The sequence below is a fragment of the Phyllostomus hastatus genome, unplaced genomic scaffold (assembly GCF_019186645.2).
Source record: "Phyllostomus hastatus isolate PE091 unplaced genomic scaffold, TTU_PhHast_1.1 phas_scaffold_345, whole genome shotgun sequence".
Lineage (NCBI taxonomy): Eukaryota > Metazoa > Chordata > Mammalia > Chiroptera > Phyllostomidae > Phyllostomus > Phyllostomus hastatus.
Window position 1 is genome coordinate 30681995 of NW_025334024.1, and position 60948 is coordinate 30742942.

At 63.7% G+C, this 60948-nt stretch overlaps 3 protein-coding genes across 4 annotated transcripts in view; 1 reads left to right on the forward strand and 2 right to left on the reverse strand.

Annotated features, from left to right (window-relative positions):
• Positions 1 to 732, reverse strand: part of LOC123805879 (protein C19orf12-like) — a 2013-nt gene extending 1281 nt beyond the window's left edge. Inside the window, exon 1 of the mRNA XM_045818709.1 lies at positions 600 to 732. The gene's annotated coding sequence lies outside the window, so the exon portion shown is untranslated. The remainder of the gene's footprint in view (positions 1 to 599) is intronic.
• An 18438-nt stretch (positions 733 to 19170) lies between these two features.
• On the reverse strand, positions 19171 to 22986 carry LOC123805877 (protein C19orf12 homolog). Its single transcript, XM_045818706.1, has 3 exons — positions 22863 to 22986; positions 21961 to 22129; positions 19171 to 19597 (listed from the first exon to the last, which is right to left on the reverse strand). The coding sequence occupies exons 2-3, from the start codon at positions 22118 to 22120 to the stop codon at positions 19332 to 19334; spliced, it is 426 nt and encodes a 141-aa protein (XP_045674662.1). The 5' UTR covers positions 22121 to 22129; positions 22863 to 22986; the 3' UTR covers positions 19171 to 19331.
• A 26751-nt stretch (positions 22987 to 49737) lies between these two features.
• CCNE1 (cyclin E1) lies at positions 49738 to 60712 on the forward strand. 2 transcript variants are annotated; one of them, XM_045818703.1, is made up of 13 exons: positions 49738 to 49847; positions 50893 to 51058; positions 51511 to 51562; positions 51671 to 51758; positions 51973 to 52041; positions 55678 to 55823; positions 55921 to 56056; positions 58047 to 58193; positions 58638 to 58733; positions 58842 to 58976; positions 59069 to 59180; positions 59277 to 59434; positions 59665 to 60712. In XM_045818703.1, the coding sequence occupies exons 3-13, from the start codon at positions 51540 to 51542 to the stop codon at positions 59785 to 59787; spliced, it is 1233 nt and encodes a 410-aa protein (XP_045674659.1). In that variant the 5' UTR covers positions 49738 to 49847; positions 50893 to 51058; positions 51511 to 51539; the 3' UTR covers positions 59788 to 60712. The 2 variants fall into 2 exon arrangements, with proteins under 2 accessions (XP_045674659.1, XP_045674658.1); XM_045818702.1 differs by lacking the exon at positions 49738 to 49847 and having other exon boundaries at positions 50841 to 51058.
• Positions 60713 to 60948: the final 236 nt, after the last annotated feature.

Consider the following 60948-nt stretch of genomic DNA (forward strand, 5'->3'; position numbering starts at 1 on the left):
AGTTTGGGGGACAGGACCTCATTTTCGGGAGAGCACCGAAGCTCCCCTGTGGGTGTGAAGGACAGCACCCAGTCATGTGACACGTTCTCTGTCACCGAGAAAGCAGGGCTGCAGCCAGTTCACGGGCAAACAGAAGCAGTGGGCAGATGGAAACTCTTCTGTGCTTTCCAGTGACCTCTGCCAGGGGACAGGGAGGGACCTGCCCGCATTCAGTGCAAGTGAGGCAAGGCCTGGATGAGTGTGGGGTGTCCCAGCAGGTGTCCTCTTGGGAGATGTCCTCCTGGCCTCTCCCAGACAGGACATCTGGGCTCAGGACAAGCCCGAGAGGGGGGAACACGGGACTCGGCCACCGAGACACAGGCCTCACACCCGCCCAGCTGGCACTGGGACTCCAAGCAGAGTGTTGGGTCCCGGCCAGTGGGGTGGACCGCCCTCCTCCCCGCTGGATTCTGGAGGGGTGAGGGGAGCGCTGCCAGGTGCCCGGGGAGCGGGGACCCCGCAGACCCTCGGACATGGTGGCTCTGGGTCAGCATCCTGCCGCTGACCCCCACCCCCGGCCTCCAAATCCACCCCTGGGGAGGCAACCCACTTCTACTCACGGGTTGGATGAGGCAGAACGATGGGGCAGCCACAGAATAAGAGAAATTAGACAGTCCCAGGGTCTAATGTAACTGTGGGTGGGACTGACCTTTGGAACAATGATGACGGAGCAATTCTACAGGCTCAGCAACCTGGGTCCCGCTATCCCTGACTTCGGGGAAATGGGAGCTTGGCAGGAAAGGGCAGGTGGGGCCAGAGCAGGGCAGGGACAGGTGGACTCACGGTCATGGTCATGTGGTTGGAGTGCCCCACCTGGACACCTTCAGAGGAGCCTCTTCCTGCTTCAGCTGGAGCTGAGGCTGGGGTCCCTCCCCTCCCCTCCCAGCTCCCCCCTCCCCCGGCCCCTGCATTCAGGGCTGACCCCTGCAAACAGTCACCGAGGGGGCCCGTGGGTCGATGGGGGTCGACTCCATTGGTCTGTGCCTTCTGGTTGGATGAGGGTGTTTGGCCAAGGACAGTCCACGTGGGTGTCCAGTGTATTTGTGTTGGCCAAAAAGTATGTTACTTATTTTCCCATAAAATAAAAGACACATATTTCATTTTCAACAATATCATTATTGTTTTGGATATTTTCAATATGCTGGCTGTCTCCTGCTATTGGCTTGTGGTGAGCAGAGGGCATGTTCTTGCGAAACATCTTCCAATGCGTGAGACAGCCTCACAGCAAAAAATTATTTGGCTCAGTTGTCAGTGGTACCAAGAAACATGGCAAGCCACTTTTAACCCTTTCAAGCAGTCACACCTTCTTGTCCATATGCTGCACAAATTCTTTTTGCATTTTATTTGTGTTTTCGCCATTCCTGAAATAATAAAGCATAGCATGCAGAAAATATTGCTTGTATTCTTCTGAGTTCAATAATAAAATAGCTACACCAAAATTCACCAATTTGGATAAGCTTTTTTTAAAAAGATTTTATTTCATTTTTTTCTTCTTTTTTAAAGATATTTTATTGATTATGCTATTACGGTTGTCCCATTACCCGTCTTCACTCCCCTGCACCCTGCATACCCCCTCCCACTCACGTCCCCCTCCTTTAGTTTATGTCCCTGTGTCATACTTTCAAGTTCTTTGGCTTCTACATTTCCCACACTATTCTTATCCTCCCCCTATTTTCTCCCTGCCATCTATGCTACTTGTTCTCTGCACCTTTCCCCCCTCTCCTCCTCCCACTCCCCTGTTGCTAACCCTCCATGTGATCTCCATTTCTGTGGTTCTGCTCCTGTTCCAGTTGTTTGCTTAGTTTGTTTTTGTTTTTGTTTTAGGTGTGGTTGTTAATGATTGTGAGTTTGCTGTCATTTTCCTATATGTGTTTTTTATCTTCTTTTTCCTAGATAAGTCCCTTTAACATTTCATATAATAAGGGCTTGGTGATGATGAACTCCTTCAACTTGACCTTATCTGAGAAGCACTTTATCTGCCCTTCCATTCTAAATGATACCTAAATGATACCTTGCTCTATCGCTTGATAGAGCAATCTTGGATGCAGGCCCCTGCCTTGCATGACTTGGAATACTTCTTTCCAGCCCCTTCTTGCCTGCAAGGTCTCTTTTGGGAAATCAGCTGACAGTCTGATGGGAACTCCTTTGTAGGTAACTGTCCCCTTATCTCTTGCTGCTTTTAAGGTTCTCTCCTTCTCTTTAATCTTGGGTAATGTAATTATGATGTGTCTTGCTATGTTCCTCCTTGGTTCCAACTTCTTTGGGACTCTCTGAGCTTCCTGGACTTCCTGGAAGTCTATTTCCTTTGCCAGAATGGGGAAGTTCTCCTGTATTATTTGTTCAAATAAGTTTTCAATTTCTTGCTCTTCCTCTTCTCCTTCTGGTACCCCTATAATTCAGATGTTGGAACGTTTAAAGATGTTCTGGAGGTTCCTGAGCTTCTCCTCATTTTTTTTTGAATTCTTATTTCTCTATTCTTTTGTGTTTGGTTGTTTTTTTCTTCCTTCTGATCCACTCCATTGATTTGAGTCCCAGTTTCCTTCCCATCACTATTCGTTCCCTGTGCATTTTCTTTCATTTCTCTTATTGTAGCCTGCATTTGTTCATCTAATTTGTGACCAAATTCAACCAGTTCTGTGAGCATCCTGATCACCAGTGCTTTGAACTGTGCATCTGATAGGTTGGCTATCTCTTAGTCACTTAAAAGTACCGATTGTGGGGCTTTCAGTTCTGTTTGAGCCATCTTCCCCCCCCCCCGCCCCCGCCTATGGTCTAATCGCACCTGTTATATGTGCGGGGTGGAGCCTTAGGTGTTCACCAGGGCAGGGCACCCCAGTCACTGGGTTGTGACTCTGTATGTGGGGCCAGGGTCTGAGAGGGAACAGTCGCACCTGCTCTGCTCTTTGTTGGACCTCAGTCCCTTCCGCCGCTTCTGCCAAGCAAACTGTGTCCCTCTGGTCCCATGTGGGTGTGCTTGTGCACACTGTGGGACCCTCCAAGGACCTCTCCTGTGAGGCTGGGAGTCCCTCCTTTGCCTCAAGCCCCACAGGTGTCCTCAGTCAGTGTCCCAAGGCTCTATTTCCCAGTGCTGGGATCCTGGGTTGTGCGCAGTGCCTTGCTTCACAGTCGCCCCCTCACTGGGTCTGCCGGTTGCCACCCCTCAGTCGGGGTCTGCCAGCTGTCACTTGTGCGGTCAGGGTCCCTCTGCTGTGGTCTTGCACGTCCTGGATGCCTTATGTGGCTGGTCCCATCACTCTCTGCTCTCCTTGCCCCAACCTGCGCCTGGCTGTCCGACTCCGCCCCTCCTACCGGTCTGGATGAACAGGTCTATTTTAACTCCTTGGTTGTCCAACTTCCATACAGTTCAGTTTTCTGTCAGTTCTGGTTGTTATTCTGATTCTAAATTGTTGTTGTCCCTATCTTGGTTGTGCGAGGAGGCACAGTGTGTCTACCTATCCCTCCATCTTGGCCGGAAGTCCTGATAAGCTTTTTTTTTTAATGTAGGTTGATATGACAGCTGTCACAATACAGTCTAGCAAAACTGCTTTGAATGAGTTAAAGACAACTAAGCGCTTACTAGAGCCATCGTATGGGGAAAAACATAACAGACTTTTTGGCCGACGCAGTACAAGCATCCTCCCAGTTTTGGGAGAGAACCGTGTGTGTTTAAAACCTGTTCTGTGTATCTTCATGTCTCCGCAATCAAGTTTCCAGAACTCCCCGCGCTGCCTTGAGAGCTGGGGGGCATCCCGGCTCAGTGCCCCGCCCTGCTGCGACTCCCAGGTGTCCTAGACCCCCCAAACACCTCCTGGGCTCCAGGCCCTTCTGCCCCCAGCAGTGACCCAATGCAGACAGAACTCATGCCCCGCCTCCTCCTCAGCGAAGAGGGCCCCTTCGGCCGTCCCACAGGTCCAGACTGCCCACACGCCAGTATCAAATTAATAGTGACACTGCACTCAGGTCCTGGAGGACCCCGGGCAGGGCGCGCGCCCCGCCGGCCGGCCCCGCCGAGGCGTTCGGATCAGTCTGGTGGCCCAAGGCCGCCCGTGCCCTCCCCCCAGCCCACTGGGAGCCCCCGTGCCCCTTTGGCCCCGGGGACCCTGGGCCCAGGGCCCACTCCATCCCACAGCTCCACGGAGAGAGCACAGGGCCTTGGGAAGTGAGGGCTGAACTAGCGTTTGGTGACAGGACCGGCCCTGTCCAATAGCAGCTGTCCCCCACTCCACCCCGGACTCTGGCCTTGGGGGTTGCTGTGTGAAGGCCAAGGGCAGGCTTCCTCCTAGTGCTCAGGACAAAGCTGAGGTGGGGGGGGCCTGGAGCATGCAAGGGGCTCAGGGACTGTGAGCAGGGGGACCCAGCGGACACCCAAATCCCTGCTGTGTGTGCCTCTGCTAATGTGAAATCCAGGTAAGGGCCGCAGGAGCCCGCCCCCTCGTCCTGTTTGGGGACCCACAGCAGCAGGAGCCAGAGCCACCTTGCACCAGCTGGGCTCAGGGCTCCTTAGGCCCCCCTGCCCCACAGTGCAGGCAGCACCTCGGAGCCCTCGGAGGGCCCTTTCCTTCTCCGTGGGGGGTGGACCCGCAAGTGAGGGGGCGTCCGCTGTGCTCTAGAGGGGCACATGGAGCCCCCAACACACACATGGGCTGGCCTGGAGCCATCTGGAGTCTGCAGAAGCCTTCTGGGCCTTTCCACAGATGTCCCATGAGTCTTGGCAGGGACCCTGTGGGGCAGGCCCAGTTGTCACCTCCATTTCAGAGAGGAGCCCGAGGCCCCAGGGGGAGAGTGTCAGTGTCCAGATGCCCCTCACCCTGGGCCCAGCTGGCTCTGAGCCCTTGCCCGTGACCCGGCCCCCGAGTCTTTTCTATCGCAGTGTCCCTGCGCCTTTCTGTGGTCTGATGTGCATAGACGCACAGATATACTCCATGGTGGTGCGGTTGCTGCGGTGGCCGGCACACTGCCCCGCTGGATAGGTGTGTGGCCCGGGGGCCACAGTGCTCTGTGACATTTGCACATCGAGCAACCTGTGGGACATCACACTTCCAGGGACGGGTCCCCATCATCAAGAGGCGCGTGACCCTGCATATACATATAGAGAATTTTTAAATTTTATTTATTTTTAGAGAGGAATAAGGGAGGGAGAAAGAGAGGGAGAGAAACATCCACGGGTGGTTGCCTCTCACGCGCCCCCTACTGGGGACCTGGCCTGCAACCCAGGCCTGTGTCCTGACTGGGAATCGAACCGGCAGCCCTGTGGTTCACAGCCCGGGCTCAGTCCACTGAGCCACACCAGCCAGGGCTTGCTTTTTTTTTTTTTTTTGAACCACACTTGGATTTGTTGGCACCGTCCATGAACCCAAACACAGGTGCCCCCCCCCCACACACACACTGTGGAAGGAGGCCGCCTCCCATCAGCCACAGCAGGTGCCCACACAACTCCACCCCGGAAACGGGGCAGTGCCCAGGCTTCGGCCAGGGTCTGGGGGGGAAACGGACATGCAGACGTCGCTAGTCTTCTGTTTTCCTAAACCCTCAACGCGAATGGGGAAGGTGACGCCTACAGAGAATCTGTGACCCCGCCCTGAGGTGGGGCCGACGCACTGCACGCTGCGTGCCTTTAACGACGTACGCAGCCCGATTCATCCTGGGGTAAGTTTACACCCGTGAAGTCGGCAAGGCCACAGAGACAGCTGTTCCCTCTGGACGGGTCCTCCCGCCCCCTGTACTGCGTCGTCAGGTGTGTGGGGGAGCACACGGGCCGTGAGACTCGCCCCCCCCCAGCAGAGTTCAGTGCAGGAGGTGGTGGCACCGGCTGCGGGTGGGGTGCTGCTGTGTCAATCCCCAAAACTGGTACCTAAAACTTTGTACCCTTGGTGGTCACTTGTTCCTTCCGTTTCCCTGGCTCCCTCGTGACAAGGGCCTTCGGCCTCCATCGGCAGCCCTGCTGCGGTGGGACAGCCCCCCCACCCCCGTTTTCCTGCAGTCTGGGAGACTGTCAAGGCTGCAGGCTGACCCACCTCGGGGGTGTCCCGGGCTCGGGGCTGGGAGAGGCTCTGATTCTGGGCGGACAGCGCCCCCTGGTGGCACATTACAGAGCGGCCCGCTCCCTCCCTCCCTCCCGGGGGCGGGGGCGGGGAGCTGGGCGGACAGGAAGAGGCCGGAGGGGCAGAAAGGTCAAGGCCAGGTACTCTAGAGAAGGTTAGCTGTCGGCAGTCACGCAAACCTTCCCCCCCCGCCCCGTGTGGGCTGTAGCCACCAGGCGCATGCGCACACTGAAGCCCCGCAGCGTGGCACCCTGCACCGCGTCCCCTGGTGGCGGAGGGTCCCCAGCACAGGGCCCTGCCGCCTTGTGCTCGCCGTCCTGAGGGAGGCCTGGCTGCGGGGGCCTGCGGAAGGCCATTCGGTCTCTCCGTGCCTCAGTCCCCGCCGCTGGGGAATGACGATCGTCGCCCGGGGGTGTCGGGGGCTGCTCGGAGAGGTGCAGAAATCTCGAGGACTCCCGTGCACTGGGCAGGGCGTGACAGTGACCGGCGGCCCTGAAGCCCCAGACGCGGTCCTCGCCCGCGCACAGGGCCAGGACCCCGGTGTCCCTCCGTCCCTCGCAGTGAGCCCCATTCCTCCCGGACAAACACCCCCCACCGCACCCCACTGCTGGGTTCTGTTCACTGCGCCCGCGGAGCAGGCACTCAGCCGGAACTCAGACGCCGCCCCCGACCCCCACCGCCGTCCCAGAGGCGCAGCCAGCGGGCTCCTGCCCGACCCGGCTGCTCGGGAGAGGCGCGTCCAGACCCAGGGCTGCGCCATCCCAGGCGCGGCCAGCACGCCTGCAACCCCACAGCTCCCGGACAAACTCCGGGACATTCCGAAAAGTGAGAGGTGGTGGCCGGCGCACTTTCTATTTTAAGTTACCTCTAAGGAGGCACGGTAGTCTGGCGCCTAGGGGTTCCAGGAGTCCTGACCCCGGCCCGCACCCAGGCAGCCGCAGAGCCAAGGCTGGCTGGGGTCAGCAGAGGCTGCCCGCCCAGGTCCTGGGCCCAGGACGCCCTTCTGAAGGGCCTCTGAGTCCCTGTCCCCCTTGTCCCCATTCATAGCGCCCCCACCCCCGGGACATAGGCCACCTGTCTCACCTACCGCGTGTTCAGCACACCTTGGGGCACGTACCAGGTAGGTGACTCTGCTGGGCCCGTGACAGAGCACCACAGGCTGGGCGCTTAAAGCAGAGCGAGACCGTCTCACGGTTCTGGAGACCCAAAGTCCAAGGCGCCGGCAGGGCCCGCAGGGAGAACCCCGGCCTGCGTGCATGCGGCCTCCAGCGCCAGCGGGTGTCCGTCTGTCCGTCCTCCCAGTTTGCGGCTGCGTGTCAGCTCTGTCATTACGTGTCACCCTCCCTGACTGTGTCTGTGCCCCAAGGCCTGCTCCTTCCAAGGACACGGTCACGTGGCCTCCACGTGGTCACATCCGCAAAGACCCTATTTCCAAGCGAGGTCACAGTCACAAGCAGCTGGGGTGAAGACTTCATTGTAGCTTTTGGGCAACCCAGTTCCACCTGAGACGCAGGGACCCTGGTGGTGGTGGCGGCGGCGGGGAGCACCCTCCGAGCCCACACAGGTGACAGAGGGGCAGGCTCACGGGGCGCTGTGTGCAAGGGGCCGGCCGCCCCCCACCTTTCGTCTGTGGGGCGCTGATCCTGGCGCAGGGTGCTGAGGGGCGAGGTGGCTTTGGGACCGCCCCGGGCTCCGTCACAGTCCTTCTGAGCAAGGGATCCATCTTCTTCTGTGGTGCTCCCCCCATCGCACACCTGCAGATGGTCCTCGCCCCTTTGGTCGTCACTGAGCCCCGAGCTCAGGTCAGCTGTGCTGTGGGGGTGGGGGGCAGCCTCCTTGTCATCCTCAGTGTCCTCGCTTCCTCCCAGCCACCGTCAGGGCTGCCGAGTCTCCTCCCGGTCCCCAAAGTCCGCAGGGGCACAAGAGATGGCTTGCAGGCCCTCAGGCCCCCGACCGCTCTGTAATTTCCATCAGTTCCCCCGAAGCTGCCTCGGATAGACGGACCCAGTGAGGGCCGTGTGTCCTCACTGTGGCTTCCAGAAGGATCTCCCAGCCCCTGCCGCCCTGCAGGCCAGCCTCAGTGTCCTCCACAGCACCATGGGGGTCAGCCCCAGGTCCCCACAACCTGGCCCGGGGCAAGGACACAGCGAGGAAGGGGCAGGGAGTGCCTGTGTGACCCTTGGGTCGGGGGGTGGTGGTGTCCACACCAGCTGAGCTGGTGACTAGGACCGGACTTCTGCCAGAGATGCCAGGTCAGTGGTTCAAAAAGCTAGACATTCTTTTTAAGTTAATTTAATTAATTTATTTTTAGAGAGAGAGGAAAGGGGGGAGAAAGAGAGGGAGAGAAACATCGATGTGTGGTTGCCTCTCATGCGCCCCCTACTGGGGACCTGGCCTGCAATCCAGGCCTGTGCCCAGACTGGGAGTTGAACCGGCGACCCTTTGGTTCGCAGGCCGGCGCTCAGCCCACTGAGCCACACCAGCCAGGGCCGAAAAGCTAGACATGCCAAGTTGGAGTGTACGAAAGGAACTGGATAGAACTGAGATTCACGCTAACTCCCTTTCTCGGGAGAATCTAGTGACACGCCACCTGGAAGTCTGCTGTTAGCGTCCCGTATTCCGGACAAAGCGTGGCGCTGAGAGCCGGTGGCCCTGGGGCCAGGTGACAGGCGGCCCCGAGGGGCTCCTCGAGGACAGGCCGCCATAAAACACTTAACAAAAAACCCACCTCGTCTTCTGTGTCAGGTCTTGCTGTACCCACAAGACTTATTCCCAGTCGGAGAAGAGTCGTTTTCGGCGGCTCTGTTGAACGTGTAATTCTCATGCAAGTATTTCTATAATTATCCTGTTTCCGTCATAACACTGTTTCTGGAACAATGGCACTTTTATTATATTGCCATGTCGGTATAATGGATGTTTTATTACAGAAAATTATGGGAGAGTCGCTTTTATGATTCTGAAGTTTTCATTTCAAATTGCTTGTGGGCTGGAAATTCTTTCTCCCAAGTAGTTTTTAGTTTCATGCTGTTTTGGGGTTGTGGGGGGTGGGACTGTTGAACTTTGGTCTGTGAGATTCTGCCCGACGAGAGTGTGTCCTTTGCTCCGTGCGTCCCGTGGCTGCTCCCGCCCCCCCCCCGAGGTGTGAGTCCCCGTGTTGTTGGCACGTGGCAAACACAGCTTTTTAAAACGTCCGTCTAGATTGTCCTCTGCATATCTGCACGCATCAGCATGCTCAGTAGCTATAACAAAAACCACAGACCTCGGGCTCCCACGACAGACGTCAATTCCTTGCAGTTGGGAAGGGTGGGCGTCCGAGATCAGGGTGCCGGCCGTGCTGGGTGCCACCCCGAGGCCTCTCTCCTGGTCTGCGGGCACTGCTGCGTCGTCCCTTCTGTGTGTGCGGGGAGCAGCGGAGTGAGGGCCTCAGCACGTGAATTTGGGGGGCGCAGGATGCGGTCCCTAGCGCTGCGTAACTTTTATGACCTTCGCTGGAGAGAGTTCCAGCGCCCCTGCAGTCCCCAAAGTTGGTGACCTTCCTTTTAAGAAGGAGTCAGTATTGGTAGAGACAGTGACGGCAGAGAACTTGAACCTTCAAGCAAGGTCCCACGAAGTCGCGTCCTGTTTCCAATGGCAGTCCCCGGAGCTGGGGGGTGGGTGACGTGGGGGCTGGCCTTGTTCTTGGTTGATGCCCCGGCCTCAGAGCCCCCGCCGAGGTGGGCGGAGCCGGGGCTTCATGGCAGCTTTCCATCCCCGCCACCTGCAGAAACTCGGACTCGCTGCAAGACAGAGAACACGCCGATCTCGAGGGAGTCTCTGTCCGGGGCTGTCGGTGCGGGACCACCACCATGTCACAGGACAGCCCCCCACCCCGCCCCCCAGGGGGAGGTCGGGGCGGCTTTCGGAGGCTGCCGGCGCCGACAGAGGGCGTCTGGGGGAGGCGGGCGGGGACAGCGCCGCCCGCGCTGGGGACAGGCGGGCGGAGCGGGCCGTTGGCAGGACGCTCGGGACTGATTCGCAACGCCTCGGACGGAAATGTAGCAGCTTCTTTCACCCGCTGCGGAGTCTGGTGCTCGGTTCACACCTTTTTTTTTTTTTTTTTTAAATTCTTCCCGTCACTTCCAATCCAAATTCTGCCCTTACTGCTCTCCTTTCCGGCCTCCACTCAGGACCGCGTCTTCACACACACACACACACACGAATAAATCACCACGGGGCGTGCACCGGCGCCACCCCCGCACGCGGCCGAAAGCCCGGTCCGCGGCAACGGCGCCTTTTACCGCGGGAGCCGCGTGGACAGTGCGCGTCTCGCTCCGCCGTCACTCGGTGGAGGACCCACGGCACGTGAACCGTGGTGCTTTATTCCAGGCTCGCAGGTGGCACAGATTTCTCCTGCCAACGCCTGCCGAAGACGTCCCCCTGGAGCACGAGCGGGAGAGGAACGGCTCCCGGGACCAGTTCGCTCCGGCCCTGCTGTCCCCGCAACCTCCCCGCGCCCCGCGCCCCCCCCCCCCCACGGAGTTGCAGGCTTGACGGCCGCGCTCCGGGCACGCGCGGGAGCTGCCGCTAGGGGGTGCTAGAGGTCAGGGAATCCCGGACCATTGCCCCGGGCAGGGTTCGGCGTTTTCAGGACCCACTGAAGCGCCCCACCTGGGGAGCGCTGCCCCCTGGGAACCACCCCCGCCCTCGCTGGGGCGGCCCCGACGCCGTTATCCTGCGGCTGTCCCCTGTGATGGCATGGGATCCCAGGACCGGCCGCAGGCTCCGGAACCCAGGTCTGCAGGAGCGACGCCGCGAACCTTACATGCTTTGTGCCCTTTGGGGGCTGACTCGTCTGTGTCTTTCAGGGGAGTCGGGGTCTGGAGACACCAGCGTAACCTGGGTGTTCCCCCCAAGCTGAGGCTCCTTTGCGAGGTGGTCTCGGGCGCCGGAGACGGTTGTGGAGGAAGAGGAGAAGCCAGCACCAGCACGTGCGTGTGGTCGAGGCTGCTGGGTCACTGACCAGGTGGCCGCAGGCAGCTCAAGCCCGTGGGGACTTCCGGGCAGGAGATGGAAGCCCCTCGAACGTCCTGCCTGCCCCCCACTGCCGAGAGTCCCGGGCACAGGGTGTCCCCGGCCCCCCAGGCTGCGAGGGCAGGGCGCATGGCCCTGTCCGGGGGGGCGCACGGGGCGGCCAGACTGCTCCGGGGCCTCCCGCGGCAGGACCAGGCCAGAGGAGGGGGGGCGGCTCGCGGAAGACTCACGCACGTGCCGGAGCTGCGCACCTCACCTGATCCGGGAAGGTTTGCCGGCCTCTGACGGGTGACAGGTTTGCGGCGTGGGGGGCTTGCGTGGAGATGCATGTGTGCCGCACAAGGTCGCCCCCGCTGCTCTTGGGGCAGACGGACGCAGCGGTGGCTGGCCCGATGGTCAGCCCCTCGTCCCCCGGCCTCTCCTGGCCCCTCTGGTGGTCTGGCTGGCGCGTCAGCCTGGCCCCAGAGCAGTGGGGGGTTCGGCAGGTTTCTGGCCTGCCGGCACCTCCCCACGCCAGCCCGGCACCCCCTTTCCACTGCCGGGCTCTCTGGACTGTGAGCCTCAGCACCTCTGTGGATCGCCGGACGCCTCACAGCCACGTCCCGGGTCTGGGAAGGCCCCGTGGGTGCGTGACCAAGGCCACCGGCGTCCCTAGGCGCCGAAAGGCACCGCACGTCCGTGGAGGAGGGGGTGTCTCCTCCCTGAGGAACAGCCAGCTGGCACCCTGCGCTCTGTGTCCCCAGGTGGGGACTTCCCCCCGGACACGGGGTTGGCAGGCCGGTGGTGTGGACACTCCCAGAGTGCCGGCTGAGGACAGAGTCCACTGGCTGTCAGGACCGGCCAGCCTGTCCCAGGCCTGCTTCCGGCTGGCTCCGCCCAGGGCCTCCGGCCGTGGTGCCATCTTGGTGGCGCTGTGGCCCCCGCTCAAGCCCCCAGCACCCAGGACGGCTCCAGCTCCAGTCCCGGGGCCTCCCCTCCCCCGGGTCGAATGACCAGTGGACCCACCCAAAGGGCGAGGTCGAGGGGAGAAAGGGGGCCTCCCCCGGGAAGGCGGCGAGCTCTTCCAGGAGCAGGAGTGGACGCTGGGCAGGAGCCCTGTTCCGCAGGGGGACGGGGAGGGCAGAGGCGGGCACGGGGCCATCAAGGCTGCGGGGACCCCAACAGCTCTGGCCTGTCCTCTGAGGCCCAGGAAATGAAAGAGTTAGGCAACTGTGATGAAGACAAGTTTTATTTAATTTTAATTTAATTTTTTAATATACTTTATTGATGATGCTATTACAGTTGTCCCATTTCCCCCCTTTATTCCCCTCCGCCCTGCACACCCCCACCCACCAACATTCCCCCCCTTTAGTGCATGTCCATGTGTCAGAAGTTCTTTGGCTTCTACATTTCCCATACTATTCTTGCCCTCCCCCTGTCTAGTTTCTACCCACCATCTATGCTACTTGTTCTCCGTACCTTTTCCTCCTCTCTCCTCTTCCCACTCCCCTGTTGCTAACTCTCCCTGTGATCTCCCTCTCTGTGGTTCTGCTCCTGTTCTAGTTGTTTGCTTAGTTTGTCTTTGTTTTTGTTTTAGGCATGGTTGTTAATGGCTGTGGGTTTGTTGTCATTTTACTGATCATACTTTTGATCTTCTTTTTCTTAGAGAAGTCCCTTCAACATTTCATAAAATAAGGGCTTGGTGATGATGAACTCCTTTAACTTGACCGTATCTGAGAAGCACTTTATCTGCCCCTCCATTCTAAATGAAAGCTTTGCTGGATGGAGCAATCCGGGATGTAGGTCCTTGCCTTTCATGACTTGGAATACTTCTTTCCAGCCCCTCCTTGCCTGCAAGGTCTCTTTTGAGAAATCAGCTGATAGTATAATGGGAACTCCTTTATAGGTAACTGTTTCCTTTTCTCTTGCTGCTTTTAACATTCTCTCCTTATCTTTCATCTTGGGTAATGTAGTTATGATGTGCCTTGGTGTGTTCCTTCTTGGGTCCAACTTCTTTGGGCCTCTCTGAGCTTCCTAGACTTCCTGGAAGTCTATTTCCTTTGCCAGATTGGGGAGGTTCTCCTTCATTATTTGTTCAAATAAGTTGTCAGTTTCTTGCTCTTCCTCTTCTCCTTCTGGTACCCCTATGGATTCAGATGTTGGAACATTTAAAGTTGTCCTGGAGGTTCCTAAGCCTCTCATTTTTAAAAATTCCTGTTTCTTCATTCTTTTCTGATTGGATATTTCTTTCTTCCTTCCGATCCACACTGTTGATTTGAATCCCAGTTTCTTTCCCATCACTACTGGTTCCCTGTACATTTTTCTTTATTTCATTTAGCGTAGCCTTCATTTTTTTCATCTAGTTTGCAACCAAATTCAACCAATCACGTGAGCGTCCTAATTACCAGTGCTTTGAACTGTGCATCTGATAGGTTGGCTATGTCTTCATCGCTTAGTTGTATTTGCTCTGGAGCTTTGATCTGTTCTTCCATTTGGACCATTTTTTTTCCCCCATTTTGACGCACCTGTTACGTATGAGGGGCGGAGCGTTAGGTGTTCACCCAGGTGGGGCAACTCACGTCACTGCGTTGTGACGCTATATTTGTGGGCGGGGTCCAAGAGGGAACAACGGCCCTTGCTCCGCTCTCTGCCAGATTTTGGTCACTTCCTCCACTTCTCACAAGCAAACTGGGCCCTTCTGGTGCTGGTTCCCGGGTGGGTGGGCTTGTGCACGTTCTAGGACCCCGTGGGTCTCTCCAAGGAACTCTCCAGGGAGGCTGGGAGTCTCTCCCTGAGCCTCAACCCCCACAGGTGTTTTTAATCTGTGGTTTGAGGCTTTAGTTCCCCGGGCTGGCGCCCCGGGTTGCCAGGCCTGTGTTGCTCCCCAGGTGTTCCTGCAGGTTTATCTGCGCACGAATGTGGGACCACCTGCTCCACCCGCCGCCACCTTGCCGCGAGTCCTCTCTGCCCGGCTGCCCACCTCCGCCCCTCCTACTGGTTTGGATGAGTGTTTCTACTTGAACTCCTTGGTTGATGGAATTCCATACAGTTCGATTTTTTCTGGCAGTTCTGGTTGCTTTTTGTGTTTACATTTGTTGTTGTTCTTCTGGTTGTGCGAGGAGGCACAGTGTGTCCACCTACGCCTCCGTCTCGGCCGCAAGTCTGAAAACAAGTTCTAAAAACCACCCCCTCCTCCACCAACGCTTAGACCTCGGTTAACTAGATTTTTTTTTGAACTAGAATAATTTAGGAAAAGCGTCTCTGCAGGTGAGGACAAGGTATAGGTGGTCACCTATGTCCTGTCGGGGTCCCAGGGGCAGGAGCCTCGGCTTCCCGACCCAGCCGCGCGCTCAGCGAGGCCGGTCTCTGCCGCGAGTCCTCCCCCTCGCCCCCTCCCTCCACGGACGCTGACGGGGCTCCTGCCACAGCCACCGGCCGGCTCCGCTCTCACCGCCGACCTCAGCTGGAGCCTCGGAGCAAGCGTCCTGCTTGAGAGAGGCGGCTGCCGAGGTACGGACGGTAACTCAGGTAACAGTACGGGGATGGGGGAGAATAAAATATGGTGGTGTGATGGATACTAGAGAGATGGGATAGACAGATAGGTAGAAAAATGCATAATGGATGGATGGATAATATGGGTGGGTGGATGGATGGACGGACAGACAGGTAGAGATCTAGAGATACAGACAGTGCGACTTGTCTTTGGGAACCGGAGAGGCCTCACCACTGAGGCTCCAGCAAGGTGAGGCCTGGGGGCGGATGTTTAAGACTCCGCAGGCAGGGAAGGCCCGGGAGCTGCCTCGTCCGGGCCGCTGGCGCCCCTCCGGCCTCTGCTCGCGGTGCTTTTCGACCCAACGTTGGCGCCCCTTGCCAGCCTCACAGTCCTGCTGCTGAGAGGGCTCGGGCCGCGTCCCTGGCTTCCTGTCCGCGGGGACAGGGAGCCAGCCGCCTTGTTGCCCAGGAAGTCGCCAGGCTCAGGAGCCAGGGCTCTGGGCCACTCGGCAGTGACCACGGCAGGGAAGTTGGCACAGGGCTGGGACGCGGTGGACCGCCCCGCCTTGTCCCAGGCCACCGGGAAGGGACACAGAACCTGGCCTGGCCAGGAGCGTTGGCGGTCCGCCGGCCGGGCAGCAGCACGGGCCACCGTGTCGGGCCCCACACAGCCCTTAGCAGCCCTCATCTGCACCTCCTCTGTGGCACGGACACCGCTCTGCACCCCGCCTGCCTTCCTGGGGCTGTCACTCAGCACTCAGCAGAGACACGTGCAACCCCTACCCTGCACCCGGCCCCAGGGTCTCGGAAGAAAGGGTGGAGGACGCTTCCTAGGGCTCCGGCCTCCCCGGCACCTGACAGCACTAGCTGGTGACACACGTGTCCCCGCGCTGTCACCAGCGGCCTAGTCACCTCCCCCAAGGTGTGGAGCCCCCACAGTGAGGGCAGGCACTGAGCGAAGTTTGAACAGGGGGTGTCATCCCCCCCAGAGCCAGCCCGGGGCCAGTGCCCGGGTACACGGTTCAGTCTTTCTAAAGGGTCTGTTGGCCTCACGGGGACACACCCCGGTGCCGGCCGGTCAGCTTTGCTGGGCTCGGGACGAACGGACGCTCCGGACGAACAGGTGAGCTGGGCGGACAGCAAGCGAGTCCCCTCCGATCCCCAGCCTCCAGGCCTTGCCAGGCAGGGCCCCGAAGGTCAGAGCCTCCCTCGGGACCTCAGCGTCCACAGATCCCCCCAGACTCCCCTGCCCCGTGAAGCCAGGCCTGGCATCGACCATGCCATCTGGATGACCTCCGAGGTTCCCGGCACCAGGAAGTCACTGCCCTCCCGACCCCGGTCCTCGGTCACCTCCCCTCAAGCACCCACAGAGCAAGGGCGGGTGCTAGAGCGCCCTGGGGGGCGGCAGGAGCCCCACTGCCCAGCTGGGGCAGGGGGCCTCGGGTTTCTGTTCCGAAGTTTTACGTTCTGGATGTTTCACACACGGCCTTCTGATGGACTCATCTACCGGGAAGCTAAAGATACCCTCAAATAACTAAAAATAAACCAGAACTGCTAAAAATTCAGCATTTCTCCCCCTCGCCCGCGCCAGCTGGGCCTGTCTGCTTTCCCTCCAGCACCATCGGGCCCACAGACCAGACGCACAGAGTGAGAGCTGCCGCCCAACCGCAGCGTGCGCGGACGCCCTCGGGTGGCGCTGAGATTCCCTCCCTCCCTCCCTCCCTCCCTCCCTCCCTCCCTTCCTTCCATTTCTTTTCTCTTTTCTTTTTTTCTTTTCTTCTTTTCTTTTCTTTCCTTTTCCTTCCTTCCCTCCTTCCATTTCTTTTCTCTTTTCTTTTTCTTTTCTCCTCTTTTCTTTTCCTCCCTCCCTTCCTCCCTCCCATCCTTCCTTCCTTCCTTCTGTTTCTTTTCTGTTTTCTGTTTTCTTTTCTTTTCCTTCCTTCCTTCCATTTCTTTCCTTTTTCTTTTTCTTTTCTTTTCTTTTCTTTTCCTTCATCCCTCCCTCCCTTCCTTCCTTCCCTCCTTCCATTTCTTTTCTTTTGTCTTTTCTTTTTCTTTCCTTTTCTCCTCTTCTTTTCTTTTCCTCCCTCCCTCCCTCCCTTCCTTCCTATCTCCCTCCCTCCTTCCCTCCCTTTCTCCCTCCCTCCCTTCCTCTCCCTCCCTTTCTTCCTCTTTCTTCTCTCTCTTCCTCCCTCCCACCCTCCCTCCTCTCCTTCCTTCCCCACTCCCTTCGGTTCTGCGGCTCAGGCCACTTTACGTTGCCATTTAGGCGAGTTTCGTCCCCGTGTGGTGTCCGGGGCGTCCTCCCTCTGGCTGCTGCCCCTGAGGGACCTGCTGGCCTCTGGGAGCACCACACGGAGACCCTGAGGGACAGTCCGGGGGGCCCCACAGAGCCCAGACCTCACATCCAACCCCATTTCCAGGGGGACTTTCACACAAATGTCTGCCGTGGAAATAATCAGGTAAATTGATAAGACGCCCTCCTCCCCACAAACTACAGAATGCACAGTCAGCAGACCAGTGGGAAGAACGAACCTACTAAACACACAAGTTCGCCCTCCACCTGCTTACGTCACCGGGGTCCTGGGGGGAGGCCTTGCAAAGGCGGGGGTCTGCAGGCCCCGTGGGTCTCCCCGGGGTGTTGTTAACGCACAAGGAAGGCATCAGTTTCGAAGGGATGAATGGGAGACACTTTTCTGACTTATGGTTAGAAACAGAAAAAATGGCAATGCCATGAAATACAGCGTCTGCAAACCCATTTCGGAAGACAAACACTGGGTTGGCCTGGGGCGCCCCGGGTGGCCCGGATTCAGGGGGAAGGGTGTGAACGGCCAGCAGACGGGCCTTTGGAGGGAAATCTAGCGCCTTTCTGTCGACCCCGCAAGTTCCACGTGTGGTGTGGGGCCTGGGAGAGGGTCTGCGTGTGAGGAAGAGCGGGATTCACCAGCGGGCTGGCCAGGGCAGGTGGGCGGAGCTTACCTGGGCAGGTGAGGGGCCCCGGCCCTGCCCCCATTCCTGAGGCTTGGCTGTGGAAGCAGGTGCCCGCCTGGTCCTGTGCCACCCCAGCCGCCTGCCCCTGCCCCCGTGCTGTGCTCGCTCCGCCCCTTCGCTGCTCTTACACACTTGCCCCCTGCCAAGCGGGTGCCAAGGTGGGCGCCCTGGGAAGTGCTGGGTGTCACTGTCACAGAGGCCACATGTAGCCATTGGCTATAGTGTCACCCCCACCAACACCCAGGGGGAGCCTGTATCAAGTGCCGCTGGGACTGCGCCCACGTCAGCGGCAGCCCACAGACGCCCCTCCCCCGGTTTCCACGTCCCACGCACCCCTGGGTCTCCAGACAGACCCCCTGTCCAGAGAGTGGCCGGGAACCAGGAGCCATGTCCACGCTCCGACAGAGGGGTGGACCTGAAGCCCCACGCTCCTCCCCACACTGTGGCCTGAGTCACGGCAGCACCACGGCCGGCTTCTGGGTGCCGCGCACCGAGAGGCCACGCCCTGTCCTGGGAGACGCGGGGGCAGCCCTGCCGCCGGGGAGGGACCTGGACCAGATGAAACTACAGCCTTAGATTGGCTGCCACTCCGTACCCAGCAACTGCACTGTGAGGGGTGGGCCCCGAAGACCCTGTGTGGGGGGCCGGGCATCAGGGGGGCTCCCCGAACCCGGAGGTCACCGGTCTGGTTCCTGGACAGGGTCGGTGCCCGGGGTGTGAGCTCAGCCTCCATCCGGGACACCGGCGAGGGGCGACAGGTGGAGGTTTCTCTCTCAGCTCGACGGTTCTCTCCCTCTTTCTCCGCCCCTCCCCCCTCTCTAAAAATGAATGCCTCTCTTTAAAGAGGTCACCAACGAGGTGCCGTCCCCGTCGTCCCCACCGCTCAGAGGGGACGACTCCCAGTGTTAGGGACGCTGACCAGGAGTGAGGGGGAGACAGACGGTGCAGGAAGTGTGTCCCATCTGGGGACAGTGCCGTCATGGTTCTAGGTGCGGGGGGGGGGCCCAGTGTGTGGTGCCCACTTCTCAGAGGTGGCCTGTGACTCGACACCTTTAGGGAGAGCAGTGGCACCTTCTGCTGCAAGCAGCGACCTGGAAAAGCAGAACCAAACGGGACAGTAGGGCCTAAGAAGGTGGGAGAAGGGCGGGGTGCCCTGGGCATTTCCCTCCCAGAGGCCCCTTGGACGAGACTGGGGGAGGGGCTCGCTCAGGGGGTCCCCATGGTTCCAGTGGGGCCGGCTGCCAGGTCCTGGGACCTGGGGCCTGGGGTGTGCCCAGCCCTGCCGCATGTGCCTGGGTCAGAGGTCACCTTCACAGATGAGCAGCTGCCCACCGCCACCTCCCTGCAGACCCCACGGCAGGAGGGTGGGCTCAGACAACCGCTCCCAGGCGGCCACGCCACAGGCCGCCCGCATCGGTCGTGTCCGGACCAGGCTCCCGCACAGCCCAGCCTCCCCCGCAGCAGGCTCCTGGCCGCGGAAGGCGGCGAGGTCACCCACGGTGCCATGAGAATTTCTAAAACAGGGACACTGACCTCTTTTCCTTTAGACGGTCAAAGAAAACGGACAACGGACAACACAAAGTAGACGTCTGGCGTGAGTGAATCAAAACTACATGTATTTTGTTCATCAGGTCAGCCAAAAGCACAGTTTATTTTCTGGTGTGAATCGGTTGCGTGTGCTGTGAGGGGGACAAGGGTGGGCGTGGCGGGTTTAAGGCGACACGGGGCTCTGTGGGCACCCAGCCCCTGCCCCTCCTGGGGATCCCCGGCCCCCAGGGACTAGACCCCAAACTGCACTTTGGTCTTCAGCTCCGTCTCGATGAAACCCACCAGGACGTCCGCCAGCTGCCGCTGGAGCCTCTCACTGCGCATGACCAGGTCCATCAGCTCCACATTGTCCATCCAGTCCAGGTTCCAGAGGACGGTCTTGACCTTGTCCAAGAGCTTCTGCTTCTGGTTATGTGACAGCTGCTGGAGAATCTTATAGACGGGCTTAAAGGGCTTGTCCGACATCCCAGACCCCAAGAGCCCCCCGAGGACGCCGCCTGGAGGACAAGGAAGGCTCAGTGAGTCGGGCCTGTTCACAAACGGTGTCCTCGGCAGCGGCGGCCCAGCTGGACGCAGTGACTCTCTCTGGGAGAGCAGCGCACAGGGGACGCGGCACCGATGTCACCTGGCAACACCCCCTGACCGGGTGACCCAGGTGATCGTCACCTCGAGGTGCCGGGGACGTTGGTGCCCCTGATGCGGAGCTGTGGGCGGGGAGCTCCCCTCAGCGGGGTGCTGCCCACGGCCCATAGCCCCAGGACGGTCAGCAGAGAGGCAGCAGCCACTCCCGGGCGCAGCGGGTCCACAGAGCACCCGGCGGCCACCCCGCCACCCTCTCACGGCCGGGAACGCCAGCCAGGTCTGAGGGACGGTCCCAGGCCCGGGGACCAAGGACACGTGGTATCAAATGCCACGTAGTATCTGTCGTGAGCGGGACCCCGGGACAGGAGAGGGTCAGTGATGGGAAAGCTGGTCACCCCATAAAGCCAAGTCCGGGGACTAGGGACTCGTAAGGGGACCGCGCTGGCTTCCTTCCAGCTGTGACAGCTGTGCCTGTCCCCTCGTCAGGAGCGTCAGGGGGGGTGAAACGGGGGGGACACGGGATTTCTGTCCTCTGTCTTTGTAACTTCCCTGTTCCTGTGACACCCTTCACGAGAAGTTTCTCTGAAGGACGCAGCCGGGCCAGAGAGCACCCTCTCAGGGGGCATGGGGCACAGCCCCCCACCCCCACCCCCACACGGCCCAGGGGAGAGAGGCCGGCCCCCCACCCAGGAAGAGGCACGGTGCCCTGGGCCGGGCTGCCCTCGGCCTGGAAGGACAGGAGCCACCTGCGGAGGACGGCCATCGCTGACACGTGTCACCGAAGTCTCCCCAGGACACAGGCAGTGTGCACACCGCCCTCAGGAGCCGTCTCCCCCTCTCTCTACTTCTGCGGGACCATCAGTCTGTGACCGCGGGCAGCGGTCAATGCCAAGAGTCACGGGAACGGTGACCAGCTACCTACCCACTCTCTGGAGAAGAGAAATTCCCGTTTCCTGGGAAACGGAGGCTCCTGCCCGTGACTGGGGTGGCAGGCAGCCACCGCCCCCTCCCCTGCGGACCTGTCTTCTCCAGAAGCCCCTACTCAGTCCCGCAGAGGCACCCCCCACAGGGCGTCAGGGCGGGGCTACGGGGCAGGTGGAGCCAGCCGGCCTCCCCTGAGCACCTCAGAGCAGGGGACAGACGCAGACCCGATCACTGAGGCGGGAGGTGCGGGCTTGTGGCCCCCCTCACCCGCCACCGCCTGGCGGCTGCAGCCGGGACTCACTGACACAGAGTGGAGAGAACATGCAGGGGTGGGAGGTCTGGGGGGCCACACGCTGCCTCTCCCCCTCTGGGGCCCCCGCCCGACGACACGTCTAGGATGTCCATCCTGCCACCCCAGGGACAGCAGCCCAGGAGGCCGGGCCGGTGAGCCTGGCAAGGGGCGCCCCCAGGCTGAGAGGGGTCACCACCCCAGCATCGGGAAAGGATCCCCCGGGACCGAGGACCAAGAGGCCCTGCACCTGGCCCAGGCTGCCTGGTGCCCGGGGCCGCCCGGGAGTCTCTGCTGAGCCCGTGTGCCAGGCGGCTCCGTTCCTGCAGCGGGTGGCCCTGGGCTGTGGGGCCCATCACAGGCCCCTCCCCAGGCCAGGCCGGAACACACCCAGCCCCCAGTTGGAGTCACAGCCCACGGTGCTGGTCACCGCTGGTTGCTCTGGTCACAGTCCGGGGTTTGAGTGACAGCCCATGGCCGGGCCCCTGGGGAATCTCCCTGTCCCTAGTCCAGAGGAAGCAAGGTCACCCTCCCTCCCAGGGACCAGGGGCCATCAGCCCAACTTCATCCACTGGCAGGTCCTGGTTCCCACATGGGAGCAGGGGGGGACAGGAGGGCAGGTGACTCTGTGGGCGGTGGTTGGCAGCTTCTCCTGCCCGGGACACTTTGGGAGCGGGACGCCCTCTCTGAACAGCTCACGTAAACTGACAGACGGCACGTGCCCCTGTGGGTGCCCCTCCTGAGGGCACCTGTAATGAGGATGATGGGGGAGGGGCCACCCAGGGACACCCTGAGGCCTCAGTCTGCAGGACACATCCCTGGGCAGGGCGTCCTCCGGGTCTGTGGGACACGGGGGCCATTTGCAGACACCTGCAGGTCGGAGACTCGGACACAGGGGCCGGTGTTTCCCAGGACGCGGTTTGTGACAGAGACCGTGTCTCAGAGGCGACCTCAAGGCCACCCCTCCTCACGCAGGACGCGGCCTGCTCTGAGGGCTCTGGGGACCTGAGGCCTTTGTCCCACAGCCCCCCGGCTCGGCTGCCCCTGTGACGCACTGGCACTTACCGACAATTAGTCCCGGTGGGCCACCAATGATGGTACCAAACAGGGCCCCAGTTATAGCCAGCGGGGCACTCTTATTAGAGGGCTGGACGGGCACTCTCATTTTCTTCTGGTCAGAAATGGAGCACAGCAGCCTCATGACATTTTCCACCGTGACGGGCATCTCGGCGGCCTGGGAGGAAGTGTTTCCGGAGAGAGTCTGGGGAGTGTCAGAGCGTTGCCACCCAAAGGCGACTCTCCCCAGAGTTTGGGGGACGGGTTCATATTTTCGGGAAAGCACCACAGCTCCCCTGTGCGCATGAGGGACAGCACCCAGTCATGTGACACCTTCTCTGTCACCGAGAAAGCAGGGCTGCGGCCAGTTCATGGGCAAACAGAAGCAGCGGGGGGATGGAAACTCTTCTGTGGTTTCCAGTGACCTCTGCCCGGGGACAGGGAGGGACCTGCCCGCGTTCAGTGCAAGTGAGGCAAGGCCTGGCCGAGTGTGGGGTGTCCCACCCAGTGTCCTCTTGGGAGATGTCCTCCTGGCCTCTCCCAGACAGGACATCTGGGCTCAGGACAAGCCCGAGGGGGGAACTGGGGACTCGGCCACCGAGACACAGGCCTCACACCCTCCCCGCTGGCACTGGGACTCCAAGCAGGGTGTTGGGTCCTGGACTGTGGGGTGGTCTCCCCCCCAGGCTGGATTCTGGAGGGGTGAGGGGAGCGCTGCCAGGTGCCCGGGGAGCGGGGGCCCCGCAGACCCTCGGACGTGGTGGCTCTGGGTCAGCATCCTGCCGCTGACCCCCACCCCCGGCCTCCAACAGCCATCCACCCACGTGTCCTCGCCAGACAGGATGAGGCAGAACAATGAAACAGCCAGAGAACCCCAAAGAGAAACCAAACAGTCCCAGGGTCTAGCGTACCTGTGGTGGGCGGCAGGGGGAGGAATCGACCTTTGGAACAAATAAATCAGAGGAACTCTCTCCAGTGGGAGGCGGTTTGCTGCTACCCCTGGTCTGGGAAAGGCAGGCAGATTCCGGAAGTGACAGGCCAGGGGAGGGCAGCCCAGGCGGGCTCTGCCCCCGGTCCTGGGTTTGGAGCGCCCCCACCTGGCCATGCTGGGAAGTAACGACACAGAGGACCCTCTTCCCCGTTCAGCTGGAGCCAAGGCTGGGGCCCCGCCCCTTCCCGCTGCCCCGCCCCCTGCATCCTGGGCTGACCTGCAAACACTCACTGGGGGGATGCAGGGGGGCTTCGCGGGCCCACGCTGATGCCCAGCCTCTTCTGGTTGGATGAGGGTGCTCTGAGCAAGGAGTGTCCACGCCCGTGTCTCATGTACCGGGACCCCCCGAGCCCCGGGAAGGAGCTGCGAGTTCTCAGACCTGCCCTGCGGACCCTCCCACCCCACACTCAGGCTCCAGAACGCCCCGCGCTGCCGGGAGCGCTGGGGGGTCCCGGGCTCAGAGCCTGCCTCTCCCCTCTCTCCCTCCCGCGGTCCCTGGGACCAGCCATGGCCCACAGGGCACCGGCGGCCCTGAAGGTCCTGTGGACCTGGCCAGCTGTGAAGCAGGAAGGGGCTTGGGGGCCTCACTGGGGGAAGTCGGCACACTCACGAATGTCCCATTGGCAGGGACGACGGAACCAGCACTGGGTCCCCCCAGCCCCTGCCCAGCATTTTGGCCTCCCCGTAGCACAGGGCCCCAGCCCGGATCTGTGTCCCTGTGGGTCAGGGGTCGGCGGTCTGCCCACCTCCGCCGCCTGTCCTCTAAGAGCAGGGAAGACCACACCTGCCTCCTGTCACCACCTGGGCGGGGGGGAGGGGCATGACACTCCCAGCAGGAGTTGGGGACCCCAGGCCAGGCTCGAGGCAGTGCGCCCTGAGCCCCACAGCCCGTGCCGGGGGCCTGATGCCCAGACGTGGGCACCGGCTGTCTGTGCTCGGAGCGTTCCTGCCTTGGCCCCTGCGCCTGCTGCAGTGGCCGCGTCCTGGCCAGCGGGCACCGGGCCCTGTGCTTCTGCTCTCCCAGGTGTGGCACTGCCGGTGGCCTGCATCCCAGTCAGGTCCCTGCACCGCACTGAGCGGCGGGGGGGGGGGGGGGCAGCGGCAGGGATCCTGGTCTGAGGCCCCGTTCAAGGGCAGGGTCAGGGCCGCGGTGGGTGGCAGGCGGCGGGCTCTGGGCCCTGGGCCCCTCGAGCCTGGTGCGTGCTGTCCCTGGGAGCTGCGGCCACCCTGCCGCTCACCGCCCACTGTCCCGGCGGTGCGGAACGGCCATTCCTGCTGCCTTCCACCCCGCTCCAGGGAGCAACCCCAAACACACACCCCGGCTCAGCAAACACGCTTGTTTGACAGCTTGAGCGTTAAAAAGAGAAACCAACACATGTCGCATGAAGCGAAGCTCACTTCCCACAGCACTCAGTGGGGGGCTCCTCAGCTCTCGGGGGGGGGGGGGGAGGTGGGCAGCAGCCTCGGCCCCTGGAGGTCACGCCTGCAGAGGGCCCGGTCCCTCCCACGGACGGAGGCCTGGAGGGGCCAGCCCACGTGGCCGGGATGGCTGAGGCTCCGCGAGAACAGGTCCTGGGACTTGAGCAGGCCTCAGGACACGGACCCCCAGGTCAGTGGTCCTCAGGGGGGTGGGGGAGCAGTTCTCCCCCTGGGGGCGCACTTGGGTTGTCTGGAGACTTGTTTGGTTTTCACAGCTTGGGGAGGAGCGCTCCAGGTGTCCGGAGGGGAGGGGCTGGGAGTGCGGGGAGCTGGCACCCTAGCGCGCAGGGCAGCCCCACGGCAGGGGCGCACCGGGCCCTCGGGCTGGGTGGTGCCCAGGTGGAGAAGCCCAGGGACCACGGAGGCTGTGCCTGTGGGGCCAAGGGTCAGCCCTGCACACACACGAGGGTCCTTGCGCAGAAGTGCCACAGCGCAGGGTAGAGGGGAGGGTGGGTGGAGGGTGGGGCGGCGGCCCCTGGCTGCCGGGCAGCACTCCAGAGCCCGAGGTTTGCATGGTACAACCTGGCGTCCAGGCCCTCCCCCCCCAAAGGCGTCCCGCGTTTCCTGGAGGCGTTCTCAGCAGGGTTCACCGTGGACATACTCAGGCAGGCATGCAGGACACAGCCCTGCCGGCTGCACTCCTGCCCCGAGGGAAGGCCTGACACCTGCAGGGGATGTGGGGGGGGGTGTTGGGGGAGGCCCTCGGGAGCCCTGTGGGCGGGGGCTCGGCCGGGCAACCCTCGAGAGTCACTGCTCACTCAGCAGGCACGTGCCGACCCCTCCTGTGTGCGGGCAACTCACGGGGCGGGGGTGCTCCCGGTCCAGTCCCAGAGGCCAGCGTCGGACACAACCCGCCCAGGCTGGTCGTCGTGGGTGCGGGAGGGAGATGGGGGCCCAGTGGGTTCCCAGGGCATGGGGGGGTGGGCGCTGTGCCGTCCCAGGCCGCCTCCCTCGGAGGCCCCCCCTCGTGGGGCCCCTTCTGCGCCCCCGTGCCCACACGTGAAGTCCCTCCTCCCCGGACCAGCCCGGCAGTGGTCAGGGCCACCCTGGGGACAGGGGCCCCTGGAATCTGCATCCCCGATCTCCGAGGTCGCCATTGTGCCCAGCTCACAGATAAGGACAGTGAGGCCTTATTTGCATGAGGCCTGCCGCAGGGCGTGTGGGGAGCCCGGCCGGGCAAGATCGGCCAGTTCGAGGCAGCCAGTGGGACGCCTCCCCCCTGCTGGCTGCCCCCAGGCGGTGGGTGCGGAGGCCTGTCGCTGATACTGGGGTGCTGGAATCTGGGAGGGGTGGTCCTGGTTCGGCGTCAGTAAACCAGGAAGCCACCCTCAGGGTCCCTGTCGCAGCCGGGCCTGTGTTGTGGGACGCCACTGGCCCTCGCCCTCAGAGGGCCCGGGGGAGGAGCTCTCCGGGGACGGCAGTCTTCCGTGGGCAGCCCGGGGTAGCCATGACTAGGGGCGCGTGCCCACCTGGCCTCCTGGCCCCTGCACGAGGCCTTCCTTCACCAGGTGCCTGCCCCGGGCTCCCCTCCCCCCGGCCCTTCCACCCCAGGGCTGAGGCTGGCTGCGCTACTGCTGCCGGCCATCAGAGGGCGCCCGGCCCAGAGGCTGCTCGCGAGGCTGCCCGCAGCATCTTCAGCAAGAAACCGGGACCCCAGGGGCAGTTCCCCCTCGCCCCGCCCCCGCATGGGCCTCCTGGGGCCTGTGGGTTTCTGCAGCCAGTCCTGTTAGGGGCTCAAGCTCCTGACCGCGTCCCCACTTTGTGCCTCATTCTGCAGAAAGTGTGATTAGACCCCTCAGAGAGCCCCGCAGAACCCCTGCTCTGCCCCTGGGTGCAAGCTGCGTGTGCCGTGGGCCAGGGAAGGGAGGGGCTTGTTGGCTGGGGAGGGGCTGAGCTTTGCCGCGGGAGCCCCTCTGCCTGCACTCAAACCCCCCTCCCAGCTGCGCGGCCTCAGGAGGGTTACTTAATCTCCCCGTGCCTCAGTTTACCCTTCCGTGAAACGGGGACAATTGGAGTGGCTCTCTTGGGGATTCAGCAGGGCTGCCCAGGGAGGTGCTGGGCATGATGTCAGCATGTGGTACATCTTAGCGCCTCACCCTCATGATATATGGAGATTGTGTGTGTGTGTGTGTGTGTGTGTGTGTGTGTGTGTATTTGCATTTGGGCGGAGCTCCGTGTACTGACGCATTCCTCGGTCAGGTCATTTCCTGTGTGTGCCCTGACCTGGGATCGAACTGCAACCACAACCGAGGTGCATCAGGACGATGCTCTAACCAACTGAGCTACCCAGCGTGGCTGGGCTGAGTCTTTTTAATCTTCATGGAAGGGCATGTTTTTAATTGATTTTTAGAGAGAGAGGAAGGGAGGGAAAGAGAGAGAAGGAAACATTGATGTGAGAGAGAAACATGGATCAGTTGCCTCCCACACACACCCCGAACAGGGGTTGAACCTGCCACCTTTTGGTGTACAGGATGGCGCTCCAAGCTACTGCCTCACGGGGCCAAGGCGGGCTGAGCGCTAAGAAAAGGCGACCAGGACCGACTAGCCAGCAGGCAGGGGCGCTGGGTGGGCAGAGTCTCTCCAAGCTGAGGGCAAGGGCGTCGGGGCTGGAGGCGGGGCTGCGTTTCAGAGCCCTGGGCCGGCTCAGGCCCCGGCGGCGGCGGCGGGGACAGGGGAGGCCCAGGGGGGCTGCCCAGCACCCTCCGCCCACCCCCGCACCGGCCCCGAGCAGGAGGTTTCTCTTTCTCCTTGTTCTTTTTCAGAAAGAACACACTCATCTCTCACAGTGTGCGGCAGCCAGGAAAAGCACGTTAATCTTTAACGTGTTAGCAAAACAGCCTCCCATTTGAATACCGGCTCGTTCTCCCATCTGCGGCGGAGCGCACAGGTTGCTGCGCGGTGGCAGAAGGCCTCCGCCGCACGCCAGCCGGCGGCGGGCGCCCTGCGCCACCACAGAGCCGTCCCCCGCCGCGCCGAGGACCCCCGTCCCGGGTCTCACCCCAGCCCCTGCCGCTGCACGGGGGGGCTCGGATGGCCAGAGGAGGCCGGCAGCACCCCCAGCCTTGTACACGCTTGCCTCAGATTTGTGGATTTTGCAGACCAGTTGAAATACCCCTCCCCCCAGAATCCAACAGGAGAACTTAGGTTTGCAAGGAAAGCTGACCTAGAAGAAACAATCCTATCATCCGCGGTCCCCTTCAGCCACCCAAGAACGCAAAGTTCGAGATTAAAAAGGGAAGAACGCCAGAATTAGAGGTTTTTCCACTGAGCAAATTTAGCTTTATGAAGACTCACCATTTTGTCTTTGTTTTCCTCTACTGGGGGCTAAAACTAACCTCGAACAATCTGCAGGTGCACCCCAAGGAGCTCAGGAGTCCGGCGCCTTAGACGTGCCGGCCGGACCCTGCCCCACGCCACCGCCGGGGCGCCTGGTCCCAGCCCGCAGCTCCTGCCCCTCCCACCACCCCGGGGACCGCGCTTGGAGACTTCGTCCTGGGGAGACATACGCTGCTCCGGAGCTTGTCAAATGGCAAAGAATCAGGGATGGAATAAATAGCAATATTTTAGAGTTTTAAAATGCTATTTTAACACAAATGCCAGAGCAACTATAGCATAAATCAACAGAGACGCCCCAAAGTATGTTTGCACAAGAAATGTAATAAGCTGATACGAAAAACAGTGTCAAGTGCTGCAGATGGCAGGAAAAGCCAGGATTCAAATGTGTGCTGTTTTACTGACACATCCGAAGTCAACATTGTGCTACCTGCTGCTCATGGTGGCGGGCTGGAAAACACACACGACACACGCTCATCCTCACGCGCGATGTTCCGACCCGGGGACACGGGGACCCTCGGAGAAACGGCCCGACACCTTCTCTGCTTCATCTGGTGGCTGGGAAGCGCCCGTAGTCCGGAGAACAGTGTCCATGGGAAACGCAGCGTGTGCCCTGCGTGCCCGATGCGTGGGGAGCTTGGGACGGGAGGGCGAGGAAATAGCACGGGGACCCTGACAGATCTCCTGGGTTTGTGACGGGCAGAGCGGGGATGGGGTCACCCTAAATGCACACCAAGGGCGCCTCCCTCTCTGGGCACCGCGTGGGCTAGTTTCAGGGTGCTTTCTCAGGCCCCAAGGAGCTCTCTAAGGGAGGGTGGGGGGGCATTAGCCCCACACTGCAGACGGGCGAACCGAGGCGCGGGCAGGGTGAGCAGAGCGCTGAGGATCCCAGGGCTGAAAGGGGGCGGACTCGGGCGTAGACCAAGCACATAACCAAGGAAGGAAGTGGCCGAGGGTTTCCCACCGGCCGGGATTCAAACGCCAGCTCCGCCGGACCTGGCCTTGGACAGGGGATATCCTCCCTGGGCGTCCACTGTGACAGCTGAGCAATGAGAGGGACGAGACCTTCCGGCAGGCAGGGTGGGCGTGGGGTCCCCGGGACGCGTGCAGGGTGGTGCTCGGTGGGGGCTGAGCCCAGCAGCGTGAGGGGGGCTGTGACGTCAGAACAGAGGGGCAGCCCGGCCCCCGGGAGCAGAGCTGGCCCACGCGGAACTCGACAAAGGCTCCGAGACCATGTGTGGAGAACTGGGGGTCGCAGCTAAAGACCTAGCGTGCCCCCGGTCTGGACGATGGCAGGCCGAAGCTCTGCGGCCACAGCCAAAGGCCCGCCTGGCCACCAGCGCCCTGGCCCGCCTCCCTGGGCACCGCGGCCGGCTGACCCGGACGGGGAGGGCTCGGGGCAAGGGCTGGCCTGCCGCCTCCCGGTGCTCTGGCCCGAGCACGGGGTGTCTCTGCCCGTCGGCCCCCCAGGGGACTGAACGGCGGTGCCCCCTACTAGGGACAGGACCAGGTTGCAGACCCCGTGACCTTGTGTGTCCAGAGGGCCTGGGCAGACGCAGCTGAGTGGAAGCTCTCGGTGGGGGGCAGTAGTCCCAGGTCAGCCTTGTGGACCCTGCGGCCAGCAGTACCTGTGCCCCTAGGGGACAGAGGACAGGCCGAGTGCGGGGGAAGGCCACGTGAACACAGAGGCACAGGCGGGGCCGGACCCTCCCCTGCAGCCCTCAGCGGAGCGCTGCCCTGCGGGGACCCTGATCCCCAGCGCCCAGCCTCCGGACCCTGGAGACCACGCACCCGTTGTCCTGAAACCCTGGGTTGTCAGGCGGCCTCAAAAAATGCACGAGGCCATGGCCAGCAGCTCGCTTGGTGGCCAGTGGCTGTTTGAGCACGGACCCTGTTGGTCCAGACTCTTTAGGGGTCCCTGCGGCCTCCCTGCGCCCTTGCTCGCTCAGCCCCGGCTTCTCAGCAGGTCCCAGTGCCCCCCCCACCCCGGCCCACCCCCACCCCCACCCAGTGCAGGCCGAGGCTGCTCCCTCTGCCAGACGCTGTCTTCTGCCCACAGGCCCCCTCCTCGGGGAGCGGCCCTGACCCCAGCCTGGCCTCTGCGCTGACCCCTCGGACGGCCGCCAGCCCCAGAGCCCGGCAGAGAGCCCCGAGGAGGCAAGAGGTGGGTGCACAAATCACCGTGCAAATGCTGGGTGAGGAGAAAGGGAGCGTGGAAAAGTGGGGAGAGTGAGGGGGGACACGCCCACGGGGCGGGAGTGTGAAGGGAGCCTCTCTGATGTCACTGGTGGCACATTCACACCTGGTCACCAGGGGCCTGGCCTGGCGGTGACCTCGGAGGCCTGGGCCACCCTGCCGCCCCCTGGTCACGGTGAACGTCTCCCAGTGACCTAGATGGCAGCACGGGGCGGCCGCAGAGCCAGCCAGCGACTTGGGGAGGACATGCTCGTGCAGCTGGGGAGGAGCCCCCGCCCCCACCCCACCACCTGGTGCGGACCCACGGGGGCAGGGAGGGGGCAGGGCTGGCACAGGTCGGGAAGGACACACCCGTCGCAGGCGGCTCCTGTGCTGGTTGGCAACCAACCATCCCGCAGAGCAACAACGCCAGCAGGCGTCCGGGCCCAGTCCGGTGCCCCCACACCATCACAAGAAGTGCACCTCTGGTCTCTGTCCCCGTGTCTGGCCCAGAGCTCTGAGACCCCTGGCACTGTCCGCAGTGGTGAGGGCGATCACGGGGTCGGGTTTTATGCTGATGTGGGACTGATGGGGCCCTCCCAGGGCACCCGTGGGTGGGGGCTGCTCCCCAGGGAAGCCGGCACGAGGCGGGCCCCTGGGAAGAGGTGGAACCCGCGAGCGACAGGCAGCGGTTCAGGCGGGCAGGCCTGTGTCGGGCGGCCGCCCCAGAACCCAGGAGGGCACGGTGTGGGGACTGGGGCGGGTGACCTGGGCCCGGCCTGTGTCCCTCCCACCCCTCCCCCTCCCCCGAGTCTGCAGGGCCACTGCCGCCCCCACACTCCAGTCCCAGGGCGGGCTGTGCGCGGGCGGGAGGCCAGCTCCTCGACCCTGTTGGCCGAGGTGTCCCATCCGGGAAGCGCTAGGACCGCCACCACACAGGTGACAGACGAGGTTCCTACTCCCCCCGCCCCTCAGAGGGGGCGCTGAGCAGCTTTGCCAGCCGGTTTCCAAGCGGCCTGTCCCACTGAAGCACCAAGACCGGCGAACCTGTGACAGCTTCCAAGCCGCCTTGATCCGGCCACCCGCCGCTCACGGTGACAGGCCCCTGTCTTCACAGGCATTTGGGCCCCTCCCAGCAGCCAACTCAGGAGCGGTGACACTGGGGGTGCCTTCCGAGAGCGGGGCAGACCCGGGCTCCCCCTCTGCTCCCAGCAGGCAACGGGACCCGCTGAGAAAAACGGGCACCCCCAGAGCCCCCACTGCTCCGTCCACCCCCTCCTGCCTCCTCAGGTCCTGGGGCTGCACAAGAGGCTGCCTGGCCCTGGGGCTGTTTCTGCACCCCCCTCCCCCCACCTGGTCCAAAGGACGAAGGAGGAAGGAGGTGGAGCTGGGAGTCGCCTGGGCCGGTGCCGGTGGGAGTTTTCAGCGAGACGTTCTCCACTTTGCACCATGGAAACGTCCTGGGTGAGGCCCAGGGCCCTTATCCTGAGGCTGGTGACTTCGGGGGTGTCTGTCCCGGCCCCCACACACGTGGGTGTGCCTGTGGGAAGTGTCCCCCAAGTCCTGCATCTTGCTGTCATCACCTCTCCAGGCTGCACCTCCCCGGCTGCTGCCCAGGGACACCCCGGCACCGTGCCCGTCCTCGGGGCCCTCACACACCGGGACGGGCCCGTCCTCGGGGCCCGTGCACCTGCCCCCCAGGAGCATGCGTCTCCAGTGCTAATGGCGCTGGCTCCGTTAGGCTGAGAGGCCGATACCCTCAGGATTTGACTCGGTCAATGCGAGGCCGACCCCGCCTCCTCCCCAGACCGCAGGGAAGGCTGCTGGACTGGAGATGCAGGGTGAGGGGGTGGAACTGTGTCCCCAGAAAGACATGTCGAAGCCCTCACCCCAATACCCGTGGCTGTGACATTATTCAGGGGCAGGGTCCTTGCCGACGTCCCCAAGCGACGTCGCACTGGGTTAGGGAGCCCCCCAGCAGCAACTGGCGGTCTTAGAAGGAGCGTCATGCCAGCACCAGTGTCCCCTCTCTCCCACCCCCACCCCTCTCCCACTGCAGGGGTCCTTAATTCACCCCCACGCAGGCTTCAGCCCGTTACTGGCCGGGGGCCTGCCAGGCCCCAGGGGGATGCCCGGGAGCGGGGCTCACTTCCTCGGAGACCCTCTGGCAGCCGCGGGCGTGCCGTGTCTGCAGGGCAGCCGCGGGTGCGCCTGGCGGGGGCATGGTGCTCCGGGGGTGGGAGACAGGCACGGGGCAGGGGTGTCAGCCGGGAAGTCCCGGCGGCCCCAGCCTCCCTAGCAGCGCTCTCAGACACAGGCAGGCGGGGCCCCTCCAGGCTCCCGGAACCCAGGGCTGAGCTCTGATACCTGGGGAGACGATGGAGCCGTCTGCCACGTTGTAGATACAATTGGACACGTATCGCTCAGCCCATGACCTCCTAAGGCTCCATCCAATTCGGCCGCAGGGGCGGGTCCGGGCGGCTCCCGCAGCAGAAGCAGGAAGAGTGATGCCGCCGTGTCCTCCTACGGCTCCCAGATCCGGGGCTGGTGCCCAGTTCCAGGGCCACCGGCGTCCCCAGGAGGGGCGTCCCGGCCAGCAGATCGGGCCTCAGCTCTCTGCCCGGGGGTGCCGCATTGGTAGAGAGGGGGGTCATCGGGGGTGAAGAGGCAGAAAGCTGTAAGAGGACCCCTGCCTCCCTGAGGAGAGGACAGTTGCGCGCAGACGCCACTGGCAGTTTGTCGGGGGAAGCCTCGCTGGCCCGCTGTCAGGGGCCCTGAGGCCTGCAGAGGGGGTGACCTGCAGGAGCTCCCACAGCTGTGAGGGGCAGAAGCATCGGGGAGATGGCTCTGACCCGGCTCTGGGGGGCCTGAGCCTCGGCACCCCCTGCTTCTGCGTCCTGCCCAGGCACCCAGCACGGGCCTCACAGGGTCCACGGGTCTCCGGGTGCTGCTCCTGCCGAGCCCCCCAGAAATGGACTGGGGAGCAGAGAGGCCGAGGACCCAGTGGCCCCAGGGACCTCATGTCAGGGGCATGGGAGGCAGGGGACAGCCCCCACCTCCCTAGGGCCAGCCTCACAGACCCATGGCCACAGCCTGGCCCGGCCAGCCCGCCTCACTGCGGCCGGGGCCTTGGGTGATGGGGACGAGAGGGTGGCAGCCAGTCCCGACTTCCCAAAAAGACTTATAGGCTTATGCCCACGGTCCGTGCCTGCCCTGCGCCCGTCAGGAGGGGGGCAGGGGAGCTGGGCTGCAGCAGGCTGTGCCTCTGGGGCCCCCTCTTCTACATTTTTGCACCCCCTACCCCCCCCCCCCCCATTTCCTGGGGCGGTGTCAGGGCTGTCAGCTGCACACAGGCTGTGCTCAGCTCCAGCTGGAGTCGGGGGACGGGACCTCGGCAGCAGAGTGATCTCCGGGCCTCTCGGTCCTTCCCTGAGTCTGCGAAGGCCAGCCCCTCAGCAGGGGCCCGGCGCCCTCCCACCCTCGCTGCCGGCCGAGGGCCGTGTCTCAGGGCAGCCGCTGTGCCTCAGTTCCCGGAACTCAGTGTCGGGGCGGTTGGTGCCCAGGGGTCAGTAGGAGGCCTCTGCCAGACCGTGGGCTGTGGTGGAGAAGCAGTTCCCCCAAACAGCTGTGCCTGGGGGGGGGGGGGGGTTACAGGTCCCGAAAGGAGGGCGGGCACCAGGCAGAGCTCAGCAGGAGGAACCTGGAGAGGTGGCAGCCCTTGGGCTGGCTCTGAGGGGTGGGCCCCCATCAGGCTGCAAGACCAGAGGGGAGACCCCCGCGGAGGGATGGTGCGGCGTGCGGGGAAGGGGACAGACACGGGGGTGTGGCTACGCTGTGGACCGTGTGACCCGTCACACACCAGGAGCAGGTCTCTGTGCCCTGGCAGGGCGCTGGGGGAAAAAGGGCCGTCTGCGAGCACAGCCCAGAGACCGCCGGCAGGGTAGATGGGGTGCACCGTGGCTGTGGCCAGACTCTGCGGCCCGCGGACCGGCACGCCAGGGCCGGCGTGTGCAGGCCTCTCACGCTGTCCTTGGTCCATCTGCAGCGGAAGATCCGTGTTCCACGGTGCCCGGCCAGGACCCAGCCTCGCGCAGCAAGACGCAGGCAGGGAAGAGGGGGCAGCAGCACAGCTGAGCGACAGGGACCTGCATGCAGTCTGGGAGAGGGGAGCGGAAAACAAAAGGCCACGTCACCTCGGGGCTTTTGCTGCCAGGGGACCGGGCCTCCCCAAACCCCTCCCAGCCCCGCGAGGCCAGAGGCACCGCCAGGCGCAGATTACAGGAGCCAATTAGTCCGCACTTCAGGGGGATCGTCCCTTTCACTGCGCAGAACCGCGGGGCACAAAACCCCCGATCCCGCTCCGGGTGCGCGCGCAGCATTGAATTACTCCGCCGCACGCGGAGGGCCGGCTGCGGCATTCCGTGCGGCCGCGGCCCGTCCCCATCCAGTCCGGCTGTTTACACTTCCTTCCCCTCCGAGCCTCCCAGAAGTTTCCACAAAAACAGATGTCGGTAATCAAAGGCTTCCTGGCCCCCGCACGGCTCTGCTCCCGAAGGCTTCCGTGGGGCCGGGTCCCCACGCGGGGGTTTGAGGCTCCAGAATCCTCCCCAACCAGCCCCTCCCGGCCTGCGGCGCATGCGCACGTCCAGTTTTACGGTCTATAGTGAGTCTACAGTGACGTTCGGTAGCACCTTGACCATCCCCGGCGCCTCTGGCAGTGACGCTCGGCACGCCCAGGTGCGATCCGCGTGCGCGTCGGGAGCGCACCGCCCCCATTTCACAGATGGGCAGGAGAAGGCCGGCGATCAAAGGGACCGCCCTGGCGCCTCTGCTCCAGATTCCGGACATTCCGGGAGGAAGGTGGGAGCTCCACCACCCCCCTTGTGACAGGCGGGCGCCTCGCCCGCAGCTCGGCTGGTGCCAGTGGGAGGCGGCGTCAGCCGCGCCAGCCCCTGGAGGACCCAGCCTCAGGCTGCCCCGCTGTGCTCCCTGCGGCTCACCACTGGGGCCAGCCGGAGCTGCGCAGAGCCTGCAAAAATGGCGTTTAAGTTGTTTGTAAATGTGTGGGGTTGGGCTCCACCCTCTCCCCCAGCTCCTCCTGGGTGTCGTCTTGGACCACCCCCTCCGCCTGTTGCCTGCGGCACCTTCACACTGTGGGGACCAGGGTGGGCCCCGCTGGATCCTGCTTGGGGGCTGTGTACCTGAGAAGGAAGCCAACGCAGAAAAGCAGGGATGGAGAAAGACTCCTGTCGCCCTGGTTGAAGCCCCTGGATCCAGCCAGGCCTGAAGTCCCGGACTGTGTTAAGCAAAAGCCAATGGTTGATCAGTGTTGCTCTGGGTTTCACTTGAGCCTGTGGGCTCAGTTTCTGTCCATTCGGTCTGAGTGAAGCTGGAGATGTGGGTCCCTCCTAGGACAGGCGCCAGCATGCTGCAGCCCCCATGGGGGTACGGAAGGCAGCTCCCTCCCTCACTGGAGGGGCTGACCTTGAGTTCCCGCGGGAGAGGCGGCGGCAGCTGGCCCAGAGCCACTATCCCCCCACCCCACCCCTGGAGGCGCCAGGGACACGGAGATCAGGGAACAGAGGTCCAGTGAGGGCCTAACAGAAACTGTTCAGGTCTGTGCCGAAGCCACCCAGTGCCTCCTCATGCTCCCGCACCCCCAGGCCTCCCACTTAGCTCGAGGGGAATGCTGCTCCCCCCACTTGCCCCTCCCAGCTGTCCCTCTCCCTGACGCTCAGCACTGAAGTGGCCTCCTCTGGGGCCTTCCCGTAGGCCCTCAGTCACTGGGGTTCCCCAGTTCCCCTCTCCCCTCTGCCCTCTTGTTGCTTGCCTCTCCCCATGGGGACAAAGGATGGTAGCGTCACTGTGACCCTGGGGCCCTGCAGGTGGGCACCTGATAAACACTTGTTGGACAAATGCATGAATATGGATGAATGACTGAGCTCAGCCTCCAAGGCCTTGCCAGTGACCTCCGGCCCCTCCTGTCATGAGCTGCACCGCATCCCCACCTGCGCACATCCAGATGACTTCCCCCCCTCCTTCCCTCCAGGGGAGGCCCTGCACCCAGGACTGGGTGCCTTTCCTCCCCAGAGCCCCCTGGGAGTAAAATGCCTCCTGCAGCCGCAGGCCTCAGCCCCCCAGGGGTCCCCGAAGGGGGGCGGGGACGCCAGCAGGCCGGGGCTCAAGCAGCAGTGTCCAGGACGGTGAAGCTGTCTGTTCCCACGTGCAGGAAAAATGCGCCTCTCCTTACTCAACACGAATGACAGTGTCCAGAAAATGACGCCCCCCGTGCCTGTCGTCTGCAGTGAGTGGGAGTCCTGCCGTCACCCGCCCTGACTGTGCGCTCCCCTGCTAACATTCGTGAAGCCGGGACTTGGTGGGAAGGACATGTTGATGGCTTCCGAAGTTGGCCGAGCTGTTCCCCTCGCTCTCGGGCACACGGTCTTTGAGCTGGAGGTTCCCCCCGTCCCCTCTCCGTGGCTCCCAAGAGCACCACGGACGGCACATGGCTTGTGCACAGCAGCTTGCGCCGTGGCAGCCCACGCCGACTCGGGTGGGGGCCTGCAGGTGCCGGCCGTGGAGACGGAAGCTGCGGGAGTGAGATAGGGTCTGCACCTGAGCCGAGCTTGCGGGGGGAGGAGCTGCGCACTCACGGCCGCGGCGCCCATGGGGATAGGAGCCGCTTCCCAGCACTGGCAGGAGGAGGAGCAGAGGGCAGGCGGGGTGGAAGGCTTGGGCTGGGCCCTCGTGGGCGGTGCAGGGGCGGGGTTGGGAGAGCCAAGGAGAGGCTGCCCAGGTGCTGGCAGGAGGGGGCGAGGTGATCACGCACCCGTCGTGTGCCATGTCTGGTTCCCACGGAAGTCGCTCGTTCTGGCCCACATTCCGTGTGGCAGCCTCCCGCCCCGTCCTCCCTCGGGTGAGAAGCCCAGCACCTGTGCCCTGCGGGGCGGCCTGGGAGCCCCGTGAGCGGGAATGAGGCTGCTGATGTCTCTTGGCGCCTTGCACAGGGCCGGCCGGGCACACAGTGGGTGCTGGGGAAGCACCTGCTGGCAGCATCCAGGCCGGTCAGAGGACCCCTCCTCCAGGGAGTGCGCAGCCTCCTGGCCTCCACGGCGCTTGAGGCTCGGAGGACAGGCGGGTGGTAGGCAGAGGGGCACGGACATGGAGGTATCGGGGCAGGGGCAGCGGCAGCGGCACAGGGACCCGAGGAGGTGGACCTAGGGATGCCCGTTGACGCTTTCTCTGCAGGAAGGGACATCCAGGAGCATCGTCGAGGGGCAGCAGGAGGGGCCCCCAGCACCTCGGGGGCCAGCGCAGCAAGGAGGAAGCGTGAGGTGGTGAGTGCTCCCGCGGACGAAGCACGGGGAAACCCTGGTCCCGAGAACAGCGGACAGCCCACCGCGGCACGGCGCTGGCGTTCAACGCTGCCTCGACTAGGCCGCGTACCGTGACCGCGCACACAGGCATGCGCACACAGGCGCGCGCACGCTCGCACGCTCGCACACGCGCAGGTATGCCAACTATGCAGTGAAGGCCGTGGAAGGGAACGCTCCACGCCGGTCGCCTCTGGAATGAGAGGGGCCTGGAGCCGGGAGAAAGGGGGCGTCGGCCTTATCTGCGATGTTTGCATTCTTCCCGCTGGGAGCGCGTGGCGTGCGTGCCTCTGTAATTAAGAATCAGTGATTCTTGACAAAGGAAGGAGCAGCAGAAGCAGCTGGTGTCTGCCCCCACCTTCCTGACCGCAGTCTGAGACGGGCTGTGCCCCCAGCCCGGCCACCATGAAGCCCAGTGGGACGGTCTGTCCTCCTCACTCGCTCACTCACTCACTCGCTCGCTCATTCACTCACTCATTCACTCACTCACTCGCTCATTCGCTCACTCACTCACCTCACTCACTCACCCACTTGCTTATTCACTCACTCACTCATTCGGTGCCATTCTCCTGTCATTCATTCGCTCAGCAAGTATCCGCTGAGCGCCCACTCTGGGGTCCAGGCTGCGGGCGTGAACACGCAGACAAGACCCCGCCCAGGAGTCCCCATCTGTGTGTGTACACACGTGTGTCTCCTCCACAGCCCCCCGGACACCTGGAGAGAGGAGGGGGGCATGACGGGCAGTTGCTGCCCTTCGCCCTGGAGCTGGAGGAGGAGGAGGAGGGGGCAGTGAGCGAACCACCCCTGAACGCACAAAAATCACGTTCGTGTTGGAAACGTGCGGCAGCAGACCGCACCCTCTCCTTGCAGAGCCCCGTGAGCGGGGCCTGGGGACTTCCTTGGCCTCCAGGCCCGCTTAAAAGGCCTCCTCCTCTGGCAAGCCCTACCTGGTGCCCCCAGGCCCAACCCCAGGAGACCACCCCCTCGGCCGAGCTTCCTGCTGCTACAGCCCCCTGCTGGACTCGCAGACCGGCAGCCGGCGGCCACTAGTGGGCGGGGATCTGTTTAGTGGTGTCAGCTGAGCGGCTGAAAGGGCCCACGCGTCCGTGCGGGCGCCACACCTGGCTGTCCGCACTGAGCCTGCTCCACTCCCGCCGGCCCTCGAAGCTGAGGTCCTCGCCTCAGAGTGCGTCTGGGCGAGCACAGTCTGTTCCTCCGGCCGCTGCCCTGGAGACTGAGTCGGTCCTCCAGGGCCTGCCCTTGCCCACTGGATGGATGGATGGACGGATGGATGGTGGATGGACGGACTGGTGGACTGATGGATGGGTGGATGGATGGATGATACATGGATAGACAGATGGGTTGATTGATACATGGGTAGATGGATGGCCAGATAGGTAGGCAGGTAGCTGAGTGGATGGACAGGTGAGCCAAATAAAACCCAAGGGGCAGACCGCTGCCTAGGTGTCAGCCATCGTGCCTCGGGGGCCCTGAGGAGGAAGGAAGATGAAGGGCTGGGAGGAGGCGTCTCCATCTTTGCCCCAACGCGGGAACCGGTCCGGATTGGACCAGCCCACAGAGCGCGCCGGGCACTCCCACGCGCCCCCTGCCGTGCGGCGGGTGGGGAGACGCCAGGAGAGAGGGGACGAGGTGGGAAAGACAGCGGAGCAGGAGGGGGGCCGGAGGAAGGGAAGGTGGGACCCAAGCCTACGAAGGCAGGGTGGCCAGCGGCCAGCGGGCGAGCACGGTGGGGGCGGGGCCCCGGAAAGCCCCGCCCTCTCCACCGCCACTGCGGGCTCTGCTGCTTCGGCGTTGGCGGTGGTCGGGCTGAGAACCAGGCCTTGTAATGCCCAACCCGGACTGAGTCACTTCTTGTCTCTCTGCAACAGCCTCTGCCACCCGAAGGCTGGGGCTCTGGGGTCGATAGGGGTCCCTGGATGGAGAGGATCACCCAGCCTAGCGGAACGCCCTCCAGTCTGGTGCTGGCCCCCTGAACCTGAGGACCCTGACAGTTCGTCTCGAAGGCAGGTCCCTGGGGAGGGGCCTGGAACTCACCCATCTGGTGACTGTGTATCGGGCCCTCTTGATGTGGGTGGTGTGCTGACCCGGGAGAAGGCAGGTACCCAGATCTGCCGGGCTGTGCCTGCCCGGGCCGTGGGTGTGGGAGGGCCAGGGGGCAGTAAGAGGTCAAGCAGGGACAGTGACCGAACACAGAGGTCCCACAGGACCCAGCAACTCCGCCCCGCGGTGCGGACCCGGGAGGAGCGGACACGCACGTCCCCACCCAAACCGGTGCCCGATGCGACTGAGCGGGGGAAGCAGCCCGGACGCTCAGCGGTGGACAGGTACAGAGGCAACACTCGCTGTGCCCCAGAGAGGAAGGCTGCTGGAGTCAGGGGACCCCCCCACCCCCCGCCCGTGACCTTGTCCACTGGGTGGCCCAGGCCAGGAAGCTCGGAAGAGACGGGACAGCAGATCAGCGTGGCTTCGGGCCGGGGAGGAGGCTCGGGGGCAAGCGGGGACAGGTGTCCCTCTGAGGCGACGGAAGCCTCTCGCAGGGACTGTGGTGAGGGCCGTGCACGTCTGTGACAGCCACTGCTCCCTGGCTGGGTGGCTCCGTTGGTGGGAGCGCCGTTCGGCACAGGAAAAGGCTGGGGGTTTGATTGCAGGTCAGGGCACGTGCCTAGGCTGAGGGTTCCACCCTCAGTCGGGGCGTGTACAGGGGGCAACCAACTCGTGTTTCTCCCTCTCTCCTTTTTCTCTCTCTCTCTCCCCCTGCCTCTTTCTCTAAAGTCAATAAACATACTTTCCTAAAAGCCACGGAATTGCTCGCTTTAAATGGGTAAACTGTCTGGCATGCAAATCACACTGCGGTGTAGCTGTTTACGAAACAGACGGGGAGCCAGAGAAGGGCAACAGTCAGTCGGCGAGTCCGGCGCGAACGCTGCAAGACCAGGGGCCGGGCTCGCCCCGGAGGGAGCCGCCGCGTGGGCCCGCGGGCGGGGGCGGGGCTGCCGTGTTTGCACGACACCAAAGCGCGGAGCCGACAGCCAGGAGCCGACAGCCAGGAGCGGGGACTTTGCCTGGCTCCTGTAAAAAACAAATCTGGGGACAGCAGGGCGGGCGGGGCGGCAGGGGGGTTGACGTGGGTTAGATGTCCAGAGGCCTTGTGGGACTGTTGTCGATATTGTCACACGCAGAGGTGCTGTGGCTCTGGAGGGGACGTCTGCACCCTCGGGGACACGCACAGCAGTGTTTAGGGGCGAGGTGTCGTGGCGTCTGCAGCCGTGCAGCAAGAAGTGCGTGTGTGTGTGCTCATGTGTGTGTGCACGCAAGTGTGTGTGGAAGGGGAAAGAGCAAAATGTGAACAACTGGGTAATCTAGGTGTTCGAGGCACGATTCTCTGGGCGCTTTGACGTCTGACACGCAGAGAAGTCAGAGGAGACGGCGTCGCTTTGCCTCACTGTGACCTCGTGAGACCTTGCGAGTCCCGGGCTTCCCGCCGCCGAGGGGTGTCATTGGGGTCCAGTTCTGTAGACCGGAAACTAACTGGGGCTCTGGGCACCACCCAGCACCTGCTCCCCACCGTCGGGTCACCTTGCTCCCGCTGCACAGACCCGGCCGCTTCCCGCCAGCCCCACCGTGCGGGTGCCGTCCCACCCCTGCGGCCCCCGGCCCCCCGGAGCCCGCTCTCAGGACGGCCAGCCCCCCAGCCAGAGCCTCCCACTCCCCTGCCACCTCCTCGTCCCTCAGATGAGCCTGGCCTGGCCTGTCCCGGCCGTGCCCATGCCTCTGCCTCAAGGGGAGCCTCTCCCTTCCCGTTGTCCCTCCCGCTCCCCTCCCCTCCCCTCCCCTCCCAGCTCCGAGTGGCGCCTCCCCACCCGGGTCAGCTTCCCAAGGACGCTGCTCCACCCTCGGTGCCCTTGGCCGGGCGGCAGCACCCTCGCCGGTGAGCCTGCCGGCTGCTGTGGCCTCTCTGTGGCCGTGCCGTGGCCTTAGGTGAGGCCAGCACCAGCGCCGGCAGCCCAGGGCGTTGGGGATGGTGTGGTTGTATCTCACACCCGCTCAAGGGCACATCTGATGCCCCAAAACAGGAAACTGGGGTTCACAACGTGGTCTTGGGTGTCACCCCTGGGTCGGTGTCTCCCCACCAGCCCGGGGACCTCACGGGGCAGGGCTGCCAGGGTGCGCTGCACCTCCGGGCCCGGTGCACAGCGGGCAGAGGCACGGGCCGGTCGGTCGGTGGAGGATGTTTTGCCCCTGAGCTGTCGGGATGTACACGAGGTCCCGCCACGTCTCACATGTGGCCGCTGGTGGCCTTGGACCTCTGGCTGGTCGTGCTGTAGGACAGGAGCTGTGGCTTCAACACCGCCGGCCCCGCCTGGGTGAGTGGCGGTGCCCGGGAGGCCCCTGAAGAACTCGGTGGCACGGCCCCCGCGGCACAGCCAGCCGTGGGCCTCGGCCGTCGGGCCCCGTGGTGCCTGCAGCTGCAGAGCAGCCCAGCCGGGGCGGCCTCCGTGGTGACCGGCGCCTCCTGCCCCTGCACCCGCTGGGGCTGCCACCCACTCTGGCCCCCGGGTGTCACTCCCTGGACCCTCCGTCTGCTCCCAGAAAAACCCTCTCCCCGAGTCCCAGAGAAGGCAGAGAAACGCTCTTGACAAACACGTGTCCCGTTGCTCTGGCCGGTGGGCGAGTGCGGGTCCCCGCCGGGGCATATGCGGCTGGCCGCCAGCCTTGGCAGGGCCCGCTGGAGTGCAGACCGACCAGGCTGCCCCGGGGAGGCCGCCGACACCCCAGGGCACGGCGCTGTCTCTGGGGAAGCGTCCTCTGGAGGTGCCCCTCGTCCCCGTGTGGCCTCAGGCGGTGCCTTCCCCTCTCCAGACTTTGGGCAGAAGGACAGGTGTCCGTGACGTAACCGGTCACTGTGCTCACAGCCGTGGAGGGGAGGGGACGGGAAGCTAGGCCTTCCACGGATACAGGGATGGGGCACTTTGCAGGCCCGTGGCGTGGGAGCCGCATTTCCACGTGCCGCTCGGCCCGGCCACTGCTGGCCGGGCTCAGGTCAGCCTCCACGGCCCGGGCGGGGGGCGGTGAGCGGGCAGCCGGCCCTCTGTTCGCAGACGTGCTCCCCGGGGCCCCTCCACCGGCCCCGACTCTGGTGGAGCCGCTCTCTTGCTGGCTGGGGCCCCGGGTCTGTCTGCCCGCGGCACCCGCTTCCCACCCCCACGGTTCCCTCCGAGCAGGGCAGCCTGGGCTTGTGGAATCCAGTCACCTCCCACCGAAACCCATCACGGGGGGCTAGCAGCATTAGGGTAACATTCCAACTCCCAGCCAGGGAGCCCACAGGACCCCTGGCCTCCCTGCAGGCAGGCGCCCCGCTGTGCCCACGACCCCTAGACCTGGCCCTCCTCAGCCCTGGGGCCTCCTACTCGGGCCTCCACACACCGAGCTGTGCCCGCACCTCCGGGCCTTGGCACGGCCGCTGCTGGGATCCTCTCCCCACGGCTGGAGCGCTGGATGTTTGTCGTGCTTGGGGTCTTAAAGGCTCAGAGGCCTCCTCGGGAGGAAGGCCTTCCAGCTCGGCCTTATCTGCCTGCAGTGATAAGCCCTGCTCTGCTCCGGCCTGTCGAGACCTCGGCGACGTTCCCACCACTCACGCTGCCCCGCACCCTCGCACCTTCTGTACGCCGGCCACCTCCCTCCTGTCCCTCGGTCTGCGCCTGCCTTGGTGCCCTTGGCCCCCGGCGAGGGGACAGGCCTGCACTCTGGGGGAGGGGGGGTTCCGGCGGAGATCGGAGGGATGGGCGACCGTGTGGGGGGGCGGAGCTGGCCAGTGAGGACCCCCTCCCATTTCTTGCCCACGCCCGCTCTCTCTGCGCCTCCGGCTGGGAGGGTCCCGCTCTTGTGTGTCTGTGCCGGGAAGACGGAGCACAGCTCCCCACACGTTCTGTGTTTGCTGACTGCCTACATGTAGCGAAAACAGACTGCAGCGGCACTGGCCAAGCACTTGTGAAGTGGGAGGAAAACACAGCAATTAGCGAGGGAGAGGGGGGTGGCTGCGCGTCGGGGCGCTTGCTTCTCGTGGAGCAGGCTCCGTCCAGGAGGTCACGGGGAGGAGGGGGTGCACGGAGATCCTAGGGCCCCCAGGCCCCCAGGCCCCCAGGCGGAGGACGGCCGGTGGCAGGAAGGGTGGCCCAGGGGCGCTTCTCTGGGCATCTTCCCAGGGCCGCCTCCTCCGCGGTCCCTGAACTTCCTCCGCCCACCCCCACACGGCCAAGGCTGCTGGCCCCGCCGCCCTCATCCCGCCTCTCCCTCCACCGCCTGAGTGCCTGCCGGGGCCTCCGGGCGGCTTCCTTCCCAGGGCCCCAGACCAGTAAACAAACGCGCGAGGAGGACCGTCTCCAGCACCCGGCAGAATCAAAACTCGGGGCTTAATTAAGAGGGGAGAATTCAGCATTGATCCCACCGCACGAGCTGTATCTCTGGGCAGCCAGACAGCCCGGGCTGGCACGGACAATGTCTTTACGGACCGGCCCAGAGGCTGAACCGGCAGGGGCTGCTGCGCTGGGCGGAGGGGTGGGAGGAGGCGCTCCAGGGGCGCCCCGCACCAGGGCCAGGGCCAGGGCGTGGTGAGGAGCCGGAGCTGAGGACTCTCAGTCGTCTCACGATTGTTTTTAGGCTGTTTACAGAAAACACAGCCCTCTTTTGCCTGCAGCAGGGCGGACTGCTCCCACCCCCACCCCCACCCCCACCCCCACCCCAGCCTCAGCCTCAGCAGGCCTCTAATTGGGAAGAAACGGAGGAAACAGAAAAATCACCCTTGTGCGAGCCCTAATCAAAAAACAGATTTGGGGGACATTTATTAGGGGGTGAAAATACTAGCTGAGGGGCAGGGGGGAGCTTTACGAAGGAAGGGGGCACTGTCACCCCCTGAGAGGGGAGAGCCAGGCACCCGGGCGTCTGGAGGTGATGAGCATGGAGCATCACCCACAGCGTGAACTTGACCGCCTCCCAGCACCGGCTTCCGTCTGCAGGGGCTGCGGGGGAGAGGCCGGCAGATGCTCGGGGGGCAAGGGGCTGGTCGGCCGGAAACAGCGAGGGTCCTGAGTACAGCAGGACTCCTGCTGGGGGTCAGAGGACACGCCCGGGACCACCGGGACGTTCGGTCACTGTGTTACGTGACACGGGGAACCGTCCCTTTCTTAGGTGTGTCAGTGGCATCGTGGTTTGGTAAGGAATCATCCAGGCCTTTCAGAGATGCGTACTCAGGTGTGCCAGAGGGAAGTCACCCAATGTCCAGAATTTGCCTTAAAACCCTCCAGCAAAGGGGGAGGAAAGGCCGCGGTCTCTGAGAAGCTGACCTGGGAGCACGTCAGCTGCGGAGTCCGCCCGGCAACGGCAGGCCGGCGTGCTCGCTCTGCCGGGCACGGGCCTGGAAACGCCTGTGATCCACAGAAAGGGAGCCAAACAGGACCCGAGAGGAAAGAGGGGACAATCGAGGAAGGGGCCAGCGGCCCAGCGATGTGGCCCTGGGGAGGCTGGTGCGGAGGTCACAGAGGAGTGGGGGGGCGGGCGTGGGGAAGTGGAGGGACGGGCCCAGGATTCCGGGACAAGAAGCTGGTGCTGGGGCCGCCCGCTGTTACTCTGCCATCGGCGGGGGGGACGGGGGGGGCACCCGTCAAATGGCCTTCAGAAGAGGCGGGCTTCCCTGCCTTGACAGAAGCGACTTCTCCAGGAAAAGGAGGCCACCCCAGCTGCTCCAGGACGAAGGCGTTTCTGCGCGGCTGCTGCGGCCGACGGCTCCCTCCTGGACGGGGCGGGAGGGCGCAGCAGGGCAAGTGTGTGCCAGACAGAAGGCCACCCCCGCCGCCCCCGCCGCCCCGAGGGTGGGGGAGAGGGACGGTGGAGGAGGGACACCAGGGCTGGGGGCTGAGCACCTGAGGGCCCGGTGCAGCCAGGTGGCGAGGCGGGCGGGCCAGCGGGGGCATCCCGAGTTCGCCGGCAGGCGCCTTACCCTGCGAGGCCTGGGACCCGGCAGGGCTGGGCTGTGGGCGCAAACGGTAAGGCCTCGGGGCAGGGAGCCTTTGGGGGGCAAGTCCACAGCCGCCCCGGGAGAGGAGGAGGAGGGACGGCACCGAGGAGCGCGGGAAGAGGGGACCCCCGCCCGGCACCCCCACCCCCAGGGCCTGGGAGTGGAGCCTGAGGGGCACTCCCTGTAGTGGGCAACACGGAGGGCAGGTGTCGGGGCCCTTGACAAAGCCAGTCTCTGTGACGCCACTTCCTGCCCCCTCCCACCCCGTCCTGACCTTCAGGTGCTCCCTCCCCTGCATTCCTCCGGCTCTGAGGAGGCCCAGGTGGGCTGCTCTCACGTGTGCGAGGGCTGAGCACCCAAGGGTGGGCTGCCTGCTTCAGCCTCCAGGCCCCGCAGCTGGTCAGCGGGCACTCCCTGGCACCCCTGTGTGCCTCTGGTGTCCGTCACCATGAAGGATGTGACACAGAGAGCTCGATCAACTGTCCCCAACAAGGGAACTGAGGTCACAGTCCCCCCTCCCCCCGTGCTAGCTAGGGGACATCTCGTAGGAGCCAGGGGGACAGACACCTGAGAAGCAGCCATCCTTGCCCCCGGGGCCGTGTGCACCAAGCCCACCGAAGTGCCCGCCACACGCCCCACTTGGGCCTCATGTCTTCCTCTCAGCCCGAGGAGGCAGCCAGGCACTGGCATGGCAAGTGGCATGGCCAGGGTCCCACTGAGGTGGGGGCCAAGCCCCGGGGTGGTGTCTTCCCAGCACTGCCAGGGCACCGGCCACAGGAAGCCTCCTCCTGCAGGAAGCCTCCCTGGCCTGCTCCTCACCACGGTCTTACGTGCTAACTCAAATGAGAGCAGGCCCCCCGTGAGTCATTTCCTTGGCCCCCCTCTCGGGGAGCCTGGCCCCATCAGCAGGCCGTCTCAGGGTGCAGCCGACGCGGCCCTGACACCTCTCCAAGGCTGGCTCGCCTCCTTTCTAAAGGAAGTCGTGGTAAAACACACGCCCAATAAATAACGTCGGCCATCTCCAGTGCCCAGGCTGGGGGCGTGAAGCGCACTCACGCCGGGTGCAGCCGCCCCTCCAACCTCTCCAGAACCGCTCATGTCTCAAAACTGAAACCTGTCCCCAGGAAGCCCTCGCTCCCATCCCCCGCCCGCCAGCCCTGATGACTGCCAACTACTTTCGGTCTCTATGAACTTGACTGCTTAGGCCTCAGGGCAGGCAGGCAGGCAGGCAGGAAGGGTGAGATAGCCCTGCCTGGGCTTAGACAGGAAGGGCTTGGCCTGGGGCCCCTGGCCTGTCCCGCGCTGTCCTGCCTGCGGCCACATACACCTCCTGGGTGCACCCCTTCTCTCTGGGGCTCGATGCTGGTATTCCCACTAGGCTGTCAGACAAACAGATGAAAGTGGGAAGCATGGTGTGCCGTGCAAGGCCGAGGGCAGAGGGGCCGGCAGACAGAAGGGAGAGGGCGGGAGGCGGGGAAGCCGGGCCTGGAGCTCAGAGGGAGGCTCCCAGTGCTCAGCGCTCCGTGCCCAGCCCCAGCCCCAGCCCCACAGGGGCCTCAGCTCAAGAATGTGCCCAGCGCTCCCGGCCGCCGCCGCCTCCGCTCGCCGGGACAGGCTCCCGGTGCCTCTCACCTTTGCCCCCTCTGCTTCACCCACCCGCTTATTTAGTCAGCAAACCCGGCCGGCCGGCCGGCCGGCCCGGGGCTGCGCGCCGGGAGGGGCTCCGGCCTCCAGGCCGGGGGTCTCCGCGGCAGACAGCTCCTGGCCAGGCTGACACCTACAGAAGCAGAGACGTGGGGTGCAGCCGCCGCGCCCAAAGACACTGGAGGGAGGCTGCCAGGCTGATTGACAGGTGCATCCCTAGGTGACTGAGGAATGTCGCCGGGGAAGTCGGGACTCCGGGGAATTGTGCCAATGACCCCTCCTGGCACCCCCAGACCCACGCCTACAGCCAAGGGCGCGCATGGGCTCGGAGGTCTAAGGTGGAGGGTCACCACCCTGTCACTCACGCATGGTTCTCTGGGTGGCAAACAGGGAGAACCCCAACGCAAACAGGCCAAATAAACACACAGAAATAATTCATTGGCTCCCACATCTGGAAACTTCCTAGTAATGGGGTCCTGAGCTTAAGTGCAACTCAACCAATCAGAAGCCAGCTGCCCTCCAAGGCAGGTCACCCTGAGTGGCAAGATGGCCTCCTGATCCCAGGCCCACTTCCTGTCTGCTTAGCAACACCGGAGGGTTTTCATTGGCCCACCTTTGGTCACATGCCTGTCTTCCATGAACCAATGGCAGGGTCAGAAATGTGGTGCTCTGATTGGCCAAGACCCCTGCCCATCAAAGTGCACAGACTGGTGCCCAAAGGAACTGTGAGACCCTGACCAGCAGGACGGTGCCACGGCCCCCTTTCTCCAAATCCCCCCAACCCCACCCGCCATGCCTCCCATCTGTCCCTGTTTTCAGGAAACCCAAAATAGGGACGTTTACGTGAGGGCTGGGCTGTCTTGTGTTTTAGCCCCCGTGGCAGGAGTAGCTTGCCCCACAGCTCACTCCGGCGCGGGCAGTTTGGCCCCTCTCCCTAGGGTATTCCAGCCTGCAGTCCCCCAAGGCCGCCTCCGTGGGCTCGGCCGGGCGGCAGCCGCCGAGCAGCTCTGTCCGACAGCAAGGCCCTGCCGGCTCCACTCCCAGCCCGGCCCGCGCCTCCTGCGACCGACCCTCTAGGAAGCAGTGCTCGTTGACCCTGTTCGGTGACTTCGGGAGCTGGTGAGGGTTATGCACCAGCTGCCCAGGAAAGTGTGCCCCAGGGGCTGACACTGTCGGCGGGCCGCTTCCTGGGCTGCCTGGCGTCCCAGGTTGAGGGACCCCATTTGGGAAGGGCTTCCCCCTTGAGCTGACCTCTCCCTAAGCCTTGTATCCTGGCTGTGGTCCTGCCGCTTCCAATACCATCAGGGCCTCACCCATCGGATCAAGAACTAAAACAGGTGTAGTAAGTACCCAGAAGTTCCCCTGGTCCCCCGCCGGTCATTGTCCCCCAGCCAGAGGTAGTTCTGATCACTGTCACCACAGTTTTGCCTTTTATGAAACTTCAATGAAATGGAAGCTCACAGTTATATGCTTTTGTGCCAGGCTTCTTGCTCAGCATGATGTCTGTGAGATCCATTCACACTGCTGCCCGTGTCTGTGGGGTTTCCTTTTCATTTTTGTGTCCTATGCCATTGAGCAAATATACCACATCTGTTTCCCCGTTATACCAGTGGATGAGCGCGCCGGCCAGGGTATGGAACATCTGGAACGCTCACTCTGTGCTTGTGGGAGGGTAAACCGCTGCCACCACTGAGGAAAACTCTGTCCCGCTCTCATTGTCACAACTGTCACGTACTGAGCACTGACTGTGTGTCAGGCCCTGGACTCAGTGCTTCATCCGCATCATCTCACTGAGTCCTCCCCGCCACCCTGGGAGGTAGACGGTTGCCCTTGGGAAATGGGACAGTTACGTGATTAATGTTATGGGATTATTGTGACATTTCGCTGAGATAGCATTTGGAAGGATTTAGCCCAAAGCTGCCCTTTGGGAATCCTGGTTTATGGCACCTGTTATCTTTGTTACCAACGGGCGCAGGGCTGGGAGCTCAGGAACCTGGGTTCTGTGGCTGCCTAAGCCAACCTGAGCAAGTCACCTTGGCAACCTTGACCTCAGAGTCCCTGAACAGAGTCAATGGTCAGCAGTGGCCTCGTGGTGGAGGTGGTGCAAATTACACTCTTCAGCAAGACCCCAACTCTAACTTCACGAAGACCACGTAGACAAAATAAAGAAGAAAAAGAAACAAGCCCTGGCTTGTGCAGCTCAGTGGATCAAGCGCTGGCCTGCGAACCAGAAGGTCACTAGTTCAATCCCCAGTCAGGGCACATGGCTGGATTATGGGCCAGATCCCCAGTGGGGGCGTGGGAGAGGCAACCACACATCGATGTTTCTCTTCCTTTCTCTTTTCCTTCCCTCTCTCTAAAAATAAGTAAATAAATCTTTAAAAAAAATAAACAATAAAAAAATAAGATCATGGGGGGATGGGGGGGCACAGGAGTGAGAGTGTGTCAGGAAGGGCCTCGGGAGTGTTCAGGAGCCTCTGCTGAAACTTCTAGAAGATGAGTGCCGAAGGTACTTTCAAGCTTCGGTTGCTCTCGACCTGTCTCTCTCACTAGCCATAAGCTCCTCCAAAGTTGAGCCCGTGTGATTTTCAAGCCCGCGTTCACAAATAGGATTTAAGTGCCTCCCTTCCTCCAGGCACTGTGCCAAGACCTGAGAGATACCTCAGGGAGCAAGACAGAGGAGGGAGGGACAGGGACAGCAAACAAGGCAACAACCCGGGAGCAAGGAACGCAGGGCAGCAAGGGCGGTGAAGGAGCCAGCAGGGCGGTGAGCTGAGAGAACTCTCGGGAAGAGGGGTGCTCCACAGTGAAGGGCTGCTGAGACCTTGACATTCTCAGGAAGGAAGGGAGCCCAGCGCGGCCAGAACAGGTGACAACAAGCTCTATGGCTCTGAGCTGAGAAAGGACATAGGGTGACTGGTGCTGTGAGGGGCGGGCGTTGAAGGGGAGGGTGCTGAAGGGGAGGCCCGAGAGGGGCCGAGTGCCAGTTCCTGTGGAGTCCTGGAGGCTCTCTAAGGCTGATGGGAAATTCGCAATGCTTTTGGCTGGAGAGGGCCACTCGGAACCCCAGGTTAGCGAGGCCTTCTGATGCTCGAGAGTTGGTGGATAGTGGCACACGTGGAAGGTGCTGGACCATGAGTCCTATGAATGAATGAATGCATGCACACATGCATGCATGGATGGGTGGATGTGTGTCCAGGAACAACGGTTCCACAGGGGGCCCCAGACCCAAAAGCCTACTGGAGGTCCTGGTTAGAGGCCTAGCGACCTGGCACTGTGACCTTGGGCACATCCCCGCCCCAACTCAGGGCCCGGAACCCTGCGTCTCGGGGGCGGGGAGGACGTGCAAGGAGGGACAGTGCGTGCGCAGGGCAGGCGGATTAACTGCAGATCCTTCAGATCAGCCCCAGGGCGAAACCATAGCCCCACCTGGTCGGACTGCTGCCTGGCCCGAATCCTTGTCGCCCACCGTGTTTACATTCCCCCAGGGCCGGCCACGCGGCTTTTAGCCGCGTCTGCCCGGCGCGGCCCCGCCCTCCGCGGCGCGCGCCAGCCTGCCTCCCGCGCCCAGCCCCGCGCAGGCCCTGTCACTAGGCCCCGCCCCTCCGGCGCGCAGGCCCTGTCATTTAGCTCCGCCTGTCTTACTGGCCCCGCCCCCGACGCGCAGACGCCGCCACTTAGCCCCGCCCCACCCGCTCCGGCTCCGCCCCCAACCCCGCCCCCGAGGTGGCCCCGCCCCCAGCGGTCCGGCTTCTCGGCCAGTCCGCGCGGCCGAGGGCGGTGCTGAACACCGCGCCGGGCAGTCCGGGCGCTCCGCGGGGCGGGGCCGAGGGTGGCGGGAGGGTGCGGGGGCGGGCCGGGGGCCGGTTCCGCGCGCTGAGATTTTTAAATGTCCCGCTCTTCGCCGGGCGCAGGAGCAGCCGGCTCGACCGCCAGCACGGTGTAGGGGGCAGGCGCGGATCCCGCCACCGCCGCGCGCTCGCCGCCGCCGCCGCCCGGCTCCCGGCCTCCCGCTCTCCCCTCCGCCCTCCTGCCTCCGGCCTCCGCGCGTGCTGCCTGCCTGTCGCGACCCGGCTTCGGGTGAGGCCCCGCGCGGCTGCGAACGGCGCGGCGGGCGAGGACTCCCGGGTCCGGCCAGCCCGGGTGGGGTGGGGTGGGGGTGGGGCGAGGCCGGGTCGCTGGGTCCCCGGGGGCGTCAGCGTGGGGTGCCCGGGCAGGGTGTCTCAGAGGGGAGCAGGGGAGGTGTTGAGGGGGAGACTGAGGCAGCCCGGGCCCCGAGGGCGTGGATGGGCTGGCAGAGCTTTCGGAGGGCGTCGGGCCCCCCCCACCCCCGGGTTCGGACCCGGTATCGCGGGCTGTTGGCGGCGCCGTGGGTGACAAGCCACCCCGGGCCCATCGGCCATTTTCCCGACCGGGCCGGGAGGCTCCCGCCGCTGCCGCGCGGGAGGGGGAGGGGTGTTCGGGGAGGGCCGGCAGGCCCGGGTCCCTTCCGCGGATCGTGCTCACCCCATGGCCCGCTTCGTGTCCCCCAGGCCTCAGGTCTGACCCCGCGCCCCACGCCATGCCGAGGGAGAGAAGGGAGAGGTGAGTGGCCTGGCCCCTGCGGGGAAGGGAGTGTGTGCGGCGGTGGGGGAGGGGTGGCCCGCACCCGGGGCCGCTCGCCCTCACCTCTGTGCCACCCTGGCTGTGCAGGGATGCCAAGGAGCCTGACGGCATGAAGGAGGAGAGCGGCGCCGATGTCTCTGCTCACTCCAGGAAGAGGAAGGCGAATGTGGCCGTTGTGAGTACAAAGGAGACAGGTGGGGGCGCATGGGCCCCCCATCCCACCTGGGTACCCGCTGGGGCTCTGCCCAGGTAGTTAGTTATCCGCGGGGTGGGGGTGGGGGGCCTGCGCGTTTGTGGAAAGTCTGTTCACAACCTAACTGGCTTTCTCTCTCTTCTCTCCGTGTGTCTCGCCTGTGGGCTGCCCGGCGCTGGGGACTGTCGGATGTCAGTTTTTGCAGGACCCAGACGAGGAAATTGACAAAATCGACAAGTCCGCCAGAAGCGAGAGCGGCGGTCAGGTGGGCTCCCTTGCTGGCTGGGCCTGAGTGGGGGCCGCCTGCCCCCAGGTCGGTGGGGTCTTGTCCTGTCTGGCCACTTGCGGAAGGCTTTTTCCCTGTGGCCCCCGCCGTGTGGCTGAGCACCGCGCCTGTCCGGGGGCTCGGGCCTCCGCCCGCGCCTGGTGTTGGAATGTGTGCCCGTGTCCGGGGGAACGGGAGTGCACGGGAAGTAACTGGGCCCTTCCCTTCTGCCCCTGAGGACACTGAGCCTCAGGGGAGAGACTCAGGGGAGAGACTCAGTGTCCTGGGGCAGAGTCTCGCCTCCAGCTTCCTCTCTGGGCTGCCGAACTGGGGGTGGGGGGGCAGACACATGGTTCTCTGGGTGACTAGGATGAGGGGGGCTTGTGTGGGTCCATGGACGGCTCCCCCCACTCACTCACATCTGGGCGTTCACCTCACGGAGGTTAAGGCCCTCCCTTAGGGCCTTGAGATCAGGTTTTAAACTTGCACCTCGCTTCTGGGAGCTCTTCCAGCCCACCCAGCCGTGGCCTATGGGGGTCGCTGCCTGCGGCGCCCCAGCCTCAGCCCGAGTGCCAGCGGGCCGTGCTGTGTGACGGCGACATGTGTGTCCTCGTACACCTTTTTGTTGGCTAGCCCAGGTCTCCCGCCCTCCTTCATGGGCTTCCCGCCCCCCTCCCCGCGTGCCCCCGATAGCATTACGATATCAGAGGTTGGTGGCAGAAAGGCTCGTATTATCTCCTTACCGCCAGAGAGGGCTGCAGACTGCAGTTACGGCTGCGGCGGGGCGGCTGCCTGTCTGCAGGCAGGTGGACGTGAGCGGGGTCGGTGTCTGAGCCCGGGGCCGTGAGCAGCAGCCATGGGCCACGTCGTGTGCGGTCACACGGGAGGGCCTGGCAATGAGCATTTCTGGGCCGGTGCCACGGACGGCGAGCAGGGGTGGGTGACTTCCTTCTCTAGTCAAGAAGAAATATTTCACGCGAGAACAGGAAATAAGGCGGCGCATCCCAAGGTCTTTCCTTTCTGGTCTTTTCCTCCCCTTACGGCCAGTCGTCAAACCAAGCAGGCTGACTTTTGCAGGTCTCTCTACTTCGTGAAATTCAAGTTCGGTGGTTTTCTCAGCTGTGCTTGCATGGAGTTTGCAATGGAGGACGAGGCAAGGGTGGCGTCCACACTGACTTCTTGTGTTTGGAGGAGTGTCTGTTTTGAAGGATCACTGGGGCGGTGGCCCTGTCCCCCACTGCGGAGAATTGAGACGCGTGACGTGTGAACGGCCATGTTACTCCCCCGGGAGGCCTTGTCTGGCCCCCCCGAGATCACGGGTGACATGTTTGTGTGCGTTCGGTGGGGCAGGTAGCCAGGATGTCACTGGCGCTTTGTGGAGCGATTGGAGTCTGGCTCTTTCTTCTCTGTGTCGACTCATGAAGCTGGGATTCGGGGGGTGACACGGAGCCCTTTTGCCCGTTAATTACACAGAATTGCGTGTTACCCGAGCTGGGCCCAGCACAGCGGCCGCCACGCCGACCTCTGTGCAGGTGTCCACCGAGGCCTCAGGGGGCACGGACTTCACCTGAGGTCCATTTGGCAGGTCCCCGTTGTCCTGCGGGGTGCACCTTTCTTACAGAAGCGGCAGCCTGGACTTCCGTTAGTCCTCAGAAGGCCCCTTGTGTGAGGTGGTTCTGTTGCCGACTCTAAGGGGCGCGGGGAGCCGGGTCGTCAGCAACAGGCAGGATCGGGCTCCTGCCACCCTCCCGCGTCTCCCTGAAGCCAGGCCGGTCACCCTGCTCCGAAACAGTGCGTGTGCCGAAGTCACAGGGCCGTGTCTACACACTGCCCCTGAACGGGCTGGCTCTGGGGGCCACTGCTTGTCGCCCGGGTTTCCCGAGCGGCAGGTCGGAACCGGTGCCGGTGCCCGTCCCGAGGTCTGCTCTCGGCTCTCCCCTGCCGCTCGGCTGCCAGGATTGGCTCCCCCGCTCCTGCCTTCAAACCAGAGCCCTTCCCGGAGAGCAGCTAACCCCCGTGTGAGTGGAGGAAGGAGACCAGCAGGGGCAGAGGGGGCCACCCGCCCTCCGGCAGGGCCGGTGAGGGCTGCCTGGGTTGCCTGCGTGCCCTGCACCCGGAGCCACAGCCGCCCCGTCTGGCTCTGCTCTCCTCGGGCCCCCGAGGCCGCTGGGGAGCTGGGCCGGGCAGACCAGCAGCCCCCACCCCATGCTCCCTCGTCATCGGCTCGGGTGTCCTGGCCTTCTCCAGCCGACAAAGTGACCTCGCGGCGGTGGGCTCCCGCGCGAGCAGGCTGTCACCTTCCCCGCCGGCAGCAGAAGCGCCGTCTCATCGTTTCCAGAATCAGCGTGTGGGACAACGGGCCGGCGGTCACAGGGAGGGGAGACGTTCCAGCGTCAGTTACAGGCTGTGGGTAGAGTAGGACGGTGAGCCGCGGCTGGAAGAAGAAAGTCTCCTAAGTGGCAAAGGGACTGAGGCATTTTCCAGACACTGCAAACTGAGTGGGGTTGGGTACCCCGGATCTTGACAGGAAAAGCCCCGTCCGGGTTCTCGGTGGCGTGTGTTCGATCACTCGTCGGTTGGTCCTGCCAACTCTCTGGCCTGTGGCTTCGGGGCGGGAGCCCAGGGTCTCGGGATCAAGGCCCAGCTGTCCCCACAGACGTCCATGTCACCGGTGCCTGTGGCTCCACGGGGTCCCCACTGGGCAGAGACTCTTCCTGTCCAGTTCTGAGCGGGGGGGAAACGGAAGGTCCCTGTCCCGTCGCATGTTTGGCTGGGCCTGCAGCCCAAGGGAGAGGTCACATCGATGTGACCTGCGCTCAGAGCAGAAGCAATCGTGGGTGGGGATTCACACTTTCGATCTTCTGTTCTCGTGAGTGGGGTGTGCTTACATGAGCACTTCTGTCGGGGATGCTGCCTTCCGCTTCTGAGAAGTTGTTAAACTTTATTTATGTTTTAAATGTTTTATTTCTTTGTAGAGAGAGGGGAAGGGAGAAAGAGAAGGACAGAAACATCCATGTGTGGGTGCCTCTCGCACGCCCCCTATTGGGGACCCGGCCCACAACCCAGGCCTGCGCCCTGACCGGGAATCGAACCGGCGACCCTTTAGTTTGCAAGCTGGCGCTCAGTCCATGAGCCACACCAGCCAGGGCTAAGAAACTTCTGTAGCTGGGCTGTACTTGTGAAAATACAAATCGGGACTGGGCCGTCCCCCAGCGGGCTACAGTTGTGCCTGGCCTCTCGCCGAGCTGCCCGCGGAGCCGTGCTCAGGTGTTGGTGGCAGCGCGAGAACCGTTCGCACCGGGCAGCGTCTCGCCGCCCCTGCACCCCGGGGCCGCCCCTGCCTCGTGGGGAATGACGGCCAGAGGTGGAATGCGTCCGCCCTCGGCGTTCCCTCAGACGCTGACTCACTGGCCGACGCTGGGGCTCCGGCGGCAGTGGAATGAGAGCTCGGGGTCCTTCCCGGGGCTCTTCCTCGTCCGCGCGTCCCCGCCCCAGGTCGGCCAGGACACCCGCCTCTGCCTGGGGGTGGCTCTCCAGGGCGGAGACACGCCTTGGATTACTGGCTCTCCTGCAAACCACTGCACGGGAAAGTAGCTGGTTTCCATCAACACTGAAAAACGTGTTTTCCCTTTCCAGCCTTGGGACGGCCGCGCAGCCTCCGAGAACCCGTGCTCCCTGATCCCCACGCCAGACAAAGACGAGGACGAGCTGGGGTTCCCCAGCTCTGCGCACAAGACCCCCATCGCCAGGCCGGCCCGAGCCACGCCCCTGCCCATGCTGAAGTGAGTGCCCGCCCCTGGCCCTCGCCCCGCCTGTCGGTGCCGTGGGCACACGCTGACCCCGGTCCCTTGCTTTGCTGCCGGGCGGTGTCTCCTGCAGCTGGGCGAACCGCGAGGAGGTCTGGAAGATCATGCTGAACAAGGAGAAGACGTACCTGCGGGACACGCACTTTCTGCAGCGGCACCCGCTCCTGCAGCCGAGGATGCGGGCGATTCTGCTGGACTGGCTGATGGAGGTGAGCGGGTCTCCCCGGCGGCAGCTGGCAGCACGGCCCCTTCTCGAGCCGTGCGCTGCTCCCGTCTCTGTGGGGCTGGCCGTGTCCGCACAGGCCGAGCCTCGGGAGCTACCGCCACCCTACCACGCTCTCACTTCTTCCTCGTTCGCGTGCATGCTTCCTTGAAAGGATTTCTGAAGTCTCCTTACCCCCTGGATGTTTTTAAGCTGGCGTCTATTTTTTCCCTGTACAGTGTTGCAGCTTTTCTGCCTGTGGGATCAAGGAGGGAAGGGGGGGGAGATTAGGCAGTGGGAGGGAGCAAAGTGCGGATGGGATCACAGGAGGGTTAAGATCGTGTGCTCTCTGGAGGATTGAGACCCCCGCCCCACCTTCAGGGATATCACTTCTGGCATCTCAGAGGTGTGTTAACCCAGATACACAGAAGCAACAGAACTAGCTTAGAGCCTTTCGCTGCAGAAGTGACGAGCCAGGGGCGTGGCCGCCCACCCTGACCTGCCTGGTCAGGAACCGATGACCATATCCCCTGGGAGGTTCCCCTCCATCAGCCCCTGGCCACCCACAGTTCCCCCTGGGGTCCTAAATCAGCCTGACGGCCGCGTCGGTACCCAAGCTTTGGGTCGGAGCGTGCGGTCTCGGCGCTGGGAAGGCTCCTTCCTAGGAGTCTCAGTCTTGTCATCGTCCTGTTGGCCATGGGGGAGGGGGCCACTCGGTGACCATGGGACCTGAGGCCAAGTTTCCCCGACACGGAAGGAAGGGCAGGGCCTCCCTGGTGACAGCCCTGGTGGCCCCTGCCCTGTGACCCGTCACGGCCGGAGTCCCGCCTTCCACCTTGTTTCTGCCCTGCGGTCTAGTGCGAGGGGCGTCTGAGCCTTGTCATCAGGGTCTCCGTCGTGGCACAGATAGTCTTTTTCAGTGAGGTGTGGGCGCTGGTGTTTGGTCCTTGTTGACTGAACTGCTTGTAGATGTGTCTGGTGGGGCGCAGGCCACCGCTGTTTCATAGTCACCTCCATCGTTTTATTTCCTTAAAGATCTTGTTTGCTTACTTACAGAGAGGGGAAGGGAGGGAGAAAGACACCGAGGTGTGGGAGATACAGTGATTGGTTGCCTCTCACGTGCCCCCAGCCCGGGACCTGCCCCACAACCCAGGCGTGTGCCCCGATGGGGAGTCAGACCGGCGACCCTTCAGGTTGTAGGCCGGTGCTCGGTCCACTGAGCCGCACCAGCCAGGGCGGCGACGTTTTCTGGCAGCATTTGTCTTGCATGATTTGTGTGGGTTACAAATAGTGTATATCGGGTGTCACCCTCATTCTCCCCGGGGGCCACATCAGCTCGCTGTGGCCTTCCAAGGGCCGAGTGTGACTGTAGGACTGTGTGACTGTAACTACTCCTTAACTGGGGGCCAGGAGCTCGGCGCTGCCGCCTCGCCTCGGTGCCGTACAGCCGCGGGGGGCGTGGGGACGGCGGCGCTGAGACGACCGTCAGGAGGGGGACCTGCACGGGCAGCACCGTCGTGTGTGCTGACGGCGACTGTGGCAGTGGGCCCTCGCGGTCCAGACCCGCCCGGTCAGGGGTCCGCCGCCCTCGGGCGGTTGGCGGGGCGTCCGGTGCTGGTTCACCAGTTGTCTCTGGGCGCTCTTCTACCTGGGAGCCCGGGGAGGCGCAGGTCGCCTGTGTGGGTCCCTGTGACGGCCCGGCCGCGGGGGAGGCAGGGTTCGGATGCGTTGCAGCCTCCGATGGAGGCACGCTTGGGCCTTCCCACCTCGCTCCCGATGCCGCCCCGCTGCGAGCAGACGGGTCGTGCTGTCCCCGAGCCACGAGGAGACTCACAGGGGCAGCGCTCCGGGAAGCTCCTGGGTTTCCGCGCCAGGCTGCACCGCAGGCTGTGAACGGGGCGGCGGGGGGGGGTCGCCCCTCACCCCACGCAGGGCGAGCCCTTTCCCCCCCGGGTCCCTCGAGCGGCCGACCTGAGACGTGCCCGGCGTGTCGGCAGGTGTGCGAGGTCTACAAGCTGCACAGGGAGACGTTCTACCTGGCGCAGGACTTCTTTGACCGCTACATGGCCACGCAGCACGACATCGTGAAGACGCTGCTGCAGCTCATCGGCATCTCGTCCTTGTTCATCGCCGCCAAGCTCGAGGTGCGTGGCCGCCGGCCGCTCCCCGGGCCCCGCCGGGCGGGGGTGGGGGGGGTGGGGGGTGCGGTCCGCTCTTTGTCTCCGGGGCCCACCCCACGCTGTTCTCGCTGGAGAGGGAAGAGCAGGAGTGTGTGAAGTGCTGAGGTCATTGCGGGGACCTGGAGCAGGAGTGTTGAACCCGGGCCTGCGCGGGCTGAAATGCCGGCGTGGCGGGAAGGGTGGGCGGCCCAGCTTTCAGAGGTGGTCTTTGAAAGATGAACGTTTCAGAGGCGTTCCCGGGGAAGTGGAAGTGCGAGCAAGCGATGGGAGAGGGCGGCTGTTCCGTTCTGTCTGTTTCACGCCGGGGCAGCTGCGGGGCTCCTCCCATCAGCAGCGCACCCCAGGTTCAAGGGGGCGGGCAGTGGGGATGGGCTTTCCCTAGCGCTTTCTTCCCCTCCTTCCTCGCAGGAGATCTACCCTCCCAAGCTGCACCAGTTCGCGTACGTCACGGACGGGGCCTGCTCGGGGGACGACATCCTCACCATGGAGCTGATCATCATGAAGGTGGGCCACGGGGCCGGGGTCCCCGGGCCCGGGCCGCGTTTCGGAGGATGGAGGGGAGCGGAGACGTCTCTGCTTTCCCCACGACGGCGTCTTCCTTGTGTCCTGCAGGCTCTTAAGTGGCATTTAAGCCCCCTGACCATCGTGTCCTGGCTGAACGTGTACATGCAGGTGGCCTACCTGAACGACCTGTACGAGGTGCTCCTGCCGCAGTACCCCCAGCAGGTCTTCGTCCAGATCGTGGAGGTCGGTGCCGCGCTCGGGGGCGCCTGCCCCCCCCCCGAGGCTCGGCCCGGGTGGTGCGGGCTGGCCGCTCAGCGCCCTGGTTTTCCCTGCAGCTTTTGGACCTCTGCGTCCTGGATGTCGGCTGCTTAGAGTTTTCCTACGGCGTCCTGGCCGCCTCCGCGCTGTACCATTTCTCCTCGTGCGAGCTGATGCAGAAGGTCTCCGGTAGGTCTGCGTCCTGGGGCGTCCTGGGGCGTCCTGGGGCGAGGCCGGGGGGGCGGGGCCGGCCGGGGCGGAGCCTGCCATGCGCGTCCCCTGCAGGGTTCCAGTGGAGCGACGTGGAGAAGTGCGTCAAGTGGATGGTGCCCTTCGCCATGGTCATCAAGGAGACGGGCAGCTCCAAGCTGAAGCAGTTCCGGGGCGTTCCCGCCGAAGACGCCCACAACATCCAGACGCATCTGGGCAGCTTGGACCTGCTGGTCAGTCTCGTCCCCGCACACCCCCGAGTCAGGCCCCGCCCCCTCCCGCTGCTCCAGGAAGGAGAGCTGTGCTCAGTACTCGCGCCTCCGCGTGGTGTGTGGCCCGGCGCAGACGTCTAGATTGTTCTGTGCTATTTCCCCCTCTCCCCCCGCAGAGCAGAGCACACGGTGATCTGTGCCCAAAGGACATTCTTCCTCCTCACACTCCTCACTCTGCTTCTCGCCCACAGGACAAAGCCCAGGCGAAGAAGTCCATGTTGTCTGAACAAAATCGGGTTTCTCCTCTCCCGTCCGGGCTCCTCACCCCGCCGCCGAGCGGCAAGAAGCAGAGCGGCGACCAGGACGCAGCGTGACACTCCAGCCTCCTCACCAAAGACAGTCGTGCCCAGCCGCCCGCGCCCGTGCCCGCGGGCCTGCGCCCGGCGCCGCCTCGGCCGCCCGGACTCCCCGGGAGAGCGTCCGCTCCCGAAGCACAGGTGCTCCGCGAATGGCGCGGGGCGGGGAGAGGCGTCCTCACGGCCGCTCACGTTCCTCTCCTGAGCGGGGCAAGGGCCCCGGCTGCCTCCAGATGCTGCTACGGAGGGCGCCGCTCGGCCCGACGGACACTGAGGCCGGGAGCCGAGGGCGCGCGGAGCTGCCGCCTCCCCGCGGGTGTGCTGGGTGCCCTGGGTGCTGGTGCTGTGCGGGGTCGGTGCGGGCGCTGGGACACGGCCAGCGCGCTGGGCCCGCCCTCCGCGTTATCAGTTGACAATGTACAACGCTTTCTATGAACTGTCGTTTCCGAGTGCTGCTACGTCTGTCTGTTTTTAATAAAGGTGACACTGTCTCTGAGACAGCCGGTTCCACGAGCCACGCCTGGTCACTCCAGTCAGCGGTCACTCGGTGGCCCGATCCTGGCGTGAACTGCCCGCTTCCCGAGGCCCACGCTTCCCTGCGAGCGCGTTTCACAGGAAACTCGGGGGACGCCCAGGGTGCTGCCTCACTGCTTCGGGGCCCAGGGCTGGGCGGGGGGCACCCGTCCGGCCCCTCTCCCAGGGGTCCGCAGGGGCCTCCTCCCACCCTCAAGTTCGGTGGGGAGGACTCCACATGGTGGCCGGCGACCACCGTGACAGAGGAAATGCCGAGTGGGGTGCGCGCAGCCCAGGGCCGGGGTGCGGGACAGGCTCCGACCCCGGCCCCCGACTGGCTCCCAGAGGGCGGCACCATCCCTCGGAGACCTGGGGTGCACGGTTCACGCTGTGCGTGTGTGACACACTCGGCGCGGAGGCCGCGCCCAGGCTCGCGTCCCTGCGCCTCCCCGTGAGCGCCTCGGCGTGCGCACGGGTTCGCCAGAGGGAGGGTGAAGGAGCAAATAAACGTATTTTCGACTCGGTGTTTTATCTCATTTCTGTAAAAAATCCTCTGGCGTCCCAAGAAAAACCACCATCTTGTGTGTGTGTCATAATTACACGGAGTGGGCGAGGGAGCTCACTTCTCCACACCGTGATGTTCTGGCTCCGGCGAGTTCCATCCAG

What these genes read in the sequence shown, in the direction of transcription:
- LOC123805877 (XM_045818706.1), bottom strand. Translation starts at nt 22,120, where the DNA reads ATGCCCGTCACGGTGGAAAATGTCATGAGGCTGCTGTGCTCCATTTCT. An exon ending in CCCACCGGGACTAATTGTCG is followed by an intron (nt 19,598 to 21,960) that starts GTAAGTGCCAGT and finishes CTTGTCCTCCAG; the next exon opens with GCGGCGTCCTCGGGGGGCTC.
- CCNE1 (XM_045818703.1), top strand. Translation starts at nt 51,540, where the DNA reads ATGCCGAGGGAGAGAAGGGAGAG. An exon ending in ACGCCCCTGCCCATGCTGAA is followed by an intron (nt 55,824 to 55,920) that starts GTGAGTGCCCGC and finishes TGTCTCCTGCAG; the next exon opens with CTGGGCGAACCGCGAGGAGG. An exon ending in TGGGCAGCTTGGACCTGCTG is followed by an intron (nt 59,435 to 59,664) that starts GTCAGTCTCGTC and finishes TCTCGCCCACAG; the next exon opens with GACAAAGCCCAGGCGAAGAA.